This window comes from Ranitomeya imitator, chromosome 4 (genome assembly GCF_032444005.1).
Source record: "Ranitomeya imitator isolate aRanImi1 chromosome 4, aRanImi1.pri, whole genome shotgun sequence".
Lineage (NCBI taxonomy): Eukaryota > Metazoa > Chordata > Amphibia > Anura > Dendrobatidae > Ranitomeya > Ranitomeya imitator.
The window spans coordinates 48,075,684-48,147,772 of NC_091285.1; positions in this window are offsets into that span (position 1 = coordinate 48,075,684).

Consider the following 72,089-nt stretch of genomic DNA (forward strand, 5'->3'; position numbering starts at 1 on the left):
GGAAATTCATCCGTGTCTTCTTCGAGCTTCCCAGGCTGGCTGAGTCACTGAGGCAAGAAGAGCTCGGTTTAACATCAGCTCCTGGCAAGTGTTGTGCAAACTAAAGAAGAAGAGGAGAAAATGGAATAAAAATGCATTTAAAGCTCCAGCCGAATGAAAAGAGGAACCTTTCAAGTCACATCCGCAAAAGGTTTCCAGTCGTTTTAACAAATCTTACTCTATAACACATCCTAGCTGTCTCGCCTCCATCTGAATGCTATGAACGTTTAGAAAGAACCGATAGGCGTGAACAACCTCTTTCGGTATCATTTCCTAACATGCAGAGTACATTAAATGTGTTGATCTCAAAGGAATAAAATTGAAAGGAATTGTTCCGAGATGGAAAAAAGATTTTTAGGCTTGCAATATAATATTATGGGTCTCGTCAATGTACAGCGCAATGTTGCAGTTACTTGGGCGCGTATGGTCAGGGCGGGTTTGGAGGTGTAGAACCACAGATGGATTTATCCCTTCAGGAAATTAATGCTAAAACAACAGAAATCAGTTTTACTACAAGAACACAAGAATGAGAAAAGATCATGATTTCCGTTAATGCATCAGATATGTACAGGTATCTCCAAAATGGTAATAATATTATGCTCGGTACAATGCAAAATGCAGGCTAATGTTTTCTGTGAAGGCATTATCTAATATATAATTGCCTAGAATACTACTTCCTGCAATTTGTGCCAACTTCCTGTCCGGAGCTAATGTCCGGAGCTAATGTCCGGAGCTAATGTCCGGAGATAATGTCCGGAGCTAATGTCCGGAGCTAATGTCCGGAGCTAATGTCCGGAGATAAGTGACGTCATCAGTGTCCAGTGTCTGATTGGTTGCCGCCTGCTGCGAGCGACCAATCAGAAACGTGCCGTACTGTGACACACTCCGCCCGCCATTTTGGTGTGATTTTTGAATTTTTACCTCACAGCAAGTTTCTACTGCGTGGAGGCGGGCCCAGTGACGTTGCTCTTCAAGCTCCTGCCGAATTTCGTCAAAAAAATGATAATACCATTTACCAAAACTATATATATTTAGTTGTGAAGTGGTTCAGTGACATTTTCACACCAATTTTGAACTTTTGTTTGGTGTTTTCTCCATATACTGCCTATTATTCACTGACTGTTATACTGAGAGACTGCCGTTTATTAACCTCTTCTTTGCCACATTGGGTATATTGCTCTATTATTTGCCACATAAGGACATTGTCCATTATTGCCCAGCAATTTCTTAAATAACAAGAATTGTCAAGAGCTGGTAAGTGCAGCAATTTTTTGTTCTTTCTTACTATTATTTATTAATTGTATTATTCTTACATTTGAATAAATAAAGTATATATGGATTCTAGACTCCCGATTCTTTAGAATCGGGCTGCCATCTAGTTTTTATTATATTTATTGTATATGCGGGCAGAATGGACCTCTAAGCAAAGTAACAAATTGGACGTCCTCACCCAGAGACATACAATGCCTTGAAAATGTATTCATTCCCCATGAACTTGTGATATACCAACACAAAATAGCTAGTATTTATAAAGTGTTAAATAAATACTTGTTTTTCTAAGTATTTTAAAAATATAAATCTGAAAATTGAGATGTGCATTTGTATTCAGCCGCCTGTAGTCTGATACTTTTTAGGGTCACCTTTCACTGCAAGCATTGTTGCAAGTCTTTTGAGGTATATCTCCACCAGCTCTGCAAATCTAGAGGCTGACATTTTTGACCATTCTTCATTCTTCTTTGCAAACTAGCTCAAGGTCAGTGAGATTGGATGGAGAACATCTGTGAACGGAAATTTTCATGTCTTGCCCTGCTGGAAGGTGAACCTACTCTCCAGTCTCAAGTGTTTTTCAAATTCTAACAGGTTTTCCTCCAGTACTGTCCTGTATTTAGCTCCATATTTATTCTGATCATCTCTGATCAGCTTCCCTGTGCCTGCTGAAGAAAACTGTTCCCTCAGCATGATGCTACCACCATGTTTGATGGTAGGGATGGCGTTTTTAGGGTGATATGTACTGTTACTTTTCTGCAACAGACAACATTTCACATTTAGCCCAAAAAGTTCTACTTTAGTCTCATCTAGCCAGAGCTTTTTCTTCCACATGCTATGTAGGGCACATAGATAATATGTGGATGAAGGAGCTCTGGTTAGATGAGAATAAAGTAGAACTTTTGGGATTAAATGAATTGTAACCAGGGGTCAAGTGTAGTATGCAGTGAAAGCTAGGTTGGTGAGAGGCAACAGCATGTCACTCTTCATTGTACAGTTTTTATTAAAGGACTTTTTTATTAAAGGACTGGGATTTTTTTCATGGTCTACCCCTGTTAAAAATCAAGAGTGTTTTTGTAGAGGGTGTACCACTCGCCATCTTCTGTTGTTTTCAAAACTGCTCCCGCAACTCATCAGTATTTGACAATACTCTATTAATGATTGTTAAAAAAATATATACATTTCAAAATAAACTACAGGGAACATCTTTGCCTAAATGAAAGAAGGCCATCTTGTACTTAAAGTTCTATAAGGGTGACTTAACACATTTTTTCCCTTTTTAAAAATGCATTGCTTGTGCAAGCTTGAAGTGAATAGGGAAAATTAAGACAAAGAGAAAAGTGGCTAAGAAACACAGCCAGCTCACGGACAACCACCACAGGTGCACGGAACTCCATCCTGATGGGACTTGAAGCATAGAGGAAAAAAATAGGTTTGCGTTCCAGCGCTTTAAAAATTCTTCAATCTTTATTGGTCCATAATATAATAAAATACAATGGTGAAAGCTTCTCCAACGGTGTGGACAAAAAGGGGTGATTAAGCAACACGTTTCGTTCTGAACACAGATCTTTATCCAGCTTTTAGGAGCTGGAACGCAAACCTACTTTTTTCTACAATGTAGTAATTGACATTCAACCATTTCATTGCCAATTCTCATCCTTTCTAAACACATATCTGACATTATTTGCTGGTCGTAAATGACAGCTGAAAAATATAAAAGTCAGTATACAGAGAATGGTAGGGTCCTTTTTTTAGGTGCGTAATTTGTAAAATTGCTTTATTTTAATATATTGCAATGGAGCTATAAAGAAAATTGGATATAGAGGTGGACGAAGACTAGTAAACATATTTTAATGGGTATTACAATAATTAGACGTTCCACGCTATAATCTTAATTTTGTAGTGGCATTCTCCGACTTCTGCTGAACACAAGAATTTGCCTGCATCTTTGCCAAGATGGTAACATACAGCTTCTTAGTACAGTACATCATAAAATAACTTAAAGGTCTATTAAATTTTCTCTGTTTAAACAGGCAGAGAGAAGTGATGAGATATGGTGTGTGATGAGCTCAATACACATTCTTCTTACAGATCGCAAATTACCACTAAAACAAGATGGTGCGATCTTAGACAGGGCATAAAAATGTTTCAGCTATATAGATCTTACTTAAATCAAGATAAATAAAATTGATAAATCTATTAGCAGTTAGCAGATTATATATGTTGATATCCCGCGCAAAAGTTGATTAACACATTAAACTGCACTTTATGTGAAATCAATGTTTGTATTTTTTATTTTGTTTATAGTTTTGGATTTTATTTTTCATTTTTGTATTGGTTTCCTTTGACAATAAAGGCTTTTAAAGTGTTTTTCTATCATGTTTGTATCTCCAGATCACTGCTATCCAAAAATTGGCCCACCAGAGGATTCCGCACTGGTACTAGGCTTTGACATAATTGGAGCAAAGGTCAAGTAGGAGTCAATCACATATGGAGCTGAAATTATGGACGCTATGCCGCTTGTCACTATGGTTCTTTTTTTTTGGGTGGTGATTAGTGTTGAGCGATACCTTCCGATATTCAAAGGTATCGGTATCGGATGGTATCGGCCGATATCCAAAAAATATCGGATATCGCCGATACCGATACCCGATAGCAATGCAAGTCAATGGGACACAAATATCGGAAGGTATCCTGGAAAGTTCCCAGGGTCTGAAGGAGAGGAAACTCTCCTTCAGGCCCGGGGATCCATATTCATGTAAAAAAATAAAGAATAAAAATAAAAAATATGGATATACTCACCCCTCCGAAGGACCCCGGCTGTCACCGCCGCGAGCGTCTGCCTCCGTCCCTAAGAATGCAGTGAGTGAAGGACCTTCGATGATGTCGCGGTCAGGTGACTGGTCACCTGACCGCTCACGTGACCGGAATTCCGATACAGCAAATATCGGCCGATACCCGATACTTGCAGTATCGGAATGCTCAACACTAGTGGTGATATGATAAGCGCAATGATTTGGATCCAGTTAGAATAGTGCATGTTTTGCCTAGATGGAGGGACCAATTTCCCACTATCATAGTCTCACTTGGTAGACACTTTGGGGGGCACATTCACAATTAGTTTTTCTGCCTAGTTAGGATCAATGGTAATGTTTGTGACCAATTGCATGGTCCATATCATTGGTTTCATAAGGTTCACGGTTTCCTTTTTAACTTTCTTTAGCTTGCTTCTCTGGGCCCGCTATTGTATTCCTATTTTTCCCAGTTATGATAATTTTTTTCTTTTTTTAAAGGCCTCAAATTTGAGATATAACGACATGGTGGATGAACGATCTGTAGGAAGATAGATCTCTTGAAAGCCTAGATAGGTGCACCAGGGTCCTCTCCATCATTACCATGATAGTATTAATGCATCAAGTTCTGGTCTACTACTTCGCCTTACTCATTCTATTCTTCCGACCATGATGTCCTTCTCCAATGACTGCTGTCTTCGTGTAATGTGTCAAAAGTAGGCAAGTTGCAGCTTGGTGATTCTTGATTTGAGTTAAATGTCTATCTTGGTTTGTTCCAAAATTGATTTATTTGTTCTTCTTGCAATCCATGCTATTGATAAAATCCTTCTCCAGCACCACATTTCAAGCTTGTCAATTCTTTTTCTGTCTTGTTTCTTTATCGTCCAGGTTTCACATCCGTATTTTACCACAGAAAAGACCAAACTATGTAAAGAGCCGTAGCTCAATGAAATGTACCTCAATATGAAGACCTTGTCCGGTGACCTCATAGCTATTTTCTAATACTGACTTCAGGTGTCATCGCTGCATCTTGGGCGATCATCAATCCGAGAAGGTAGAAATCCTTTACAACTGCCTGTTCATCGCCATTCATCTCAAATGTGTCCTGGTTACATTTAGCAGAAGTCAATATCTTTGTCTTCTTTGTGTTGCTTAGCAGTCCCATGTTCAAGCTTTCCATCTTGACACTCCATAATAAGTCCTTCATTCCATCTAAAATTGTTGTTATCAATGTTGCACCATCTGCGTATTTAAGATTGTTGATGATTCGTCCCACAATTTGGATTTTTTCATCTTTTTCTACAAGTGCAGCCTTCCTGAAAACAGCTTCTGGATATAAATTGAAGAGAAATGGTGACAGGATGCAGCCTTGTCTGACTCCTTGCTCTGCTTTGAAACATGCCGTGTCGTAATGCTCCACTCTGACTATTGCTTTTTGGTCGATGTACAGGTTCTTAATGAGGCTGATCAGATGGTTCAGCACACCTATATCCTTTATGGTATTCCAAAGTTTCTTGTAAGGTATAATAATTAGAGTAACATATTAGTGTTCTGATCGGACATTTCGTTGATCATTTCCTTGTTGCGCACTTTGGTTTTACCTAGGACTGTCTGAACACTCTCACCAATTTATTCTGGTTGACCTTCTGGACTCTGCCTTGGCTATCATTCACTTATTTATTGGCTATGAGTAGGGTTGAGCGAAACGGGTTGGCCACTTTCAGAAGTCGCCGACTTTTGGCAAAGTCGGGTTTCATGAAACCCGACCCGACCCCTGTGTGGGGTCGGCCATGAAGTCGGCGATCTTCTGAATGTGGTATCGGAATTCCGATCCCGATTTCCGATATGTTTGCAATATCGGAAATCGGTATCAGAATACATATTTAAGTGTAAAATAAAGAATTAAAATAAAAAATATCGCTATACTTACCCTCTGACGCGCCCTGGTACTAACCGGGAACCTTCCTTCCTTCGAATCAGCGCTTCCAGGACCTTGCGGTGACGTCGTGGTGACGTCGCGGCTTGTAATTGGTCGTGCGGCCGCCCATGTGACTGCTCGCGCGACCAATCACAAGCCGCGACGTCACCGCGACGTCACGCAAGGTCCTGTAAGCGCTAATTCTTAAGAAGGAAGGCTGCCAGAAAGAAGCAGGGCGCGTCCGAGGGTGAGTATATACCTAATAGGAATATACTCACCCTCGGATGCGCCCTGCTTCTTTCCGGCAGCCTTCCTTCCTAAGAATCAGCGCTTGCAGGACCTTGCGTGACGTCGCGGTGACGTTGCGGCTTGTGATTGGTCGCGCGAGCGGTCACATGGGCGGCCGCGCGACCAATCACAAGCCGCGACGTCACTGCGATGTCACCGCAAGGTCCTGGAAGCGCTGATTCGAAGGAAGGTTCCCGGTTAGTACCAGGGCGCGTCAGAGGGTAAGTATAGCGATATTTTTTATTTTAATTCTTTATTTTACACTTAGATATGGATCCCAGGGCCTGAAGGAGAGTTTCCGCTCCTTCAGACCCTGGGAACCATTGGAAACCCAATGCACTGCATTGGGTTTCGAGTTTCGGCCGACCCCGACCCCGACTTTTTTATAGGATCGGCCGATTTCACTCGACCCGACTTTTGAAAAAGTCGGGTTTCGTGAAACCCGACCCGATCCTATAAAAGTAAAGGTCGCTCAACCCTAGTTATGAGTCTTTCTTTGTTTCTGAAACTTGCTTGTCTTCTTTCTTCAGCTCCTTATACCATTCAGCACTGTACAGACAAAAACCTGGAGGTCTCTACAGTTAAGAATAGATAAAACCTCCAAGAGTAAAAATGAGCAAAAACCCTGCTGTAACTAAGTAAATAAAAAACAAAAGGTGCATTTGAATAACACAGAGTTTTTAGTAAAATAGCACAAAAGCCATCCCGCCATGACAAGGTAACTCTGATCGGGACAGTCCTACATTGTCTAATATTAAAAACCTTACCATGTGTCAAAGTTGACCTCAGTGTATAAATAGGGGCAGACAAAAGGACTGGGCCAAACCAGAGGAACACCTGTCTGGGGAAGTGAAGAATAGATCCCTATCTAGGGGTTAAAGGGTTAAACTTGAGGAGCTCCTTAGAGCCTGCCAAAAAGAGCATCCAGTGCCAAGTCAGGAACCCCCTTGTGAGCTGACAGATTATTACACTGACAATGGGGATAACAGAACTGAAACTTATCCTGTGATCTCCTGGTGAAGATCAGAAATGACTTATAGAAAGAGCTGGGCGAAAGATTTGTAGTTTACTCTTAACTCATGCATCAGTTGTTTGCTGAAAAAGTCTAAGGGTTGGCTACAAACGTGGATTTCTATAAAACTCTTTTAAAAAATAGCAATATTATGTAAAGAAAAATGACTTTCACAGTAATCATAGAAACCCCCAAAAAATGGACACTCGAGCTAAAAAAAATAATAACAATTTTATTGAGAGAACTATATTAAAAGTACATAAATAATACACATAGAAACTAGAATAAATGGATGAAGCCCATTTTACACAGCAGAGTTGGTTTCCATCTCCAGAGTCACTGGGTAAGTCTCTCTCTCCTGTTTAATTTCTTATGGCCAGCAGGATTTTTTCTCTCCATCTTTCCTGTACAATATAAAATCTTTTGGTCAGCAAGGTTTGCCTGTAAAGTGTGTAAGCTTTTATGGTCAGCTGAATTATCTCTCACTCCTCTCCCTCCTGTCTATTTTCTGAGTTATTAAAAGGTTTACAGTATTAAGATTTGCGGCAATTTATCTGTCATAAATCAAATTTTTGAGGAAAATTAGAATTCCAAAAGAAATGCCCATCTATATTGTATATGCTTTGTAATTGAAGTGTGAATCTTCACACTGTGTTGCTTTGACTTCCCCAGACTTACAAATGCCTAATAGTGTGTCGGACATATACTAAAGGTACCGTCACACTCAGCAACTTTGCAAAGAGAATGACAATAATCCGTGACGTTGCAGCATCCTGGATAGCGATCTCGTTGTGTTTGCCACGCAGCAGCGATCTGAATCCCGCTGTGCCATCGCTGGTCGGAGCTAGAAGTCCAGAACTTTATTTCGTCATCAGGTCGGCGTGTATCGTCATGTTTGACATCAAAAACAACGACGCCAACAACGTTTTACATGGAGCTAACAACCAGCGAGAACGATAAGTGAGTCGCCGTTACGTCACTGGATCGCTCCTGCATCGTTCAGCTGTTGCTGTGTTTGACGTCTCTACAGCGACCTAAACAGCGACGCTCCAGCGATCGGCTCGTTGTCTAAATCGCTGCAGCGTCGCTGAGTGTGACGGTACCTTTACTCTCTTGTTTAAGAGAACCACTACTAGTATAGGTTAGAAAAGTAAGGAAATAAAGACAACAGTGGGACCAGATTGTCAAATATTCTGAATTATTCAACAGTCACAGAAAATATATATACAACTGATTTATAGCAGGCGAAAACCTTCAGAAGGAAAGCGCTAAACATGCTGATGCCGCAAAAAAAGTTGTTATACACTTTTACTAATTGGATTTATCATTCTTTTGCCTGTGGACTTATGAAATCACACATTTAATGCTTTGTACTGGGAGCACATTATCAAACTTGATTGCAAGAGAACAAATTAGAGGTGTTTCCTTATCACCCAGGAAATACTAACAGTGCCTTAGTCACACTATCCAAGTTCAGCTCTGATTCCCCGACACTGCTCTCGGTGTCCGTTATTGTTTGCAGTGCTGATGTAACGTCAACAGCGGTGCCACCAATCAGAAAGCTCAATGGCTCTAAACGGCTTATGCCGTCAACTCATACTGAGCCTCTGAGCTCAGATTTTGACCACAGTGTTATCATAGCACTGTAGATAATAACAGACAATGGGAACAGTGGTGGAGAGTCAACGTTAGACCAGTTGAGTATGAGTAAAGAGCATTTTATATTTTTTTCAAACAAACTGCAGCTAGGGGGGTTTGGGAAGCTAAAACACTCATTTAAAGAACAGACTAGGAGCAGGACACAGATTTGCCTTGTGACAAGGGATGAATGTCAAGTCCCACAATAGGTCCAAGATGTGAATGGTTGAAATAGTTATGTTTAAGGGAAACTTTTATGACAGCATTGATCATGTTAGGAAAATATGGTTAGGGAAGGAAAGTACCTGATTGAACAACAGATGGGATCCAATAGCAGGATTAACAGGAAAGATAGTATCTTGGGGCATCAGATTTATATACAAGTCCAGCCATGACAAGTCCAAGAGAGCCAGGGGCCATCTTCTAGTAGAGATGACCACTCACTCAGTAAGCTTCAGAACATTAAGAAAAATATGGAAGACAACTCCAAAATAAGCATGTTTGCCTCATAACATTTTTTTCCATCTCCAGTAATACACTCCCCATATATGAATACATTTTCTTGTGTTCACAACATTTCTGGTCACAGACCCTTCATCAGGCTGATGCAAGTAACCGGATAAATCAGATGGTCATTGTGACTTCAAGGAGTTGGCATAATGGATGGTTTAAATTTATTATTCAGACCATGTTGGAATATAGCCAGGAAGTAAGGATATACAGCGGCATGTAAAAGTTTGGGCACCCCTGGTCAAAATTACTGTTATTGTGAACAGTTGAGCAAGTTGAAGATTAAATAATCTTTAAAAGGCCTATGCAACCCAGGAATGTCAGAGAACTGGAAGAAATTTTCAAGAATGGATGAAAATCCCTCAAGCAAGAATTGAAAGACTCTTATGTAACTACAAAAAGCTTTTACAAGCTGTGATATTTTCAAACGGGGGATCTACTAGATATTAAAGGGAACCTGTCAGCAGGATTTTGCTAAGTAAACTACAGACATGTTTCCGATGTTATACTGATTAGAATGATACCTGGGGTGAAGAAATCCATCTTGTGGTTCTACTATAATCAGTGTTAGAAGTTTTCAGTTAATATGCTCGTGCTCCGGGGCGAGACTGTAGGCAGTGTCTTATCTTCCTGCTCTAAGCCAGAGAAACAAAGAAGAGACCTTGCCACAATCTGCCCCAAAGCACAAACAGTCTGTCTCTATGAAGAGGAACATGTTTGTGCTTCAGGGCAACCTGTGGGCAAGTCTGTCCTTGTTTTCTCTGGCTTAGAGCAGGAAGCATTAACTGAAAACTTCTAAGGGTACCGTCACGCAGTGGCATTTTGATCGCTATGACGGCACGATCCGTGACGCTCCAGCATCGTAACAATATCGCTCCAGCGTCGCAAACTGCTGTCACACTTTGCAATGTACGACGCTGGAGCGATAATTTCATGACGTATGTGCGATGTAGAAGCCGTTGGTTACTATGCGCACATCGTATACAATATCGTGCACACCTTTGTTACACCATGCGATCATGCCGCCACAGCGGGACACTAGACGACGAAAGAAAGTTTCAAACGATCTGCCACGACGTACGATTCTCAGTGGGGTCCCTGATCGCAGGAGCGTGTCAGACACAGCGAGATTCCTGGAACGTCACGGATATATCGCTGGAACGTCACAAATCGTGCCATCGTAGCGATCAAAATGTCACTGTGTGACGGTGCCCTAACACCAGATGGATTTCCTCCCCCCAGGTATCATTTTAATCAGTTTAACACCGCCAACCTGTCAGTGTTTGTAGTTTACTTAGCAGCAATATGCAGGTTGCCCAAACTTTCCATAGTTTTTCAATTGTAAAAGATAAAAATATAAATATTTTTTGGCTTAAAATACAAAGAAAATGTGTCATATTTAACTTTAGGTCTTTTAGAGATCATTTCACCTTCATCTTGATTAACTGTTCACAAGAACAGTAATTTTGACCTGAGGTGCCGAAATACTGTAGCTCACTTCTGCTATCTGTTGACTATATTCTTTAATGGTCTGAGTCATAAATTGAAAGCACCCATTATTTCAACTCACTGAAGTCACCATGATCTTCGGATGTATCCCGCTACTCGCTTCAGCCTGATTAAGGGTCTGTGACTTGAAATGTTGTGTTCACAAGAATAGGTATTTAGGGTTGAGCGACTTTTACTTTTATAGGATTGGGTCGGGTTTCACGAAACCCGACTTTCTCAAAAGTCAGGTCGAGTGAAATCGGCCGATCCTAGAGAAAAGTCGGGGTCGGGGTCGGCCGAAACACGAAACCCAATGCAGTGCAATGGGATACTATGGTTCCCAGGGTCTGAAGGAGAGGAAACTCTCCTTCAGGCCCTGGGATCCATATTTAAGTGTAAAATAAAGAATTAAATTAAAAAATATTGCTATACTTACCCTCTGACACGCCCTGGTACTAACCGGCAGCCTTCCTTCCTTAGAATCAGCGCGTGAAGGACCTTAGATGATGTTGCGGCTTGTGATTGGTCGCGAGACCGCCCATGTGACCGCTCACGTGACCAATCACAAGCCGCGACATCACCGAAGGTCCTTCAAGTGCTGATTCTTAGGAAGGAAGGCTGCCGGAAAAAAGCAGGGCGCTTCCAAGGTGAGTATATTCCTATTAGGTATACACTCACCCTCGGACGCGCCCTGCTTCTTCCGGCATCCTTCCTTCCTAAGAACCAGCGCTTGAAGGACCTTCGGTGACGTCGCGGCTTGTGATTGGTCACGTGAGCGGTCACATGGGCGGTCGCACGACCAATCACAAGCCGCGACGTCATCTAAGGTCCTTCACGCGCTGATTCTAAGGAAGGAAGGCTGCCGGTTAGTACCAGGGCGCGTCAGAGGGTAAGTATAGCAATATTTTTATTTTAATTCTTTATTTTACACTTAAATATGGATTCCGATACTGATTTCCGATATTGCAATCATATCGGAACACGGTATCGGAATTCCGATACCAGATTCAGAAGATCGCCGACCTCATGGCCGACCCCACACAGGGGTCGGGTCGGGTTTCATGAAACCCGACTTTGCCAAAAGTCGGCGACTTCTGAAAATGGCCGACCCGTTTCGCTCAACCCTATAGGTATTCATAAATGTGATGTGTCCTATTTTGATATGGAAGAAAGACACAATCAATATTTTTTTAGGCAAACCTGCCTATTATAGAGTGATTTTTCATCTCTTAATTTTCTTGGTTCGACAATTGTCTTGGGCAACATGCACTTGTTTCTTTTGCTTCTCCTTTTCCTTTATTTTTAAGGCTATAGATTGTCATGATAAAAGGTAGGAGCAAGTTCTTTAGTGCATTTAATAGAGTATGGACATGAGATACCCTAGGTTATACAACTATTTGATGAATTGCTAAGAAGGTAGCTCTACTGGGCTGAAGTCTCAATGAGACAATAATGTTAGGCATCCAGCTAGATGTGCAATTGAGCTGGCACAGTGCGACTGAAAGTAACAAATTGGTGATGTTAAGAGCTACAGTACTTTTGTGTGATTTTCAAAGAATTCTTCTTACAGTAAATTGGTAATGCATATAAATTGGGCCATTAATTTTTTTTTTTTTAATAATTGTTTAGATGAGGGGCTGAGAGCAGTTTGAAATTTAAAAAAAAATATAGGCGTTAGGGCTAGCGGAATGCACCGAATAAATATAGATGTTTTTATTGTTATTGGTGCGTTCGCAGCTTGGGGTCCACCGTGCAGGAGAACCTGCTGCTAGCAAACAGCGGCACTATATGGCGGTATGGACTAACTCAGTTAATTCACCGAGTAGCCGTGAAAGCAAAGTACTGTGCCCTGTTAGACTTCACAGAGGCACAGGCTAACTGCCCGAACAGAGAGCAGTCAGTGGTCACGCATGCAACAAAACTCCTCGCCGGAGGTGCCAGCATTCTAGGGGCTTATTTCAGCCGGGTCCCTGAACACACTCTTACGTGACCACACTGGAGCAAAGCACATAACATAGAACAATACTACCGCATGGCCGTGCAGCCATGTGAGCCTTAAATAGTTGCAGCACGTACAGGACCTTCCTAGAAGGACCAATGAGAGGCTGCCACAGAGTGTGAGCATCTACAGGATCTTCCTGAAAGGACCAATGGCTTTAGGTGCAGAAACTGATCATGTGACCCTCGATCTCCACTGAGAGATCTTACTCTGGGCATGCTCAGAACGAGAAAAGCAGGACTTAGTCCCAGAAGCATCTGCTCGCCACTGCCCAGCACTGACTCCAATGGCAGAAGCAGGAAAAGCAGCAGTAACTCTTTATACATAGTCAGACTGAGCGAGACGCTGGGACCGATGTCTCCGCTGAGCAGGCTCCACTGCGGCAGGAGAAGAATGGGAGACCGCAGCGGAGATGGCCCGAGATTCCTCCTGTGCAGAGGCGGGAACTCGACCCCCAACATTACCCCCCCTCCTAGGGCCCCCCTCTTTGGGCCTCGCTATGTTCGAAGGCAGCAATGAGCTGCCGAGCCAGAATGTGCTCAGCAGGCTCCCAGGACCTATCCTCAGGACTGTAACCCTTCCAGTCCACCAAATAAAATTTATTGCCACGAACCACCTTGCACCCCAAAATAGCGTTCACCTCGTAATCATCCGTAGACGAACCCGATGTCCCGGCAGATGACTCAGAAAACCGGGACATGTATACAGGCTTAAGGAGGGACACATGAAAGGTGTCGATGATACCTAGGCGTGGAGGAAGGGCTAGACGGTAGACCACAGGATTAATCAGTTCGAGGACCTTGAAGGGACCCAAGTAGCAAGGAGCAAACTTAGTGGACTCAATACGCAGCCTGATGTTACGAGCGGAGAGCCATACTAAGTCGCCAGGAGCAAAGGTCGGGGCAGGGCACCGATGTGCTTCGGCGGAGGACCTCATCCTCTCCTTGGAGGCCTAGATGGCATCCTGAGCGTGGTCCCAAATGTCTCGTGCCTCCACTGCCCAGTCTGCCACCCTGGAGTCAGCAGAGGACACGGGCATAGGCACAGGAACCCGTGGATGCTGGCCGTAATTAAAGAGGAAAGGAGTCTGACCGGTGGAGTCGGCTTCAGCGTTGTTAAGGGCAAACTCTGCCCACGGTAACAAGGATGCCCAGTCATTCTGCCTGGCAGAAACAAAATGTCGTAAATAAGTGACCAGAATCTGATTGGCTCTCTTAACCAACCCATTCATCTCAGGATGATAAGCTGAGGAGAGATTTAACTCAATACTGAGTAGACGACAAAGCTCGCTCCAGAATCGAAACGCAAACTGGGGACCCCGGTCACTGACAATCTTGTCCAGCATACCGTGTAAGTGAAAGATATGCTTGATGAACAAGGCTGCCAGAGCCCGTGCAGAAGGTAGCCATGGAAGAGGCACCAAATGAACGATTTTTGAAAAATGGTCGGTGATCACCCAGATATAGGTGCAGCTACGAGACTTGGGTAAACCCACCACAAAGTCCATCCTGACCATCTCCCAGGGCCTGTCCGCCATCGGCAGAGGGTAAAGCATCCCAGCTGGCTGTTGCCGAGGGGACTTGTTCTTGGCGCAAGAGACACACTCTCGAACATAGTCTGCGACATCACAAGCCATATGCGGCCACCAGTATGTCCTCGCCAGTAACTCAGATGTCCTTTTGGAACCAAAATGTCCTCCCTCCCTGGATGAGTATGCCCAAGAGAGAACCTCTGGTTGCAAACTGGATGGTACAAAAGTCTTGCCCGGAGGCACAGACTCTAGCGAAACTGGGGCCACAGTTCTCAGGCTCTCGGTGGGGACAATAAGCCGAGGCTCCTCTTCCTCCTCCACAGATGACACAACGGAGTGAGAGAGAGTGTCGGCATGAATGTTCTTCTCCCCAGAAAGAAAATGGAGGGTGAAATAAAACCGGGGGAAGAACAAGGACCATCTGGCCTGGCGAGAATTTAACCGCTGGGCTGTCTGCAGGTACACCAAATTTTCATGATCTGTGAAGACTTGGAAGGGTAAACGAGCTCCCTCCAAGAGATGTCTCCACTCCGAGAAAGCCAACTTCATGGCTAGCAACTCCCTGTCCCCGATGGAATAATTCCTCTCTGCTGGTGAGAAGGTCTTAGAAAAGAATTAGCAAGGATGCTTCCGACCTTGAGCATCCTTTTGGAAGAGGACTGCTCCAGCACCAACAGATGAGGCATCCACCTCCATGATAAATGGCTTATCTACATCGGGGCGATGTAGGATGGGAGCGCTAGCGAAGTGTGACTTTATGGAGTTAAAGGCCTTGGAGACCTCCTCAGACCACAATTTGGGATTTGCCCCCTTCTTGGTGAGGGCAACCAAGGGAGCTACCAAATTTGAGAAGTGCGGAATGAACTGGCGATAATAATCAATGAACCCCATAAAGCGCTGCACCGCTTTAAGAGAATGGGGTTCCTGCCAGTCCATCACAACCTGTAGTTTGGCAGGATCCATAGCCAATCCCTGTGCGGAGATGATATAGCCCAGGAAAGGCAAGGACTCCTGCTCGAACATACACTTCTACACAACTACACGAACTACACATAGCCCTCTGTGTCTGTACTGTTACATACTTAGGCAGTTAACTGGTTCATGCAGCTTTACATGAACACCCGAGCCTTACACTATTGCTGGTCCGAATAACTATAGCATTTGTTACCATCCTCCTCTCGTGTCTCCCCTTTTCCTCATAGTTTGCAAGCTTGCGAGCAGGGCCCTCATTCCTCCTGGTATCTGTTTTGAACTGTATTCCTGTTATGCTGTAATGTCTATTGTCTGTGCAAGTCCCCTCTATAATTTGTAAAGCGCTGCGGAATATGTTGGCGCTATATAAATAAAAATTATTATTATTATATTATTATTCTCCAACTTGGCATAGAGGGAGTTTGCTCGAAGGAGGTCGAAGACTTTGCAAACATCTCTCTGATGGGAGTCAATATCTGGAGAGTAGATGAGAATATCATCCAGATAGACCACGACCGTGGTGGAGAGCATATCCTGGAAGATGTCGTTCACAAAGTCTTGGAAAACGACAGGGGCATTACAGCTCCCGAAGGGTATCACCAGTTATTCATAGTGCCCATCCCTGGTGTTAAAAGCCGTCTTCCATTCGTCCCCCTCACGGATGCGAATCAGGTTGTAAGCACCCCGCAGATCTAATTTAGTAAATACCCTTGCTCCCCGAAGCCTATCGAAGAGCTCAGATATCAAGGGCAAAGGATACTTATTCTTAACGGTGATGGTGCTAAGACCCCTGTAGTCTATGCATGGACGCAGCTCCCCATTCTTCTTCTGCACGAAGAAGAACCCAGCCCCAGCAGGTGACACTGACTTCCTGATGAACCCTCTTGCCAGATTCTCTTGAATGTACTGAGACATTGCCTCTGTCTCCGGGAGGGATAACGGATAGACTCGACCCCGGGGAGGCCCAGCACCAGGCAAGAGATCAATAGGACAGTCATAGGGGCAATGGGGTGGAAGGGTCTCAGCCGCCTTTTTGGAGAACACGTCTGCATAAGACCAATATTGCTCGGGGAGAGAGGATAGACCTGCAGGTACCTCTGTAGTAGCAACCTGAACGCACTCCCTCTGACACCTACCCCCACAAGATTCACCGCATCCCAGAATTCTGCCTGTGGACCACTTGATATGAGGAGAGTAGTACCGTAGCCAAGGTATCCCCAACAGGACCTCATCAATTCCCTCAGGAATGACGAGCAGAGATATAATCTCCTGATGGGATGGCGACATGGACAGAGTAAAAGGGATGGTCTGGTGTGTTATCTGTGAGGGCAGTGTCGACCCATTCACCACTCGTACCGTTACTGGTTGAGCTAGCATAACCAGGGGTATTGCGTGACGTTGGGCGAAGACAGAAGACATAAAATTGCCCTCCGCCCCAGAATCCACACAGAGCTCTACCGAGTGGGAGGATGAGCCTATAATAATTGTCCCTTTAAAGGACAATTTGGAGGCAAACGTCGCCGTGTCTAGTGTACCTCCACCTACTACCACTAGACGCTGATGTTTCCTCGACCGCTGGGGACATCTGGTGGCAAGATGTCCTGACTGCTGGCAAACATGACAGACCTTGAGTGCACAAGCGGTCCGGGACTTAGATGCCACTCGTGACACTTCCATGGCCTCATGTGACTCAGGAACCAGGACCGGAGATTCCAGAGGTTTGGTGAAGGTAGGAGCCAGCCGAAACCTCTGCCTACTCTGGGCTCGCTCTAACCTCCGCTCGTTAAAATGGAGGTCAATACGAGTAGAGACAGTTATTAACTTCTCCAGTGTGGCAGTAATCTCCCTAGTGGCCAGAGCGTCCTTCATGTGATCAGCCAGCCCCCTCCAGCTCAGAAGCTAAAGTGCGGAAGTGGATGGCAAAATGGCTGACCAAGGACTCACCCTGAGTTAATGCCAGCAGTTGGAGCGCCGTATCATGGGTGACTTGAGGTCCGAAAAAGACCTGTTTCAGAGAGCTCAGGAACAGCGAAGCACTCTGCACCACATAATTGCCACGCTCCCACAGCGGCATAGCCCATTCCAACGCCCTGTCCGACAAGAGAGACACAATAAATCCCACCTTAGCCCGCTCTGTGGGAAAACGTGCAACCAGGAGCTCGAGGTGAATAGAGCACTGACTCACGAATCCCCTACAAGATTTGCTATCTCCAGAAAATTTTTCAGGCATCGGGAGGCGAGATAATGTCGGAACAGGGGTGGCAGTGGACAAGGTTGCTGCAGCAACGCTAGCAGCCTGTACAGCAACTGCGGTAACATCCACAGCTTAAGGTTGAGCTCTCAAGAGCCGCCAACCTACCCTCTAGCTGCTGGATATACCGCAAGGATTGCTGAATGTCCGTCATTTACTAGCCAGACCCTGGCGCTAGTATTCTGTTAGGGCTAGTGGAACGCACCGAGTAAATATAGATGTTTTTATTGTTATTGGTGCGTTTGCAGCCCGGGGTCCACCGTGCAGGAGAACCTGCTGCTAGGAAACGGCGGCACTATATGGCGGTATGGACTAACTCAGTTAATTCACCGAGTAGCCGTGAAAGCAAAGCACTGTGCCCTGTTAGACTTCACAGAGGCACAGGCTAACTGCCCAAACAGAGAGCAGTCAGTGGTCACGCATGCAACAAAACTCCTCGCCGGAGGTGCCAGCATTCTAGGGGCTTATTTCAGCCGGGTCCCAGAACACACTCTTACGTGACCACACTGGCGCAAAGCACATAACATAGAACAATACTACCGCATGGCCGTGCGGCCATGCGAGCCTTAAATAGTTGCAGCACGTACAGGACCTTCCTAGAAGGACCAATGAGAGGCTGCCACAGAGCGTGAGCACCTACAGGACCTTCCTGAAAGGACCAATGGCCTTAGGTTCAGAAACTGATCATGTGACCCTCGATCTCCACTGAGAGATCTTACTCTGGGCATGCTCAGAACGAGAAAAGCAGGACTTAGTCCCAGAAGCGTCTGCTCGCTGCTGCCCAGCACTGACTCCAATGGCAGAAGCAGGAAAAGCAGCAGTAACTCTTTGTACATAGTCAGACTGAGCATGACGCTGGGACCGACGCCTCTGCTGAGCAGGCTCCACTGCGGCAGGAGAAGAATGGGAAACCGCAGCAGAGATGGCCCGAGATTCCCCCTGTGCAGAGGCGGGAACTTGCCTCTCAACTATAGGTGTACTGCAAAATACTAGGACATCTCTGTTATACAAAGTGATCCCATACGAAGCAAGGAACTTACTTTTGAATTCATGAGAAATGTGCTTGGTTAACAATAAAGAACAAATATTTGCTTGTTATGAGTAGGATAAAGAGACTGTTCCTAAAGTAAATGTACCGCAGACATTTCATGATAAAGACCCGATGCAGGAAGTATGATCTTAGCTGTATTCACTAAATATTCTTAGTGATTCCTGAAAACTTTGAAGGCTGAATTTCTTGACACCAGACACTGTCTTTTGTCATACAGCTGAGAATTTTGAAGTCCACAATGTTGCATTCAATATTTTTCAAGAATGTATTTTAGTATTTTTTTCTATATACACAAAGACTGAATCACAGCAAAAGACACAGACTATGATTGTGTTGCACAGTAAATAGCAGAATGTGTGTGTAAATGGTTTTGCTATGTGATGCATTGTGGTCTAGTGTAAAGACATATTTTAAGATAGTAGGTCGCATTTCGACATGAAGAGTGTACAGTACAGCATTAAGAAGAAAAAGGATTTGCTCAATTTATTTAGAAATATTGTCCTTTTTCTGTTCTGCTATTTGGTCTAAACACAGAAAGAAGGAAACAGATAAAAATAATTGGAATTCTGAAACATAGACAGGTGAGTAATCCAGTTGACTCCAGGTATGGTGGAGTAACCCCACTTTCGACCACCAATAATTTTCAGACTACCCCCTTCTTTGTTATATCATGGTAGTCTAGGATATTTGGAACTTTCACTGTGTGTAAAGTGCTTTAGTTAAAAGAAAAAACTGGTTTTGGTACTGTGGTAGCCTGTTGTAAAAAGATTTATTGTTCTCAGAGGGAGAAGCAAAATAATAACCTTGTAGTTATGATATCTTTCAATGGCTAACAAAAGTAAGATGAGTGATGTTACAAAGCAAGCTTTCGAGACTTCTTAGGTCTCTTCATCAGGCTTGGTATAACTAAAGGTACCTTCACACTGAACAACTTTAGAACGATAACGATAGCGATCCGTGACGTTGCAGCGTCCTGGATAGCGATATCGTTGTTTCACACGCAGTAGCGATCAGGATCCTGCTGTGACATCGTTGATCGGAGCTAGAAGGCCAGAACTTTATTTCATCGCTGGATCACCCGCTGACATCGCTGAATCGGCATGTGTGACGCCGATTCAGCGATGTCTTCACTGGTAACCAGGGTAAACATCGGGATACTAAGCGCAGGGCCGCGCTTTGTAACCCGATGTTTACCCTGGTTACGAGTGTAAATGTAAAAAAAACCAAACACTATATACTTACATTCCGGTGTCTGTCACGTCCCCCGGTGTTCTGCTTCCCTAGAATGTGTCAGCGCCGGCTGGCCGTAAAGCAGAGCACAGCGGTGACGTCACCGCTCTGCTTTACGGCCGGCACTTACACAGTGCAGGGAAGCAGAACGCCGGGGGACACGACAGACACCGGAATGTAAGTATGTAGTGTTTGATTTTTTTTACATTTACACTGGTAACCAGGGTAAACATCGGGTTACTAAGCGCGGCCCTGCGCTTAGTAACCCGATGTTTACCCTGGTTACCAGGGGACTTCAGCATCGTTGGTGGCTGGAGAGCTGTCTGTGTGACAGCTCTCCAGCGACCACACAATGACGAAACAGCGACGCTGCAGTGATCGACATCGTTGTCTATATCGCAGCAGCGTCGCTTAATGTGACGGTACCTTAAGTATCTAAAGAAACACAAATATATGCTCAAAAAGAGCAGAGACAAGACATAATAAATGGACATTTAAAAAACAAACAAACTGAGCACAGAAAGTGAATACTTCATTACCTTAGATAAGTGGTGTGAAAGTTTATTGTCTCAATATCCAGGTAAGATCAGAGACCTTGTGCCCTCACTGTCTCTGGAGCAGATTTCTTATATTTTTTTCGTAAATCTTAAATCCTTGTGATAGCTTTAGTCCTGTGTGGAGGGTATTAAAGACTGTCATGGTTTTTTGTTCACTAACCCGTCGGTGTTTTTGTGATTTGAAGTTGCCTTTTACTATAACAACTTTCATATTTTTTATGTTCTCTCCTGGACCTCAGAAATGTTTGTCCACAGGTTGACGTTTTTTTTTGTCTGTAATTGTGTGGCAATGAGGCCTCGCCTATTCCTTTTGTTTCTGTCCTGTTTCTCCAGCAGAGACACCCCCAGCTAGTTAATGCGCTACTGTTCAGGATAGGTCATAATATTGTAGTGCTGGAAAAACCCTAGTGTGAAATATGAGATAAGATGGCTTTCTTCCAATCTATCGTTTGTTACTTTAATAACAGCAATGTTGGATGGAAAGCCTTTTAATCCATTTTTGTTAGTAAAGTCCACAATGCTCAGCTGCTTGTAGTGATCACTTATAATCTATAGGTAAACTTTGAAGCAATGTTCAAACATATTTCAAACACAGGGGTAAAGATTTGTCCACATCTAATGAAACCAATGTAATCCAGGAATATGCTGGGCCTTCCAGAGTGTCCTGCTCTTTGTATATGTCCTTGTCTCTGGTTATTGCCTCGCACATATCAGCGTATAAATCGGACGAGGGAAATCTGATAAAAATCTGATTGCACGTGTACCAATGTTATTCAATGAGTCAGAGCTGATTTGAGATTTTTTTCTCAGGTGGAATCTGGATGAGAAAATACGAGGGGCGATCCAAAAGTAATGATAATCAATACTAAACACAATGAATATAGTCGAATTTTCTTAAAACTCACAACTGCCATTAACACCTGGGGTTAGTAATAAAGAGGTGTCTAACAGACACCACGACTACTAAACCAGTTCTCAAAAGTAAAGACACACACCCACAGAAAGAAACATTTTATTTGAAAATAGGCTCTCCCGCACTATCCCTTGTTCATCAATTTATTGGAGAAAAAAAGAAAACATGCATGCATACATAATTCAATGAATCTGAAATAGTCCAGAAAAGGATATCTGAAAAACATAAAAAGACAGAAAGAAAAACAAGGTAAAGTTTCTCGATGACCAATTTATTAGATACACTGACAAGCAGAAGGGTAACAATTAGTGATGAGCGAGTGTACTCATTGCTTGGCTTTTTTGTTGATGCAGCTGAATGATTTACAGCTGACAGGCAGCTTGAATACATGTGGGGATTCCCTAGCAACCAGGCAACCCCCACATGTACTCAGGCAGGCTAGTAGCTGTAAATCATTCAGCTGCGGCAAAGAAAACTAAATCTCTGAGCAGTTACAAATACTCGGAGACCACCCGAGCATGCTCGGGAAAACCCGGCAACGAGTACAATCACTCATCACTAGTAACCATTAATAAATTTGACTTGCAACTATTTTGCAAATAATTAGTTATGCATATTCTTGTTATGGCGCTGCATTGTTACTGATTTGCTCCTAAAAATCTGACTGTAAATTTTTGTTATTTTGTTAGCCTTTTAGAAATCCAGCTTTTGGCTTTCACCATTACCTAAATAGTTCTGGGCATGCTCTCGATCAGATTTAAGCATATACTCACCGAAATATGATCCCAAGTCTCTTCTTCCCAGTTGGTGGATATTGGTCGACCGACATTGGTATGTATAAAGCTTTTTCTTCGACTCTACCCACAAGTGTTTGATTGGGTTGAAGTTGGAGGACTGTGGAAACCAATCCAACACCTCTATTTCATTGCCATTAAGCCATTTCTTTGCCAAACTTAACGTATGCTTCAGGTTGATTTCCTGCTGGAACACTATGTCATTCTTTTCATACCCATAGTAGTCGAGTGTGCGAAGTAACTCATCTTGCGAGATTCTCACATACAGCTCAGCATTAAGGCCACCGTCGATATTGGTCAAATATCCAATGCCTTTGGCTGTGATACAACCCCAGCTAAACTTGACAGTTCCTTCAGTTTTTCTGACTGTCAGATCCTTTTTCCCTTGTTTCCTCCAGATACATTTGCACCCATAAAGGCCTAGTCTTTTAACTGTCAGCTCATTGCTCAAAGGCACCCATTTTCAGTCTTCTACTGTCCACTTTTTGTACTTTTTTTTGCAAACTTGAGCCAACGCTACTTATGATCATGTTGAAGCAAAGACTTATTCACCGTTTTTTGGGGCCAGCATTCCAGATTTGTGTAGTGTGTGTCGCTTGGTGCTTGCTTGGACATCTGTGATTTCACCGCTACAAAGCTTAAGAGCCACCTCCACTGCTAGAACTGTTAGACCTTGTCATGAGTCAACTTGTTGACGCCTAAGTTTTGCCTGAAAGTCCACCTCTTGGCCTTTGAATGGATGGATGGACTTCATTTCATATCCTTCCAACTGTCATGGCACTCACATGATTCAGTTTGGCAATTTTCTTGGCTTAGAGACCACTATTGATGAGCTGGATGATGCTGCTTCTCTTGTCTTGGGAAATCTTCTTTATGGCTGCTCCTCAATTTGAACTAGTGACCTTTTGTTTGGGAAATCAAACACACTTAGCTATTAGTGAATGTGAGAACAGGTTGTAATTTGTAGTATGCGAGAAGAGAAATATTTTTTCCACAACCTTGAGCAAAACAATAGTCAGGCAGTGAGATGACTCGAATCTGCATAACTAGTCATATGCTAAATAGGTGCAAGTTAAATATTTGTTTGAGATAGCCAAGATGATTGTCTATAAAATGATGGTAGTCTCGCCATCAAAGCAGTAGTGTATGGTGAGATATGGTGCCTGAAAGTCAAAAGTTCAAAACATTGTTACTCTTCTGCTCGTCAGTGTAAAAGTGTTCCCTCACAGATCCGATGTAATCCATGGGAATCACTGAATCCGGTCCTGGTGATTGTGAATGGCAGTAAGTTAAGTTACTGCTTTTCACAAGCGTTGGGTACTGAAGTCACCACTAATCAGAGTTCTCGGCTCCAGCATCGATCCGTGAGACCCAGCTACTCTGAACAGCGGTGACGTCAGTAACTACACCACTCATCAGAGCCGCTGAGTCACGCTGCCCTTTGTGAAACTCGGTGGCTCTGATGAAAAGTGTAATTACTGATGTCACCGCTGTTCAGAGTCACCGAGTCTCGTGAAGCAGCGCGGAAGCCGAGAACTCTGATCAGCACTGACGTCAGTACCTGTGCTTGTGAATAGCAGTAACTTAGTGCAATTGCTGGGGTGGGTCTCAGTGATTCCCATGCACAACGTTGGACCTGCGTGGGAACAGTTTTGCCTAATAAATTGGTGAACGAGGGGCTGTCTCTTTTTTAACTTCTGTCTTTTTATGTTTTTCAGGTATCCTTTTCTGGACTACATCAGATTCGTTGGATTGCGGCGGACATGCATTTTTTTTTACAAAGATTGGTGAACAAGGGATAATGAGGAACGTATTTTTTCAAATAAAATTGTTTTTTTTTTTTTTTCTGTTTACTTGGTTAGCAATGGGGGTGTCCAATAGACACCTCTCCACTACTAACCCCTCGATGGCAGCTGTGATTTTTGACAGATAATATATCTAACATCTATCTATTATCTATCTATCCCATATCTATCTATCTATCTATGTATCTATCGATCTATCTATCGATCTATCTATCTATCTATCTATCTATCTATCTATCTATCTATCTATCTATCTATCTATCTATCTATCTATCTATCTATCCCATATCTATCTATCATCTATCTATCTATCTATCTATTATCTATCTATCTATCTATCTATCTATCTATCTATCTATCTATCTATCTATCTATTATCTATCTATCTATTATCTATCTATCTATCTATCTATCTATCATCTATCTATCTATCTATCTATCTATCTATCTATCTATCTATCTATCATCTATCTATCTATTATCTATCTATCTATCTATCTATCTATCTATCTATCTATCTATCTATCTATTTTCTATCTATCTATCTATCTATTATCTATCTATCTATCTATCATCTATCTATCTATTATCTATCTATCTATCTATCTATCTATCATATATCCCATATCTATCTATCTATCTATCTATCTATCTATCTATCTATCATCTATCTATCTATTATCCATCTATCTATTATCTATCTATTATCTATCTATCTATAGATGTATTATCTATCTATCTATCTATCTATCTATCTATCTATCTATCTATCTATCTATCTATCATCTATATATCTATTATCTATCTATTATCTATCTATCTATAGATGTATTATCTATCTATCTATTATCCATCTATCTATTATCTATCTATTATCTATCTATCTATAGATGTATTATCTATCTATCTATCATCTATCTATCTATTATCTATCTATCTATAGATGTATTATCTATCTATCTATCTATCTATCTATCTATCTATCTATCTATCTATCTATCTATCTATCTATTATCTATCTATTATCTATCTATCTATAGATGTATTATCTATCTATCTATCTATCCATCATCTATCTATCTATTATCTATCTATTATCTATCTATCTATAGATGTATTATCTATCTATCTATCTATCTATCTATCTATCTATCTATCTATCTATCTATCTATCTATCTATCTATCTATCTATTATCTATCTATTATCTATCTATCTATAGATGTATTATCTATCTATCTATCTATCTATCTATTATCTATCTATCAATCTATCTATCTATCTATCTCTGTTATCTATCTATCTATCTATCTATCTATCTATCTATCTATCTATCTATCTATCTATCTCTGTTATCTATCTATCTATCTATCTCTCTCTCTATCTATCTATCTATCTCTGTTATCTATCTATCTATCTATCTATAAGATTAATTTATTATTTAGAAAACTAGTTTTAAACTACATTGAGAATTACAGTATGTAAATGATTATGCTAAAAACACATGTCATATGGGTTGCATATTGATGATATGTGGGAAAAATCATATTGGACACTCGCATGACACTCGTCCGACTTTTCTGGATCAACAGATATGACCGAGGCCTAATGCATAATGGCCCTGAATATATAACCCCTCTCTTAAAGTAATCTTAAAGGAAATCTGTCATGAGGTTTTTGCCATCTAATACGAGTGCAACGTAATGTGGGGCAGAGACCCTGTTTCCTGCGATGTGTTACTTACTGGACTTGCTGTAGTTTTGACAAACTGCAGGAGATGATCACTAGAGGACTAATAAACCTTCTGCCAGGTAGTTTTGTATATTCACGAGCGCTGTATAACTTTGACACTTCCACTTTTGATTGGCAACTTTCTGTCTATGAACAGCGTACACATAAAGCTGCCAATCAGTGCTGTGGGCAGGTTATACAGATCTCAGCATTCAGAGAAATGGTAGATCTGCAGCAGATATAGCTGAATTTATGAAAACTGCAATAATAGCCCAGTAAGTGACACATCGCTGGAATCTCTGTCATTGCGTCATGTTACTCTTGGATATGGTAGAAAGAGACAGGTAACAGATTCCCTTTTCCTCAGACTACCTTAAAACCATATTTGGAAACCTCTCTAAAAACTGAGAAAAAAAATCACCTTGAGAGATAACACTTTAAGCTTTTATTAAACACTGCAGAGAATGTAGGGGGAGATGTGGAATCCAAATGTGTCTGAGCAAAGAAAATCTAAGCCGGATTTGCTATGGTATGGAGATATACATATATACATATGCGGTTATACATACAAGCCTCGAGCCATGTGTATTAATGTTTAAATGATTTAGTGGACAATTTAAATTTCATATATTTTAGCCGAGGGGCTCGCAGACTTCTACCGTAACAATACAACAGCACCTTCCATCAGAGACTAGACACATGGTTAAATGGCTGATATCTTTCCTCAGGCCTCTGTGATGGGGTGAATGAGTAAAGTAATCCTCATTAAATAATCAGGGCAAACAGCTCTATAAAAAAGCAAGGCATACACCATGGGAAAACTGATATAGCGTTATGCAAAAACATCTGGGAGTATGCATACAAATAAAGACTACGGATCTTCTTATGTGGAGGAACACCAGGAACTTTCAGATTAGAAGACTGAAATAGTAAGATTATGGTTCAGTCAGGGGCTGTCCGGTCTTAATTGTCTGCAGTCACTCTGGGTGCGTATGCTGAGAGGATTCACCAGTTTTCGGGATGAGACTGGAGGGTATGTATGAGTTATATCGCTCTACACACTTCTATTGAACGAGACCGCGTCTAGTGATGCAGCTGTCACGTACCTGTTGCTGTCCAGTGGGCACGGCTGTCTAGTGGATGCCGCTGTCCAGTGGACATGGCTGTCCAGTGTGTGCACCTGTCCAGTGGGTGCGGCTGTCCAGTGGGTGCGGCTGTCCAGTGGGTGTGGCTGTCCAGTGGGTGCCACTTTCCCGTGGATGTGGCTGTCCAGCGGGTGCAGCTGTCGAGTGGGCATGGCTGTCCAGTGGGCATGGCTGTCAGGTGGGTGTGACTGTCCAGAGGGCACGGCTGTCCAGTGGGCACGGCTATCAAGTGGGTGCGACTGTCCAGTGGGTGAGGCTGTCCAGTGGGTGCAGCTGTCCAGTGGGTGTGGCTGTCCAGTGTGCACAGCTGTCTAGTGGGTGCAGCTGTCCAGCGGGTGCGGCTGTCCAGTGGGTGCAGCTGTCCAGTGGGCATGGCTGTCAAGTGGGTGCGACTGTCCAGTGAGTGCGGCTGTCCAGTGGGCACGGCTGTCCAGTAGGTGCGGCGGTCCAGTGGGCATGGCTGTCCAGTGGGTGCGGCTGTCTAGTGGGTGCACCTATCTAGTGGGCACAGGTGTCCAGTTGGCACGGCTGTCCAGTGGGTGCGGCTGTCCAGTTGGTGCAGCTGTCCAGTGGGTGCGGCTGTCCAGCAGGTGCAGCTGTACAGTGGGTGCGGCTGTCTAGTGAGTGAGGCAGTCCAGTGGGCATGGCTGTCCAGTGGGTGAGGCTGTCCAGTGGGCATGGCTGTCCAGTGAGTGCAGCTGTCCTGTGAGTCCAGCTTGCATAGAGGGAGCCCGCGCTCACTAGTCAAGCTTTGCCCTGGAGTTTGGATAACGCATACGTGCCTGTCTTTCCCGGCTCAAGAACGACAAATCCTTGCACATGCGCTGAGGGGATCTATAAGTCTGCAATCACACAGAGTAACTGCAGACATCAATTTAGAACGGACAACCCCTTTAACTGTTTCATCAATGTATCCCTATTCTAAGTGGGATCATTAATGAGAACATATAATTAGAAAATTTGCTATATTTTATATAAGGATTTGTGCTAACCCCTTGACGTCTGTCATTTTACGCCTCCCCATTTTGTTATGGGCTCCTGTGACAAGCCCGCACCTTTTCAGGCACATGACAGCTTATCTGATCAGCTGACATGTGCCCCTAACAGTTGCGGGTGGAATCACGATCTACCCATGATTGTTAACATGTTAAATGTTGCTGACAAACTCTGACAGCGGCATTTAACACGCATGCACAGGAAGTATGTCATTACCTCCTCCCATCGGTGCCCATGTCACATGACCGTGGGTCGCCGATGGGTTGGCATGACAACTTGGGGTCAGGAGGAGACCCATCTGGTTGTCATAGCAGGTTAGCTTTGAGCGACGCCCAGTGGTCGACGCTCATAGCAAATGAGCATATCTGCTACATAGTACAGAGCTGCAGCCCTTATCTATGTAGCACAAGCAATCGGATGATCACAGCTTCTACTCTCCTATGGAGACTATGGAGGCAAGTAAAAAGTAAAAAAAAGTTTTTAAAAATATTTAAAAAATAAAAAATATATAAAAGATCAAATCACCCCCCTTTCGCTCCATTCAAAATAAAACAATAAAAAAAATCAAACCTACACATATTTGGTATTATCGTTTTCAGAATCGCCTGATCTATCAATACATTAAAAGAATTAATCCAATCATTAAACGGCGTAGCAAGAAAAAATATTGAAACTCCAGAATTGCATTTTTTTGGTCGCTGCAACATTGAAATAAAATGCAGTAATGGGCGATCACAAAATCATATACACATCAAAATTGTATAAATGAAAACTTCAGATCGGCATGCAAAAAATAAGCCTTCACCAAGCCACAGATCCTGAAAAATGGAGATGCCACGAGTCTCAGAAAATGGCAACTTTTTTTTTTTTTTAAATTTGGATTTTTTTTTTCATCACTTAGATAAAATATAACCTAGACATGTTTGGTGTCTATGAACTCATAATGACCTGGAGAATTATAACGGCAGGTCAGTTTTAGCATTTAGTGAACATGGTAAAAAAAATATCCAAACAAAAATTATGGAATTGCACTTTTTTTTGCAATTTCACCGCATTTGGAATTTTTTCCCATTTTCCAGTACATGATATAGTAAAATCAATGTCGCCATTCAAAAGTGCAACTCATTCCACAAAAAACAAGCCCTCACATGGCCATATTGACAGAAAAAAACTAAAAGATATGACTCTGGGAAGAAGGGGAGCAAAAAATGGAAATGAAAAAAAGGAAATAACCCTGTCCTTAAGGGGTAAATGTGTACATATTTACATATGTATACATATATACAGTACAGCCAAAAGTTTGGACACACCTTCTCATTTAAAGATTTTTCTGTATTTTCATCACTATGAAAATTGTACATTCACACTGAAGGCATCAAAACTATGAATTAACACAAGTGGAATTATATACTTAGCAAAAAAGTGTGAAACAACTGAAATTATGACTTATATTCTAGGTTCTTCAAAGTAGCCACCTTTTGCTTTGATGACTGCTTTGCACACTCTTGGCATTCTCTTGATGAGCTTCAAGAGGTAGTCACCGGGAATGGTTTTCACTTCACAGGTGTGCCCCGTCAGGTTTAATACTTGGGATTTCTTGCCTTATAAATGGGGTTGAGACCATCAGTTGTGTCGAGCAGAAGTCTGGTGGATACACAGCTGATAGTCCTTCTGAATAGACTGTTAGGCTAGGTTCACATTGCGTTAGGGCAATCCGTTAAGCGCATAGCGCTAGCGGATTGCACTAACGCAATGTTTGTTTAGGGTCCGCGTTCGGCGTCCCCGCTAGCGCAGATCCCCGATCTGCACTAGCGAGGGACAGACCTCGGACGCACCTCGGATGCTGCAAGCAGCGTCCGAGGTCCATCACAAAAGAACGGCACATCGCTAGCGCGTGCCGAAGATGGCATGCGCTAGCGATGCGCTACAACAAAAAACCACATTGCTGTCAATGGGTGCGCTAACGGACCCGTTGCACGGCGTTAATTGCAACATTTTCGCCGTGCACGCAGTCCGTTAGCGTTAACCCATTAACACAATGTGAACCTAGCCTTAGAATTTGTATTATGGCAAGAAAAAAGCATCTAAGTAAAGAAAAACGAGTGGCCATCATTACTTTAACCCCTTCAAGACCCAGCCTATTTTGACCTTAAAGACCTTGCCGTTTTTTGCAATTCTGACCAGTGTCCCTTTATGAGGTAATAACTCAGGAACGCTTCAACGGATCCTAGCGGTTCTGAGATTGTTTTTTCGTGACATATTGGGCTTCATGTTAGTGGTAAATTTAGGTCAATAAATTCTGCATTTATTTGTGATAAACACGGAAATTTGGCGAAAATTTTGAAAATTTCGCAATTTTCACATTTTGAATTTTTATTCTGTTAAACCAGAGAGATATGTGACACAAAATAGTTAATAAATAACATTTCCCACATGTTTACTTTACATCAGCACAATTTTGGAAACAAAATTTTTTTTTGTTAGGCAGTTATAAGGGTTAAAATTCGACCAGCGATTTGTCATTTTTACAACGAAATTTACAAAACCATTTTTTTTAGGGACCACCTCACATTTGAAGTCAGTTTGAGGGGTCTATATGGCTGAAAATACCCAAAAGTGACACCATTCTAAAAACTGCACCCCTCAAGGTACTCAAAACCACATTCAAGAAGTTTATTAACCCTTCAGGTGCTTCACAGAAGCAGAAGCAACATGGAAGGAAAAAATGAACATTTAACTTTTTAGTCACAAAAATTATCTTTTAGCAACAATTTTTTTATTTTCCAAATGGTAAAAGGAGAAACTGAACCACGAAATTTGTTGTCCAATTTGTCCTGAGTACGCTGATACCTCATATGTGGGGGTAAACCACTGTTTTGGCGCACGGCAGGGCTTGGAAGGGAAGGAGCGCCATTTGACTTTTTGAATCAAAAATTGGCTCCACTCTTTAGCGGACACCATGTCACGTTTGGAGAGCCCCCGTGTGCCTAAAAATTGGAGCTCCCCCACAAGTGACCCCATTTTGGAAACTAGACGCCCCAAGGAACTTATCTAGATGCATAGTGAGCACTTTGAACCCCCAGGTGCTTCACAAATTGATCCGTAAAAATGAAAAAGTACTTTTTTTTTGCAAAAAAATTTTTTAGCCTCAATTTTTTCATTTTCACATGGGCAACAGGATAAAATGGATCCTAAAATGTGTTGGGGAATTTCTCCTGAGTACACCAATACCTCACATGTGGAGGTAAACCACTGTTTGGGCACATGGTAAGGCTCGGAAGGGAAGGAGCGCCATTTGACTTTTTGAATGAAAAATTATTTCCATCGTTAGCGGACACCATGTCGCGTTTGGATAGCTCCTGTGTGCCTAAACATTGGCGCTCCCCCACAAGTGACCCCATTTTGGAAACTAGACCCCCCAAGGAACTAATTTAGATGCCTAGTGAGCACTTTAAACCCTCAGGTGCTTCACAAATTGATCTGTAAAAATGAAAAAGTAATTTTTTTTCACAAAAAAATTCTTTTCGCCTCAATTTTTTCATTTTCACATGGGCAGTAGGATAAAATGGATCATAAAATTTGTTGGGCAATTTCTCCCGAGTACGCCGATACCTCATATGTGGGGGTAAACCACTGTTTGGGCACTCGGCAGGGCTCGGAATAGAAGGCGCGCCATTTGACTTTTTGAATGGAAAATTAGCTCCAATTGTTAGCGGACACCATGTCGCGTTTGGAGAGCCCCTGTGTGCCTAAACATTGGAGCTCCCCCACAAGTGACCCCATTTTGGAAACTAGACCCCCCAAGGAACTTATCTAGATGCATATTGAGCACTTTAAACCCCCAGGTGCTTCACAGAAGTTTATAACGCAGAGCCATGAAAATAAAAAATAATTTTTCTTTCCTCAAAAATGATTTTTTAGCCTAGAATTTCCTATTTTGCCAAGGATAATAGGAGAAATTGGACCCCAAATATTGTTGTCCAGTTTGTCCTGAGTACGCTGATACCCCATATGTGGGGGTAAACCACTGTTTGGGCGCACGGCAGGGCTCGGAAGGGATGGCACGCCATTTGGCTTTTTAAATGGAAAATTAGCTCCAATCATTAGCGGACACCATGTCACGTTTGGAGAGCCCCTGTGTGCCTAAACATTGGAGATCACCCAGAAATGACACCATTTTAGAAACTAGACCCCCAAAGGAACTAATCTAGATGTGTGGTGAGGACTTTGAACCCCCAAGTGCTTCACAGAAGTTTATAACGCAGAGCCATGAAAATAAAAAAAAAAATTATTTTCTCAAAAATGATCTTTTAGCCTGCAATTTTTTATTTTCCCAAGGGTAACAGGAGAAATTTGACCCCAAAAGTTGTTGTCCAGTTTCTCCTGAGTACGCTGATACCCCATATGTGGGGGTAAATCACTGTTTGGGCACATGCCGGGGCTCGGAAGTGAAGTAGTGACGTTTTGAAATGCAGACTTTGATGGAATGCTCGGTGGGCGTCACGTTGCATTTGCAGAGCCCCTGATGTGGCTTAACAGTAGAAACCCCCCACAAGTGACCCCATTTTGGAAACTAGACCCCCAAAGGAACTTATCTAGATGTGTGGTGAGCACTTTGAACCCCCAAGTGCTTCATAGAAGTTTATAATGCAGAGCCGTGAAAATAATAAATACGTTTTCTTTCCTCAAAAATAATTATTTAGCCCAGAATTTTTTATTTTCCCAAGGGTTACAGGAGAAATTGGACCCCAAAAGTTGTTGTCCAGTTTCTCCTGAGTACGCTGATACCACATATGTGGGGGTAAACCACTGTTTGGGCACATGCCGTGGCTTGGAATTGAAGTAGTGACGTTTTGAAATGCAGACTTTGATGGAATGCTCTGCGGGCGTCACGTTGCGTTTGCAGAGCCCCTGATGTGCCTAAACAGTAGAAACCCCCCACAAGTGACCCCATTTTGGAAACTAGACCCTGAAAGGAACTTATCTAGATGTGTGGTGAGCACTTTGAACCCCCAAGTGCTTCTAAGAAGTTTATAATGCAGAGCCGTGAAAATAATAAATACGTTTTCTTTCCTCAAAAATAATTATTTAGCCCAGAATTTTTTATTTTCCCAAGGGTTACAGGAGAAATTGGACCCCAAAAGTTGTTGTCCAGTTTCTCCTGAGTACGCTGATACCACATATGTGGGGGTAAACCACTGTTTGGGCACACGTCGGGGCTCAGAAGGGAAGTAGTGACTTTTGAAATGCAGACTTTGATGGAATGGTCTGCGGGTGTCACGTTGCGTTTGCAGAGCCCCTGGTGTGCCTAAACAGTAGAAACCCCCCACAAGTGACCCCACTTTAGAAACTAGACCCCCCAAGGAACTTATCTAGATATGTGGTGAGCACTTTGAACCCCCAAGTGCTTCACAGACGTTTACAACGCAGAGCCGTGAAAATAAAAAATCATTTTTCTTTCCTCAAAAATTATGTTTTAGCAAGCATTTTTTTAGATTCACAAGGGTAACAGGAGAAATTGGACCCCAGTAATTGTTGCGCAGTTTGTCCTGAGTATGCTGGTACCCCATATGTGGGGGTAAACCACTGTTTGGGCACACGTCAGGGCTCGGAAGTGAGGGAGCACCATTTGACTTTTTGAATACGAGATTGGCTGGAATCAATGGTGGCGCCATGTTGCGTTTGGAGACCCCTGATGTGCCTAAACAGTGGAAACCCCTCAATTCTAACTCCAACACTAACCCCAACACACCCCTAACCCTAATCCCAACTGTAGTCATAATCCTAATCACAACCCTAACCCCAACACACCCCTAACCACAACACTAACCCCAACACACCCCTAACCCTAACCACAACCCTAATTCCAACCCTAACCCTAAGGCTATGTGCCCACGTTGCGGATTCGTGTGAGATATTTCCGCACCATTTTTGAAAAATCTGCGGGTAAAAGGCACTGTGTTTTACCTGCGGATTTTCCGCGGATTTCCAGTGTTTTTTGTGCGGATTTCACCTGCGGATTCCTATTGAGGAACAGGTGTAAAACGCTGCGGAATCCGCACAAAGAATTGACATGCTGCGGAAAATACAACGCAGCGTTTCCGCGCGGTATTTTCCGCACCATGGGCACAGCGGATTTGGTTTTTCATATGTTTACATGGTACTGTAAACCTGATGGAACACTGCTGCGAATCCGCAGCCAAATCCGCACCGTGTGCACATGGCCTAATTCTAAAGGTATGTGCACACGCTGCGGAAAACGCTGCGGATCCGCAGCAGTTTCCCATGAGTGTACAGTTCAATGTAAACCTACGGGAAACAAAAATCGCTGTGCACATGCTGCGGAAAAACTGCACGGAAACGCAGCGGTTTACATTCCGCAGCATGTCACTTCTTTGTGCGGATTCCGCAGCGGTTTTACAACTGCTCCAATAGAAAATCGCAATTGTAAAACCGCAGTGAAATGCGCAGAAAAAAACGCGGTAAATCCGCCATAAATCCGCAGCGGTTTAGCACTGCGGATTTATCAAATCCGCAGCGGAAAAATCTGCAGAGGACCAGAATACGTGTGCACATTCCTAACCCTAACCCTAGCCCTAACCCTAGCCCTAACCCTAGCCCTAACCCTACCCCTACCCCTAACCCTACCCCTAACCCTAACCCTACCCATTGCCCTACCCCTAACCCTACCCCTACCCCTACCCCTAGCCCTAGCCCTAACCTTAACCCTACCCCTAACCCTAACCCTACCCCTAACCCTAACCCTATTCTAACATTAGTGGAAAAAAAAAATTTCTTTATTTTTTTATTGTCCCTACCTATGGGGGTGACAAAGGGGGGGGGGTCATTTATTATTTTTTTTATTTTGATCACTGAGATAGATTATATCTCAGTGATCAAAATGCACTTTGGAACGAATCTGCCGGCCGGCAGATTCGGCGGGCGCACTGCGCATGCGCCCGCCATTTTGGAAGATGGCGGCGCCCGGGAGAAGACGGACGGGACCACGGCTGGATCGGTAAGTATGATAGGGTGGGGGGGGACCACGGGGGGGGGGATCGGAGCACGGGGGGGGAATCGGAGCGCGGGAGGGGTGGAACGGAGCGCGGGGGGCGTGGAACGGAGCACGGGGGGGCTGGAATGGAGCACGGGGGGGTGGAACGGAGCACGGGGGGGTGGATCGGAGTGCAGGGGGGGTGATTGGAGCACGGGGGGGTGATTGGAGCACGGGGGGAGCGGACACGAGCACGGGGGGGAGCGGAGCACAGGGCGGAGGGGAGCCGGAGCAGTGTACCGGCCAGATCGGGGGGGTGGGGGGGCGATCGGAGGGGTGGGGTGGGGGCACACTAGTATTTCCAGCCATGGCCGATGATATTTCAGCATCGGCCATGGCTGGATTGTAATATTTCACCCGTTATAATGGGTGAAATATTACAAATCGCTCTGATTGGCAGTTTCACTTTCAACAGCCAATCAGAGCGATCGTAGCCACGAGGGGGTGAAGCCACCCCCCCTGGGCTAAACTACCACTCCCCCTGTCCCTGCAGATCGGGTGAAATGGGAGTTAACCCTTTCACCCGATCTGCAGGGACGCGATCTTTCCATGACGCCGCATAGGCGTCATGGGTCGGAATGGCACCGACTTTCATGACGCCTACGTGGCGTCATGGGTCGGGAAGGGGTTAAGAAATGAAGGTCAGTCAGTCCGAAAAATTGGGAAAACTTTGAAAGTGTCCCCAAGTGCAGTTGCAAAAACCATCAAGCGCTACAAAGAAACTGGCTCACATGAGGACCGCCCCAGGAAAGGAAGACCAAGAGTCACCTCTGCTTCTGAGGATAAGTTTATCCGAGTCACCAGCCTCAGAAATCACAGGTTAACAGCAGCTCAGACTAGAGACCAGGTCAATGCCACACAGAGTTCTAGCAGCAGACACATCTCTACAACAACTGTTAAGAGGAGACTTTGTGCAGTAGGCCTTCACGGTAAAATAGCTGCTAGGAAACCACTGCTAAGGACAGGCAACAAGCAGAAGAGACTTGTTTGGGCTAAAAAACACAAGGAATGGACATTAGACCAGTGGAAATCTATGCTTTGGTCTTGATGAGTCCAAATTTGAGATCTTTGGATCCAACCACCGTGTCTTTGTGCGACACAGAAAAGGTGAATGTATGGACTCTACATGTCTGGTTCCCACCGTGAAGCATGGAGGAGGAGGTGTGATGGTGTGGGGGTGCTTTGCTGGTGACACTGTTAGGGATTTATTCAAAATTGAAGGCATACTAAACCAGTATGGCTACCACAGCATCTTGCAGCGGCATGCTATTCCATCCGGTTTGCGTTTAGTTGGACCATCATTTATTTTTCAACAAGACAATGACCCCAAACACACCTCCAGGCTGTGTAAGAAGGAGAGTGATGGGATGCTATGACTTAGCCTCAACAGTCACCAGACATGGATCCAATCGTGATGGTTTGGTGGTGTGCTGGATGCAGAGTGAAGGCAAAAGGGCCAACAAGTGCTAAGCATCTCTGGGAACTCCTTCAAGATTGTTGGAAAATCATTTCCGGTGACTACCTCTTGACGCTCATCAAGAGAATGCCAAGAGTGTGCAAAGCAGTCATCAAAGCAAAAGGTGGCTAGAACCTAGAATATAAGACATAATTTCAGTTGTTTCACACTTTTTTGTTAAGTATATAATTCCACATGCGTTAATTCATAGTTTTGATGCCTTCAGTGTGAATTTACAATTTTCATAATAATGAAAATACAGAAAAATCTTTAAATGAGAAGGTGTGTCTAGGGTTGAGCGAAACGGATCGGACAAATTAAAAAATCGCCAACTTTCGGCAAAGTCGGGTTTCATGAAACCTGACCTGATCCTAGTGTGGGATCGGCCATGAGGTTGGCGATCTGCGCACAAAAGTTGCGTTTCGTATGACGCTTTCAGCGCCATTTTTCAACCAATGAAGGAGGACGCAGAGTGTGGGCAGCGTGATGACATAGGTCTCGGTCCCCACCATCTTAGAGAAGGGCATGACAGTGATTGGCTTGCTTTCTGCGGCGTCACAGAGGCTAGGCTATAAAGGGGCATGCACGCCGACCGCCATCTTACTTCTGCTGATTGTAGCATAGGGAGAGGTTGCTGCAGCTTCATAAGAAGAAGGGATATAGTTAGGGATGGAAGATTAACCCCCAAACTGCTTGTGCTGTAGCGATTTCCACTGTCCAACACCACCATTTTTTTGCAGGGAAAGAGGAGGCTATATTTTTGTGCATCATCTCTGTAGCTTATTAGGCTGCCTTATAAGGCTACTTTCACACTAGCGTCGGTACGGGCCCGTCGCAGTGCGTCGGGCCGACGTACCGATGCATGCTGTGAAGTAAAACCACAACGGGGGCAGCGGATGCAGTTTTACAATGCATCCACTGCCCCATTGTAAGGTCCGGGGAGGAGGCGGGGGGAATTCCGGCAGCGCATGCGCGGTCAGAAAAAGCGGACCCAACGGACAAAAAAACATTGCAAGCAACGTTTTTTTGTCCCGATGGACTGCAGAAACGATGGATGCAACGTGGTGCAATGCATCGCAATGCGTTGCTAGTGAAAGTCTATGGAGAAAAAACGCATCCTGCAGGCAACTTTGCAGGATGCGTTTTTCCTTCAAAACGACGCATTGTGACGTGCGTCGAACGACGCTAGTGTGAAAGTAGCCTAAGGCTCCCTGATAGCTGCATTGCTGTTTGCACGCTGCTGTGCAAACCAATTGCTTTTTTAAAAGCAAAAATCCTGTTGCTCCTTTCTGCACAGTTACCTTGTTTATTTGTCCACACTTTTGTGTGCAGCAGTCCTTTTTATTGCTGCCATAGTTTTCCTGAGATCATTGTAGGGAGATTGAAATTGTACTACAGTCCTTGTATTTTTTCATATATCTTCCAGCCACTTTCTGCCACTTACATTGTGTAGTGTTATACACTGGGCCTGAGTTTTGGTTCAGTCTCCCAAAGAAAAAGGAAATTCAAATTCTCACAAAGTGGATATACTTCAGTCCTGTTAGTTTGTCGTATATCAGCTAGCCACTTTCTGCCACTTTCATTGGCTGCCCAGAATGTTGATGATCTAACCTTCATTAAAATTAACCAATCATGGAGTTCAAATTATTTTGCCCCACCTTCCCCTGCTGATACGTAAAAATGTCTTGCTTTTGGCCTCCTCTTACTGACTTCTCAAATTCCTCCATTTGCAACTGCTGAATGTCCACCATAGGCCATTTTTATACCTCCTTAAATGGGCTGACTCCCCCCACAGGGCCGTGGTCACCACCTGGCGCAAGCACACGTGCGAGTGCCATTTGCCTGGACAGGTGGGTGGGCCCACTCTTGGGTGAAGGCACTGGCACAGGGTCCCTCATAGTACAATGAAGTGTCTCTGACGGTGGTGGTGCACAACCGATGTCAGACACACCGTCGTAATATGAGGGGCCCTGTGCCAGTACCGCCGCCTAAGAGAGAGTGTTCTTCCCCATCTCGAACAGTGCTCCACCACTTGCAATACTTACCTCTCCCTGCTCCACCACTGTGTAGTCTGTGCTGTTAAATCCTTCAAAGGCACTGTCAATACAAATTTGTTGAAATGATAGATGATAGTTAAAATATACAGGGGCCCTGGCCTCCATTTAGACCAGTTAATACTTTGCGCCTACTACCACTGTCTGCTACTCAGCAGAGGAGCCCACCCCTGTACCAAGCTATGCCACCTGTTTATTTATGAACAATTTTTTGGCAGATATTTAGCCCACTTTATTATTTGGGCCTACTAACTGTGTCAGCCTCTCATTACAGTTTTCCTCCACTGAACAAAGCAGTGCCGCCTGTTTAGTCCTGTTACCAATTTTGAACTGCATTTAGCCCACTTTATTATTTGGGCCTATATCTGTGTTTCCTCCTCATCCTGCCCATTGCCCAGCCACTGCTAGATGAGTCTGCTGGTACATTGACCCAGACCACTACATTCCCCTTGCACTCTACACAGCCAGAATCTGACCCTGCTGAAAGTCAGATTCCCCTTCCCGCATACTATACCACCTTACACGGAGACAAAGAGGAAGGTGCAGATGAAAGTGCAGGTTCCTTCATCAGGTGGGGGCGTGCATACTCGTTGGCGATGTCACTGGCACAGGGCCCCTCATAGTATGCAAAAGTGTCTCTGCCAGTGGGAGGCGCCACCCGACGTCAAACACACCGCCTTACTATGAGGGGCCCTGTGCCAGTGCCAATGAGTGCCCCCCCCCGCGTGCTCAGGATCACATCACTTGCAAAGTTGAAATACTTACCTCTCCCTGCTCCACCGCCGTGACGTATTCCGCGTTTCCTGGGCCCACGAAAATCTTGAGCCAGCCCTACCCCCCCCACAACTTTAGCCAAATGACCCCCAGTTTTCAATGCCTAACTATTATTATAAAGTAAATTAAGTTTGACAAGCTTAAGAAATAAGAATTGATGTTTTTGGCATTAAAATGGGCCCTGTAGGTGTTTTCCTGTCCTCCACTCACTGCCGACTTTGATTCCCCATTGACTTCCATTGGGTTTCGTGTTTCAGTCGGCCCCCGACTTTTCGCATCCCCCATCTTGTAATGCACAAGTTAGTATCAGAACAGGAAACTAAGAGGGGGCCCATGCTAAAGTTTGTTATGTGCTCTGACTCTTATTGTTATACCCCTGCCAAGCAGTGTGTTAAAGGGAACCTGTCACCCCCAAAATCGAAGGTGAGCTAAGCCCACCAGCATCAGGGGCTTATCTACAGCATTCTGTAATGCTGTAGATAAGCCCCCTATGTAACCTGAAAGATGAGAAAAAGAGGTTAGATTATACTCACCTGGGGCGGTCCCGTTGCGGTCCAGTCCGATGGGCATCACGGTCCGGTCTGGGGCCTCCCATCTTCTTACGATGACATCCTCTTCTCGTCTTCACACTGCAGCTCCAGCGCAGGTATACTTTGTCTACCCTGTTGAGGGCAGAGCAAAGTACTGCAGTGCGCAGGCGCCGGGAAAGGTTAGAGAGGCCTGGCGCCTGCGCACTGCAGTACTTTGCTCTGCCCTCAACAGGGCAGACAAAGTACGCCTGCGCTGGAGCCGCAGCGTGAAGTCCAGAACAGGACGTCATCGTAAGAAGATGGGAGGCCCCAGACCGGACCGCGATGCCCATCGGATCGGACTGCCCCCCAGGTGAGTATAATCTAACCTCTTTTTCTCATCTTTCAGGTTACATCGGGGGCTTTTCTACAGCATTACAGAATGCTGTAGATAAACCCCTGATGCCAGTGGGCTTAGCTCACCTTTGATTTAGGAAGTGACAGGTTCCCTTTAAACGGAATCTGTCAGCAGGTTTTTGCTATATAATCTGAGGTAGGGGTTAAAACACTGAATTCAGAAATGTGTCACTTGTCAAGCTGTTTGCTGTTTTTACTTACAATGAAGGTTTATTCACTAGGGCATTATTATTGCTTAACCCCTTAATCCCATATGAAGTACTATCCCGTCGAGGTGACCTGGGACTTAATTCCCAGAGACGGGATAGTACGTCATAGGCGATCGGCTGCGCTCATGGGGGGAGCAGCTGATTATTATAGGTGACAGCCGGCACTATGTTCCAGGAGCTGTCATGGACCACGCCCGACACATTAACCCCGGAACACTGCGATCAAACATGATCAAAGTGTTTCGGCGGCAGGGGTCTCCCTGCATGCTTCCCTGAGACCCTCGGAACAACGCAATGTGATCGCATTGTTTAGAGGGTCTCCTCCCTGCAGGCCCCGGATCCAAAATGGTGCAGGGCTCCTTCCGGGTCCTGCAGGGAGGTGGCTTGCAAGCGCCAGAGCAGGCGCCAGCAAGCCTCCCTGCAGTGCCTGTCAGATCGCTGATCTGACACAGTGCACTGCAAAGTGTCAGATCAGCGATCTGACTCTATACTGTGCATCCCCCACCTCCCCCCCTCGGGGCAATGTCATAAAGTAAAAAAATATATATATTTACACTTGTAAAAAAAAATAATTCCTAAATAAATAAAAAAATATGGTACTGCTGAAAACGTCATCTTGTCACGCAAAAAAACAGGCCACCATACAGCATCATCAGCGAAAGAATAAAAAAAGTCATAGTCCTCAGAATAAAGCAATGCAAAAATTATTTTTATTTAAAATAGTTTTTTTCGTATAAAAGCGCCAAAACATTAAAAATGATATAAATGAGGTGTTGCTGTAATTGTACTCACCCGAAGAATAAAACTGCTTTATCAATTTTACCAAACGTGGAACGGTATAAAATCTCCCCCCAAAAGAAATTCATGAATAGCTGATTTTTGGTCATTCTGCCTCACACAAAATGGAATAAAAAGCGATCAAAAACAATAAAAACGTCAACTTGTCCCGCAAAAAACAAGACCTCACATGACTCTGTGGACTAAAATATGGAAAAATTATAGCTCTCAAAATGTGGAGACGCAAAAACTATTTTTTGCAATAAAAAGGGTCTTTTAGTGTGTGATAGCTGCCAACCAAAAAAATCAGCCAAAAAAACAGCTATAAAAGTAAATCAAACCCCCTTCATCACACCCTTAGTTAGGGAAAAATAATAAAATTTAAAAAAAATTGTTTATTTCCATTTTCCCGTTAGGGTTGGGGCTAAAGTTAGGGTTACGGCTACAGTTAGGGTTGGGGCTAAAGTTAGCGTCAGGGTTGGGGCTAAATTTAGGGTTAGGATTGGGGCTAAAGTTAGGGTTAGAGCTACAGTTAGGGTTGGGGCTCAAGTTAGGGTTAGGGTTAGGGCTAAAGTTAGGGTTAGTGTTGGGGCTAAAGTTAGGGTTAGAGCTACAGTTAGAGTTGGGGCTACAGTTAGGGTTTGGGCTACAGTTAGGATTAGGGTTGGGGCTAAAATTAGGATTAGGGTTCTGACTAAAATTAGTGTTAGGGTTGGCACTAAAGTTAGCTTTAGGGTTGGGGCTAATGTTAGGGTTAGGGTTGGGGCTAAAGTTAGGGATAGGGTTGGGGCTAAAGTTAGGGTTTGGATTACATTTACGGTTGGGATTACGGTTGGAATTAGGGTTAGGGGTGTGGTTAGGGTTATGTTTGGGATTAGGGTTAGGGGTGTGTTGGAGTTAGGGGTGTGATTAGGGTTGGATTTAGGGTTAGGGGTGTGTTGGGGTTAGGGGTGTGCTGGTGTTAGGGGTGTGCTGGTGTTAGGGGTGTGGTTGGGATTAGGGTTAGGGGCATGTTCGGGTAAGGGGTGTGGTTAGTGTTATGGTTAGGTTTTGGATTAGGGTTAGGGGTGTGTTTCGGTTAGGGTTTCAGATAGAATTGGGTGGTTTCCACTGTTTAGGCACATCAGGGGCTCTCCAAATGCGACATGGCGTCCGATCTCAATTCCAGCCAATTCTGCATCGAAAAAGTAAAGCAGTGCTCCTTCCCTTCCAAGCTCTCCCGTGCGCACAAACAGGGGTTTAACCCAACATATGGGGTATCAGCGTACCCGGAACAAATTGGACAACAACTTTTGGGGTCCAATTTCTCCTTTTACCCTTGAGAAAATACAAAACTGGGGGCTAAAAAATTATTTTTGTTGAAAAAAAAGGAGTTTTTCTTTTCACGGCTCTAGGCTATAAACTGTAGTGAAACACTTGGGGCTTGAAAGTTCTCACAACACATCTAAATAAGTTCCTTGGGGGATCTAGTTTCCAATATGGTGTCAATTGTGGGGGGTTTCTACTGTTTAAGTACATTAGGGGCTCTGCAAATGCAATGTGATGCCTGAAGACCATTCCATCTAAGTCTGCATTCCAAACGGCGCTCCTTCCCTTCCGAGCTCTGCCATGCGCCAAAACGGTGGTTCCCCCCACATATGGGGTATCAGCATACTCAGGACAAATTGAAAAACAAATTTTGTGGTCCAATTTCTCTTTTTACCCTTGGGAAAATACAAAACTGGGGGCTAAAAATTAATTTTTTTGGGAAAAAAAGAATTTTTATTTTCATGGCTCTGCGTTATAAACTGTAGTGAAACACTTGGAGGTTCAAAGTTCTCACAACACATCTAGATAAGTTCCTTAGGGGGTATTCTTTCCAAAATGGTGCCAATTTTGGGGAATTTCAATGTTTAGGCACACCAGGGGCTCTCCAAACATGACATGGTGTCCTATCTCAATTCCAGTCAATATTGCATTGAAAAGTCAAACGGTGCTCCTTCCCTTCCGAGCTATGCCATGCACCCAAAAAGTAGTTTACCCCCACATATGGGGTATCATCGTACTCAGGACAAAATGCACAACAACCTTTGTCATCCAATTTCTTCGATTACCTTTGGAAAAATAAAAAATTTGGAGCAAAAATATAATTTTGGTGAAAAAATATGATTTTTTATTTTTACAGCTCTACATTATAAACTTCTGCGAAGCACTTGGTGGGTCAAAGTGCTCACCACACATCTAGATAAGTTCCTTAGGGGGTCTACTTTCCAAAATGGTGTCACTTGTGGGAGATTTCAATGTTTAGGCACATCAGGGGCTCTCCAAATGCGACATGGCGTCCCATCTCAATTCCAGTCAATTTTGCATTGAATAGTCAAATGGCGCTCCTTCCCTTCCGAGCTCTGCCATGCTCCTAAACAGTGGTTTAGCCCCACATATGGGGAATAAGCGTACTCAGGACATATTGTACAACAACTTTTGGGGTCCAATTTCTTCTGTTACCCTTGGGAAAATAAAAAATTGTGGGCAAAATATCATTTTTGTGAAAAAAATATGATTTTTTATTTTTACAGCTCTGCATTATAAATTTCTGTGAAGCACTCGGTGGGTCAAAGTGCTCACCACACATCTAGATAGGTTCCTTAGGGAGTCTACTTTCCAAAATGGTGTCACGTGTGGGAGGATTCAATGTTTAGGCACATCAGGAGCTCTCTAAATGCAACATGGCGTCCGATCTCAATTCCAGTCAATTTTGCATTGAAAAGTCAAACAGCACTCCTTCCTTTCCGAGCTCTGCCACGCGCCCAAACAGTGGTTTACCCCCACATATGTGGTATCAGCAAACTCAGGACAAATTGTAGAAGAATGCTTGGGGTCAAATTTCTCCTGTTACCCTTGGTAAAGTAAAACAAATTGGAGCTGAAATAAATTTTGTGTGAAAAAAAGTTAAATGTTCATTTTTTGTTAAACATTCCAAAAATTCCTGTGAAACACCTGAAGGGTTAATAAACTTCTTGAATATGGTTTTGAGCACCTTGAGGGGTGTAGGTTTTAGAATGGCATCACACTTGGGTATTTTCTATAATATAGACCCCTCAAAGTGACTTCTGATGTGGTCCCTAACAAAAAATGGTGTTGTAAAAATGAGATATTGCTGGTCAAATTTTAACCCTTATAACTCCCTTACAAAAAAAAAATTTGGGTTCCAAAATTGTGCTGATGTAAAGTAAACATGTGGGAAATGTTACTTATTAAATATTTTATGTGACATATCTCTGTGATTTAAGAGCATAAAAATTAAAATTTGGAAAATGGCAACATTTTCAAAATTTTCGCCAAATTTCCATTTATTTCACAAATAATCGCAGATAATGTCATAGAAATTTTACCACTATCGTTAAGTACAATATGTCACAAGAAAAAATTGTCAGAATCATCAGGATCTGTTGAAGCGTTCCAGAGTTATAACCTCATAAAGGGACAGTGGTCAGAATTGTAAAAATTGGCCCGGTCATTAACATGCAAACCACTGTTGGGGGTGAAGGGATTAAACTAGCTGGCACAGGCATACTATTCAAGCTCTGCCCCCTTCTGTGCTAAACAGCTCAATGTCAATGTATGCTTTACATAGAGAGCCTGGTGTGGGCGGAGTTTGCTTTCTCAGCTCTGCTTCTAAAAACTCTGAATGTGTCAGAACTGCTGCACCTAGTAATCCACATGATACATCGTTGGATTCATCTTCTCTTTGCCTACATCGTGTTGCACTCAGATGAGGTAGCAAAAACCTGCTGACAGGTTCCCTTTAAGAAATTCAGTTTTTTTGTTGAAAAAAAATGATTTTTTCTTTTCACGCCTCTAGGCTATAAACTGTAGTGAAACACTTGGGACTTCAAAGTTCTCACAACACATCTAGATAAGTTCCTTGGGGGGTCTATTTTCCAATATGGGGTCACTTGTGGGGGGTTTCTACTGTTTAAGTACATTTTGGGCTCTGCAAATGCAATGTGACGCCTGAAGCCGAGATCTCAGTCTGTGCATGCATGACATCCAGTGGCCATTTCCCTGAAGCCCACAGAGTCCACAAAAACCTCAGATCAAAATAAGGGACAATTACTTTTTTGAAGATACATTTTCCTGCAAATCAAATCAAATTTCGAGGGAACATGCAAATTCGAATTTTGCTGGATTCACTCTTCTCTAGTAAAAATTGGTGTTATCTTACATAATGAAGCACTCGCTAGTCGTAACATTTTGCATCAGCTAACTTATAGTCCCGCGTAGTCGTCACCTACAGAACTTTATTTCCAATATCATACAAAGGAATCAATACTGTGTCAACACAAAAATGGCACTGACACCATAGAGTGGCTTATTTTGTGTGCAATTTGTCACTGTCAAACAAATTCCTCAACAGGCAATTTCCTGAATTCTGCCGTTTTGGCGAGTATAAAAGATTTAATCTCGTTTTTTTTATATAAGGACTCAGTGATCTGAAAAGTTTTACTACAGGATTACGGGGTCAGAGGCATGAGAGTGAGAGAAGAACAGATGAAAATCTGAATGGATTCTACAAATATGTCCAGGCTGATCTAATGATAGATCTAATGGAACACAAATGAATAGCTGGTATGAATGGTAAGAGGTTACTAGGAAGCAAGGTGAGAGGTCAGGTGTAAATCCGATTTCCATTGTAGTTCCTGAATAGGATGATTGAAACATAATGGATACTATTCCCTTCAAGGTTAATGGATGGTGACCTGTCTGTATATATTTGTGTGTGTGATTGTTTGCCTATTTGCCCTGTCTCATTGTGTTTTATCTTTAACTTTTTCAATTTATTTTAATTCCCTTTTTTTCTCTTTGGCTTTTCTTGTCTTATCAGCTTTTTTATTTATTTCCTTGCTTCTTTTTTTTTTCCTTGCTTGGGCTTCTCTGAAGCCAAAATTTAAGAAGCCAATTAATTTGACCACTTTTCTCTCATTGTCTTTATTTGCGACTCTCTAAAAAAAGCCAGATGATTTACTGCTCAGGCAAGAGTGGGTATAAATAAACTATATTTTTATTGCGCTGCTTAAAATGGGCACAAAGTTTTCGCTTATAAAATATGCATTAATTAGAGAAGGCATCTCAACGATTTATACTCGAGGACATTTTTCCTACTGTACAGGATAGCGAGCGCAATCAGGAGGAAGCATATTAAATGCTCAGAAGTATTCGTCATGATTAACTCTATTAAAACAGGTTTCATCTGGACTTTGTCGTTAATAAAAATTCTAAATGAATACCTGGAAAATATCACTACATAGGTTGTGGAATTTTTTCTATTATTTTTACCTTTTGTGATTCAATGCCAGTTTAAAAGGAATCTGTCACCAGATTTTTGCTACCCCATCTGAGAGCAGCATTCAGTAGGAGCCAAAATTCCGATTCCAAAGATGCATCACTTACTGGGCTGCCTGTTGCAGTTTTGATAAAAATCACTATTTTCTCTGCTGCAGATCTACCAGTTATCTGAATGCTGACAAAAAAGTTGCACTCTGCAGTGCTAAAGCACGTCAATATGAAATATATGAATTGCAATTCTTACTCTGGATACTAAGAGAAAATGGAGACGCTTAGCACATAAATTGGCCAATTCATGAATGCCCAGCAACCAACGACAAGGTGATCTCAGAACTGCTGGGTCCTATGTGTCTAGTGTGAATACCTCTCTAAGACTGAAGTCTTAATTTCTGGGTAGATGTGAATACCTCTCTTCAAAGCCTAAATTTATGGGTAGGTAGGGCCCCGTTTCTAATAAAATACACAACATGCCAGAGGGCGGAGTGCTCGGTCAAAATCCAGCATGTGTTGGATTTTAGTTAAAATGGGGTCCTACCTACCCATATATTTAGGCTTTGAAGAGAGGTGTTAACATCTACCCAGGAAGTCAGACTTCAGTCTTATAGAGGTATTCACACTAGACATGTAGGGCCCCAGCAGCATGAGACCACCATGTCGTTGGTTGCTGGGCATGCATGAATTGTCCAAATTATGTGCTAAACATCTCAGTTTTTTCCTATTATCCAGAAGCAGTATTATTATTCATATTTCATATATTTCATATTGACATGCCTTAGCACCACAGAGTGCAGCTTTTTTTGTTTATTGTATATGGAGATGGCTGCTCCTAGTATGCACTTGTTCACTCTAACTTGGAAGTGCCAGTCAGTCTTTTGTCATAGGTTTGTTCATTAATGCATTGTATAACAAAGTATATGAACAAAGGGAAGAATCTTAAGAATTTGATAAATAGACCTAAGTAGTCTTGAGCGCTTGCTTTGCAACATCACTTACTTTATTGTTGTTAGCCATAAGATATCTACAAGAATATTAGTTTGCTTCTCTTACTGATAGCAATTATTCATGGCTCTGATGAGAAAAAGTCAATCCAGCTCTAACCACTGTAGATGGATATACAAAATTAGTTACGGAAACAGCTTAGCTCCTTATTAAATACTGTTCACCTAACTCTCATTAATTGCTATGGAAGGTTTGGAACTAGCATAGCTCAGCTGCATTTGGCTGTCTCCGTAGCTTAACCTCAAGTACCTAGAACTGGAATAATAATCATCACAGTCACAATAGCTAAGATGGAAAAAAACTTTTAAACATGTTAAAGGTTGAAATGTAACACCCCAGGTAACCAGTTGTTACAGTGGAGTTGCCTTCCTTTCGGGGAGGGTAATGTCATGCCTGGAAGCAAGGAGGATTCACTTTAACAGGTAGCATACCTACATGCAACACATTCTGATTGCAGGCCAGAAGGGGGCGCTCTAAACCCGGTTTCAGGGGAGCTTCCCCCAGGATATATATATATTCTGGTCTGGAAGAGGAGTTAGTTAGTTGTTCAGAGAGAGTGAAGAAGAGAGGAGTGTGAGCAGAGCTGGGGCCGTGCAGCCACATGTGGTGCTGCAGCTCCAGGAGAGAGGGAGAAGAGAAGCAGGCTGGTTGCATTGATAGTACCTGAGGGGAGAAGCACAGGAGAAGAAAGGAGCTGGAAGGGAGCTGCAGTTGTGTGCGTTCCAGGCTGAAGTGCAGGAACTGGGCACCGGGAGCGTGAGGATGTGTCGTACTCTATATCCCACAGCAGAACCAGAGGACAGCAGATTTTATGTCGACTGTCTGCACCTCAACCTGAAGGTACAGCAACACACAGAGCCTGAGTAAAGATAGAGACTTTGTAAAAAGGCTCAAGTTGCCTACCATGCAGATACTGTCCCAGGACAGAGAGAAAGGGAGGACCTTGAAGGAAGCCACTGGCAGCAAGGGACTATGATACAGCGCATTGTGGAAGGCTCCCAATCTGACCAGGCAAAAGGAATTCCACTCGTTTTCAGGCTGCCTGGACTCTATCGACACCTGTTGCTGGTACCCTGGACTGAGGCTGTCTACCATCAGTAAACCAGGTAAAGAGACTGCAACCCTGTGTCCTCCATTTATTTCCGGCACCACACCCTCCTTGCCAAACACATCGGGAGCCCTGGGGACCCAGCTTCACCTGTGGGAAGCCATACCATCCCTGCTGCCATAACACCACCCCAGAGGACCCTTTTAAACATCGTCAGTCACCCCAGACCGAGAACCATGGGTGGCGTCACAAACTTTTATTATTTCACAAACACTATTATAGAGAGTCCCTTTTACTTGGGTGCCCAGGGCCACGGACTGGGTCACCGCCGTCGGGACACATCCCTTTAAGTACCGGACCCTGTATCGAGTACCCCTTTGGCCCTGGCGGGCATTCCAGACATATGATGAAAAGATAAATAATAACAAGAAAATGTCAACTAAGGAATATCAATGTGGTTCAAACACTGCTAATCAATAAGAAGTATAACGTAAACTTTCAGGTATGCGCATATGACAAAACTTGAGCCATAACTTTTTTAGGTGACTTTTTCTTCTGCCCGAAGAGTGAGCATGTTTCTGCTTTTAACTGCTTCACCATTTCTGAAATATGAAGCAGTTAAAGGGGTCTTTCAGCCTTGGGGCACAAGTCTTCAGTCACTTTATGTGACTGCAGACTTGTAAATCTTCACAACACACGCATTGCGCACTGTGAGGATTCTCTTGTGCTGCCACCAGGAAATGGGGTCATGTGACTGCAAGTATGCGATAAACATACTCCCAGCCACATTCCAACTAGATGGACACAGCCTCGTTCAATGCAAGTGAATTGACTAAGTCTAGTGGGAATGTGGCCAGGATTATGCATGTCTCATACTTTGCCTCCACATGACTACCACTCACAGTGATGGCACCGGAGAATCCTAAGAACATACAGTGTGCACCTTGTCAGGATTCACAAGTCTGCAGTCAGAGAGTAACTGCACCCTTTTAGCTTAAGACTGAACATGTTCACGGCATCGTCATTTCTACATTGCGGTACATCATGTTCCCTTTTTGTGATGCTTTTTCAGGTGGCGTGCAGGCGGAATTTGCCTGAAAAAGATGTTGTGTGCACATACCCTTAGGCCTCTTTTATATGGCACATTTTATTTTAGCTTCCCTATTTTCATTGATACACAACTAAAACAAACTTAGATTGCCATAGAACTGTAAGGTGATCTAAGTTCAAATTTAGAGCCTATAATAAGTATATAAAATGCCCACTCATAAGGGAACTGTCGGCAGTATTCTGAAACTTGATTTCATTATGACTTTAGAACTTTACTTTCTTCCCTTTAAAATATTCAGAAAAATATAATGTTCTTGATTTTTTTGTTTCTCAAATTATACTATTTCTTAGGTACAAGTTAAATGATCTTTCCTTGTATTCTGCTGTTTAAACAATCTAATTAGACAGAATTTTTTTTAACATCTTGAGTGGAACAGATATAATTGGCAATTATGTTTTGCTTAAAAAAAAGTTAGAATTTTAAAGGAACAACTCATTTATGAATAACATATGATACGTTAATGAAATTTAAGTTTTGTAAGAAATTAAAACGGAGATGCACACACTTTATATGCCACTCTTTGGTGCTTCCTGTGCTGTCATACCAAGTAGTTATTCTCCCTATCAAACAATGCATTTGGGGATGAATACTTCTCTATCACCCCATTGTCATGATCCGTTCCAGGGTTTAATCCTGTCTGCCCTTTTTCCAGGCTGATTATGTAAAGAGTTAACTTTGCTCTGCCTCAATCTGGGTTCAGGTTTGCTATTTAGCTCCCATGCATCCTGCTGGTGATGTCAGCTATAGTTCTGCCTTCGGCGTGTGAACCTGACCCTGGTAGCTCCTTCTTCCAGGGTTTCCCTGTGTTTCGGTTTTGATTCTTTGGTTTCTGACTTGGCTTGTATTCTGACTATCTTCTGCCTTCTGACATTGTCTTATCCGCTTCTGACCATTGCTGAACATCCTGGCTTGTTCCTGACCACACGTATTGCTAATCCCTTTAGTACTTCTGCCTATTGTTGTTTTTTATTTCGCTTGTTTGAACACTCTCTCGCCACTTGGTGATGCCCATGCTGCTGCTCTGTGGCGCTTCTCTGCATACGCAGTCTCACTGCCCTCTCATGCTCCCTCTGGTGGAGGTTGTGTTATACTGCACTGCAGCAGCATGGCACCCATTAAAAAAAATACCGCAGTGTCAGAGAGATCAGCAGGCAGATATCCCAACACTGCTATAAAGTTTCCAGGGAGATCAGGAAGATATCCCAATACTGCCTCCAAGTTGTCAGAACAATCAAAAAACTGACTGATAAATGATGGATGAGTCATAACTACTATTGCTACAAGGCAGGTTATTTGGCGCTCTCACAATAAACGTATAGTATTGTAATGAATGTAACACACACTCACTCACAAGTAACGGAAAAGGGAAGACCTACTACAGGGAGACGTGTAAGAAAAAATGGATGATTGCACGAGAGACAATCTCGGACCCTTGGAACCTTCATTTTTACATTTTAGAGTCTCCTCCTTCTATTTCAGAAGTTAATTATTATATTTGAAACCTTGAACCACTACATGAGCCGAACGACCACAGAATAGACTAAAAACGAGCTGATGCTCTGACTTATGTAACGCTTCTGGATCTCTGCAGGCACCGATTTGCATTGGTTTACAAGTTTCAACTAATAGCGAGGGAGATGCCCCTGAAAGGCATTTACATGTTTCTCTATCTCTCAGGCATCCATCAAAATGAACAAGTGTCATAATTTCTTTTCGGGACTGCAGACAACGACTGCAGACCATCATGTCCGTAATATGATCCAAAAGTCCATGGCAGAATTGACTTTGAAGAGCGGCGTATTTCCAGGAGCTCTCTACTGTTCAGCATCTAAACGGTAAGCAGCAGTCTTCAGCAATGCGGCCTCCCTGAACCAACCTAATGGATCTTGGAACTTTACCTGAATATGCGAGCGGTTGTTGATGCTTCATATCTGCAACCTCCAAAGAATGAAAATTTACACAATATCTGTATATAAATATTTTTGGCCTGTTTTTTTTTAATGTTTCATGTCTCTTTTGCTGTAAATAATAGAACCTGTTTCATGCTAAAAAAAAAGACCTGCTACATGCTAAAAAAATAGTCAAAACACCTGTTGAAAATCCCTGAACTCCCCTGATTCTGATGCACTCTTCCATCTTGCGCTGCTTTTCTCCATTGCAGAGAAATTCACATTTGTTTCTTCTGGAGTGCATTATATGAAATCTCTGGTTGTAGTCAAAATGGGTGTTTCTTTAGTATCTTCTCTAAGGGCGTGGGTTTTCTCCCCTTTTTCCCAGATACTGTCAATGACTGCTCAATCTGCTAGACTGCTAGACCAGCTACTTAGCTGTGATTGGCAAAATCTGAGAGAACGAGGTGAAAGAGCACATGTCCATAAAAGACTGTGAAGAAACACCCAGTTGGTCTACAAGCAGAAATTTCCCATGCTGGGCTCTGGAAGAAACAAATGTGTATATCTCTGCAATGGAGCAACCCAGCATAAAACAGAAAAGAGCAACAGAATCAGAAGACCTCGGGAATTTTTTTAAAGGGTCACATGTCTTCTTTAAAAGCTATGCTTCAATATTGCAGCTATCAGACTGGACAACTTTCCAACTTGCGCTGTGTACATAGAGATGATGATCAGCAGTCTTCTAAATAACATCACTTATCAAAGGGCAGGATTATAATGAAGGGTACAATATCTAAAATGAAAGTTGGAGACAGATTATACAGGATTGCACCACTAAGAATAGTTTAGATAACAACTCATCTCCTTCCCACCAATCCTTGCACAGTTACCTCTACATACAGTATATTATAGAGCACAGCACAGCACTCAACTAATTAAAGTAAATGGATTATTTGGAACTTAGTGTTCTTATGACCAACTATCTGCTGTAAAGTAATATTTAATATTTCCATTTCCAGTGAACCAAAAAATAGTAATACTGAAAATAGAATAAAAATACACTATTGAAAAAGATTTTTTTTAATAATGTGTTCTTGGAAAGATTTTAATTGAAAAAAATGAAGATTTATTTTTTCAAATTGAGAAAACTGACATATGGATCACCATTTTGGCCACTTAGAGCTTGGCACCTGTCCTCCCTCTCATAGGAATAAATAGTACAAGTAGAGCTCTAAGCCGGACAGAAGGTTCAGGGATACTGCCAAATTCAATCATAACCTTGGATCCAGTTCCCTGAAAACAGGATTTTAGAAAATTGCACCTAATTCAATAATTTTCCATGCACATTAATTGTCACAGGAGCATGTATATTGACTTAAAAATGATTTATGCACAGCTAAAGACATTTTTAAAGATCATATATTCTGTAACATTTTAGACTAGAGATAATAATAACTCTAGTTTGAATTATCTTATGAGTAGAGATGAAAAAATCTGAACAGTAAATTTCAGGGTTCAAATCGGACAAAGGTGTCCGGTGGTAAATTCCAAACACAGACTTCTACTTAAGGAGTTCGGAGGAGAGAAAGAGAATTATTCAGTGGAGGTAGCCTGCTTTCTTTGTCAGCCCTGTATCCCTTACTATGGCCATTTTACAGCATCAAAGTTCGGGACCCCTTTGTTTTCTATGGGTTTCGGGTTCAAGTTCTGGTAGAGTTCTGGTACCTGAACCAAACTTTGGACTAAAGTTTGGTCAAACCCAACAAAATGGATCGCACAACAGACAATTTGTTTATGTCTATCACATTACATGTTACGCTTTTCTATCCATCACATATGATAGATTAGATAAAGGGTATTGATGAGCGGACCCATGGAAGTTTGGGTTCTGGTACCCAACTGAACTTTAACATAATGTTCGGTTTGGTTAACAAAACTGTACCCAAAATTCAACCTGTGCCCAAACCCCATTGAAATCAAATGATACCCGAACTTTAGAGCAGGAAAATCTCTCTCTCCTCTCCCGAACTGTAAAGAAGACTTCCAGGAAAAACCTATGTTTGGAGTTCAGCACGGGACACTAGGTGTCAGATATGAACCCTGAACCTCACAGTTCATGTTCATTAATCTCTAGTAATGGGGGCCACCTTCCACCAATTTGGCAGTGAAGAGCCAGCTGTCAATCAGCATGACACCAGTAGTCCCACCCTGTCAACAGTAAAGGCCCCTTCACATTAAGCGACGCTGCAGCGATACCGACAACGATCCAGATCGCTGCAGCGTCGCTGTTTGGTCGCTGGAGAGCTGTCACACAGACCGCTCTCCAGCGACCAACGATGCCGGTAACCAGGGTAAACATCGGGTAACTAAGCGCAGGGCCGCGCTTAGTAACCCGATGTTTACCCTGGTTACCATCCTAAAAGTAAAAAAAAACAAACACTACATACTTACCTACAGCCGTCTGTCCTCCAGCGCTGTGCTCTGCACTCCTCCTGTACTGGCTGTGAGCACAGCGGCCGGAAAGCAGAGCGGTGACGTCACCGCTCTGCTTTCTGGCTGACCGACGCTCACAGCCAGTACAGGAGGAGTGCAGAGCACAGCGCTGGAGGACAGACAGCTGTAGGTAAGTATGTAGTGTTTGTTTTTTTTACTTTTAGGATGGTAACCAGGGTAAACATCGGGTTACTAAGCGCGGCCCTGCGCTTAGTTACCCGTTGTTTACCCTGGTTACCAGTGAAGACATCGCTGGATCGGTGTCACACACGCCGATCCAGCGATGTCTCCAGGGAGTCCAGCGACGAAATAATGTTCTGGACTTTATTCAGCGACCAACGATCTCCCAGCAGGGGCCAGATCGTTGGTCGCTGTCACACATAACGATTTCATTAACGATATCGTTGCTACATCACAAAAAGCAACGATATCGTTAACAATATCGTTATGTGTGAAGGTACCTTAAGGGAACCCGCTGCTCTATTGACAGGGAGCAGCTGAATCTCTGGCAGAAGCGGTCAATGACTGACACTGGGTAAAGCAGGCAGATAGCAGTCTCTATTAGCAACTACATGCCTTTTTTCTAAAGTCCTGGATTTCATCTTTAAAGTGAACCTGTCACCAGGTTTGGCCAATAAGAGATAGGGCCGTCACCTTTCAGGGCTGATATACAACATTCTATAATGCTGTATATCTGACCCCAACCTTACCTGTAAGAGAAGAAAAATAACTTTTATTATACTTACCTGGGTACGATCCGGTCCAATGGCATTGCTGGTCTTGATCCAACGCCTCCCATCTTCTTACGATCCCCGTCCTCCTGTTTGCTTCTTGTGGATGACTTGTCCCTTCATCATCCAGTCAGTCTCGTTGGCACTGCACTCCTGCGCAGGCGTACTTATCTGCCATGTTTTGGGCAGAGCAAAGTACTGCAGTCCACAGGCAAAGGGCCTGTCTGACCTTTCCCAGCACCTGTGCACTGCAGTCCTTTGCTCTGCCTTCAACAGGGCAGATACAATAATTGCACCTGTGCAGGAGCACGGTGCCGAGGAAATGTGGCATCCACACGAAGCAAGCAGGACGACGGCATCGCAAGAAGAAGAGAGGTGCTGGACAAGACCAGCGACGCCCATCGGACCCGACTGCCCCGTAGATGAGTATAATAAAAGTTATTTTTCTTCTCTTACAGGTCAGGTTGGGGGCAGATATACAACATTATAGAATGCTGGAAGACACAAAAACGCACAGAGAGGTCAAAAATACTCTGTTGTAAAAAAAGTCACAGTAAATAAGCAAGTGCTAGTCAAAAAATGAATAAAATACAGGGTATTTAGTTAATACTTTTTTTTGCAAAAAATGTATGTTAAGCTGCTCCACCAATCGCCAAGGTATACCCATAATAGAGCAGTCCTATCTAACGTATATAATCCCTATCTGATGTATTTAAAAACCTGATCATCTGTATAGTACCTGTATAAGCAGGGTTCAGAGAGAAAAAATATCCATGTAGAACATGCAGGATGGAGCAGCTACAATGCAAATGACCCACAGAGGAGTGGTGGACTCCCCAGTCTTGTAGAAACAAGAGAACAATTATAGAACCAAAAACACATGGGCTACTTGCATAGTGAACAAGTCTGTAGAAACCTGTTCACACCACCAAAGTACTTGAAGACACAAAAACACACAGAGAGGTCAAAAATACTCTGTTGTAAAAAAGTCACAGTAAATAAGCAAGTGCTAGTCAAAAAATGAAAAAAATACAGGGTATTTAGTTAATACTTTTTTTGCAAAAATTTATGTTAAGCTGCTCCACCAATTGCATTATAGAATGCTGTATATCAGCCCTGAAAGGTGATGGCCACATCTCTTATCGGCCAAACCTGGTGACAGGTTCCCTTTAATGTATTTATTAAAGATCAGCAATTCAATCCAATTCAAGTAAAAAAAGTGCCTATTTTTATGAAATTTGAAGGTCACTGCAAATTTGAACAATTTGTCATTTGATTCAAGTACAGTAAATTTCTAAAATAATGAACAATGGCCAATTGACACACTGCAGCAGATTGCCTGAGCCACAGAATACTTACATGACCTCAGTGGCTTTCATGCAGGCAATGTGTTGTACAACTGCAGCAATGATGAGGATGAGTGTAGTCGTCTGCTAATAATACAGAGATTCAATTGATAGGGAGAGAGAGACAGGAGATATGTCGGCCACAGTGACATGCTCAGTGTGATGAATTAGGGTTACAGTGTATTCAGCTGCATTTGTATTTTAGTTACACATTTTATTTTCTTCATTCTTAAGGTACTAGAAACTAAAAGAAAGCAAGGACAATATTTTCACAGAAAGAAAAATCTGAAACCAGAGTCAGTCAGAAATGGAGTGTCTACCCATAGTAAGCGGCTGTAGTTATTTTTTTTTAATTATTTCTGTGCTTGCTTTTTTTTTTTAAACACTGAAAACAGGACGGGTTAAACCACCCCCACAGAGTATAATCCATAAAATCAAACTTTTATTCAAGTAAATAGCAAAAAACAGACATCATAGACCATAAAAGGCTGCTGAACACTTCTGAAGGCGAATAGGCGATGCCTCCAGAAGAAGTCCAAGCGAAACGTGCATTGGGCCGGCTGGGACACGATTGTTACCTCTCATTTACCTAAGTAAGATTTCCTGTTTTTGTTCTCTGCTTCCATGGCTGTTAGGCTCTTTATCAGCCACCGCCGTTTTCTATAATCGCACTGTCACTTTGGTTCACTTTGTTTGCACACTTAACTTTCAACTGAGTTACTTCTCATATAAGTCACTTCTCATATAAGTCACTGTCCTCATTTTCCAAAAGTGGGATTCAAGAAATGCTGCTTCATTGAGGCTTTAATCAATTGATGTACCATAGTCACTTTAATCTAATGTAATGGTATTTTGGCCCCATATATCTAGCTATACTTACTTTTGGTTAGTATGACGTGCACTTTGCACCTTATATGTTAAATACGTGTCCCTGCAATGTAGTGCCCAGCAGCCTTTTATGGTATATCATGTCTGTTTTATACTATTTGCTTGAATAAAATGTTGATTTTATGGATTATACTCTGTGGTGGTGGTTTATCCCTCCTGTTTTAAGTGTTTAATATATGCATGAGGTTTTTTTGTCCTCCCAAACTAACTCTGGGACATTGGTTGATAAAGAAATTTTTATTTTTTTTTGAAGGGAGGGATAATTTTATTTTTGTTCAATACATAAGACCATTCCCAAAGATCAATTTAACTGTGACTGTCTACCTCAAAAAGTATTTGTGTAGCAAACAATTTTTTTTCGCAACTGTTTTTCTAGAATTATTTTATATAAATGTACAAAACAAAACAGCATCCTGATGCAGTTGCTACTTTTGGGATTTCGTATTAAGCGGAACCTGTCACCTGAAAAGATGCTATAAACCTGCAGATATAGTGTTATAGACGTCCACAGTTAGACCCCCGCTACCGCTGCATAAGGTATGCGCCTGATCGTATGAACGTACCCTTACACCCCCGCCATAACTGTGTCCCACATACTACTTGATGACTGGCCCTAACACAGATCCTGCTGTCAGTCAGTCTCGGGGTGCAGCCACTGCTCTCTATACATAAAGCGATGACTAAGGCCGGCGTCACACTTGGTGTAAGACAATACGGTCCGTATATTACGGCTGTAATACACTGAAAAGTCCCCAAAAAAGTGGTCCGTAGCTCCTCCGTAGGCAGGGTGTGTCAGCGTATTTTGCGCATGGCATCCTCCGTATGTAATCCGTATGGCATCCGTACTGCGTGTTTTTCTCGCAGGCTTGCAAAACCAACACACGGCTATACAAGGGATCCATGTGTTAAAAAAAAAAATTATATATATATACTGTCTATATATATATATATGTCAGTAGACACATATATGTATATATATTATTACTTCATACAGCGCTAGTTAGCTTTAAAGCCGGTAATTCAATTACCGACTTTTGCTATCTCCTTCCTAAACCCGACATGATATGAGACATGGTTTACATACAGTAAACCATCTCATATCACCTTTTTTTTTTGCATATTCCACACTACTAATGTCAGTAGTGTGTATATGCAAAATGTGGCCGTTCTATCTACTAAATTAAAGTGTTAAATGGCGGAAAAAATTTGCATGGGCTCCCGCGCAATTTTCTCTGCCAGAGTAGTAAAGCCAGTGACTGAGGGCAGATATTAATAGCCTGGAGAGGGTCCACGGTTATTGCCCCCCCCCCCTGGCTAAAAACATCTGCCCCCAGCCACCCCAGAAAAGGCACATCTGGAAGATGCGCCTATTCTGGCACTTGGCCACTCTCTTCCCATTCCCGTGTAGCGGTGGGATATGGGGTAATGAAGGGTTAATGCCACCTTGCTATTGTAAGGTAACATTAAGCCAAATTAATAATGGAGAGGCGTCAATTATGACACCTATCCATTATTAATCCAATAGTAGTAAAGGGTTAAAAAAAACACACACATTATTATAAATTATTTTAATGAAAAAATCACAAAGGTTGTTGTAATAATTTATTCTATGCTCAATCCACTCACTGAAGACCCTCGATCTGTAACAAAGTCAAAATAATAAACCAACAATATACATACCTTCCGAAGATCTCTAATGTCTAACGATGTAAATCCATCTGAAGGGGTTAAAATATTTTGCAGCTACGAGCTCTGCTAATGCAACATTGTTCGTGGCTGCAAAACCCCGGGGAATGAAGGTAAAGTAGATCAATGACCTATATTTACATTCATTTGCGGTGAGGCGCCCTCTGCTGGTTGTCCCTAGATCGTGGGAACTTTCCTAGAAAGCTCCCAGGCTCGAGTTCATAAGAGGCGCCCTCTGCTGGTTGTCCTCATATGAACTCGAGCCTGGGAGCTTTCTAGGAAAGTTCCCACGATCTAGGGACAACCAGCAGAGGGCGCCTCACCGCAAATGAATGTAAATATAGGTCATTGACCTACTTTACCTTCACTCCCCGGGGTTTTGCAGCCACGAACAACATTGCATTAGCAAAGCTCGTGGCTGCAAAATATTTTAACCCCTTCAGACGGATTTACATCGTTGGACATTACAGAGCTTCGGAAGGTATGTACCGTATTTTCCGCTTTGTAAGACGCACTTTATTTCCCCCAAATTTGGGGGGGAAATGTGGGTGCGTCTAACAAAGCGGATATACCGCTTACCATTACAGGCTGGGATGAGGGGGTGTCCGCCGCCGCTACCGCCCGCCGCCGCTGTCGTCCGCCGCCGCTGCCGGGGTTGTCCGCTGCTGCCCTGTGTGATGCTGGAGGCTCCGGTGCTGCGGGGGGCCCTGGCGACATTTTGTGAAAGACCAGAGCCCCCGGCAGTTCGTCCATGCGTTCCAGTATGACTAATTCCGGGAAAATGGCCGCCGGAATCTCGGGAGATGAGATTTCAGCGCTGAGATCTCATCTCTCGAGATTCCGGCGGCCATTTTCCCGGAGTTAGTTCCAGTATGACTGACTCTGGGAAAATGGCTGCCGGAATCTCGGGAGATGAGATTTCAGCGCTGAGATCTCATCTCTTGAGATTCCGACGGCCATTTTCCCGGAGTCAGTCATACAGGAACGCATGGACGAACTGCCGGGGGCTCTGGCCTTTCACAAAATGTCGCCAGAGCCCCCCGCAGCACCGAAGACAGCCCTGCAGCATCGGAGACAGCCCTGCAGCACAGGAGCCCCCCTGCTGACCCCTCATCCCAGCCTGCAGCACAGGAGCCCCCCTGCAGCACAGGAGCCCCCTGCAGACCCCCTCATCCCAGCCTGCAGCAATGCTCCACTCCTGCCTCCAGCAACAACCCTGGGACCCTGATCCACCACAGCCACAACCCCTGGTAAGTAATAAGATGCATAGATTATAAGACATCTCACCAATTTATTAAAAAAAGTTTTTTTCCTATTTTTCTCCTCAAAATTTGGGGTGCGTCTTATAATCCGGAGCATCTTACAAAGCGAAAAATATGGTATATTGTTGGTTTATTATTTTGACTTTGTTACAGATCGAGGGTCTTCAGCGAGTGGATTGAGCGTAGAATAAATTATTACAACACCCTTTGTGATTTTTTTCATTAAAATAATTTATAATAATGCGTGTGTTTTTTTAACCCTTTACTAGTATTGGATTAATAATGGATAGGTGTCATAATTGACGCCTCTCCATTATTAATTTGGCTTAATGTCACCTTACAATAGCAAGGTGGCATTAACCCTTCATTACCCCATATCCCACCGCTACACGGGAATGGGAAGAGAGTGGCCAAGTGCCAGAATAGGCGCATCTTCCAGATGTGCCTTTTCTGGGGTGGCTGGGGGCACATGTTTTTAGCCAGGGGGGGCCAATAACCGTGGACCCTCTCCAGGCTGTTAATATCTGCCCTCAGTCACTGGCTTTACTACTCTGGCGGAGAAAATTGCGCGGGAGCCCATGCCAATTTTTTCCGCCATTTAACCCTTTAATTTAGTAGATAGATTGGCCAAATTTTGCATATACACACTACTAACATTAGTAGTGTGGAATATGCAAAAAAAAGGTGATATGAGATGGTTTACTGTATGTAAACCATGTCTCATATCATGTCGGGTTTAGGAAGGAGATAGCAAAAGCCGGTAATTGAATTACCGGCTTTAAAGCTATCTAGCGCTGTATGAAATATAAATATATATATATATGTGTGTGTCTCACTGACATATATATATACCTATTCTATGTGTCCACATTTATTCTATCTATTCTAATGTAAGCTGTCAGTGTGATTTTACTGTACACCGCACTGAATTGCCGGCTTTTCTCTCTAACACCGCTGCGTATTTCTCGCAAGTCACACTGCTGGTCCGTGTGTAATCCGTATTTTTGGGGCTTCCATAGACTTTCATTGGCGTTTTTTTTGCGCAATACGGTGACAAACGCAGCATGCTGCGATTTGCTTTGGCCGTAGAAATACGGCAGATAGGAGCAGGGGCATAGAGAATAATTGTGCCGTTTGTTTTGCGAGTTTTACGGACGTATTTTCTGCGCTCTTACGTCCATAAAACTCGCAAGTGTGACGGCGGCCTAAATCAGCATCGGCACCGTCCCTGTAGCTGAAACCTGAAGCCGGAAGGCTACCAATGGCAATAAAGTTAATTTCCTCCAAGGGGCATGGGTCCAAGTGCTGGCACCAGGTAGGTTCACAACATCATTACCCTGCAGATTATCCCCATATCTAGTGTTTTTTCAGTTGACAGGTTCCTTCTAAAAAAAAATATCAATAAATAAAAATATAGATATTTCATTGTGTATTTCCACTTTTGTAGACTCTTGTACAAATTTTCCTTTTTGCATGTCTAGCTAGCTACTTAGCATTTATTGTTAGTCCTCTTGGCGAGGGTTGAATAATTGGGGTTGAAAACATTGTCAAAAGTGAATTATAGTATTGTACAAAATATATGGTATTAGTGAAAGTGACAATGGATGTAGTATTAGCAAACGCAGGTCACCTAAGGGAAGGAAGTGAAGAGCCTTATGGAATACAGCTTCGCCAAAAATTAAGAGACCACTGCAAAATGTTCAGTTTCTCTGATTTTTCTCTTTATAGGTATATTTTTGAGTAAAATGTAAATTGTTCTTTTGTTCTATAAACTTCTGACAACATGTCTCCGAATTTCCAAGCAATAAATTTTGTATTTTTTTTCTGAAAAGGAGAAATACAGCCCCATGACCTGCGTACCTAATGTTAAAGATAGGTATGCAGGCCGCATGCAGAAGTAGGCAGAGCTAGTGGTGGAGGTGCGGCCAAGGGCGGGGCTTCATTGAGGAAGTCCGCAGCCCTCTGCAGCTCCTCAAAACGCTAGTGTGAAACTAGCCTAACTCAGGAAGAGTTCAGAAATCAATATTTTGTGGAATAAACCTGATTTTTAATCACAGCTTTCTTGCGTCTTGGCATGCTTTCCACCAGTTTTTCACACTGTTTCTGGAACAAAAATTTAATCAGTTCTTCTTTGTTTGATGGCTTGTGACTATCCATCATCCTCTTGATTACATTCCAGAGGTTTATTATGGGATTCAGGTCTGGAGATTGGGCTGCCCATGACAGGGTTTTGATGTGGAGGTCTCTTAATTTTTGCCAGAGCTGCATATTGCACACAACTCATCTCAATCACCGCAGGATCATGTTACCTCTCATGGCAACACAGTCAGTTTGAATCAGTGTTTTGTATAGAAGAGTATGCTTGATCACAAATGACTGAGAGGAATATTTTTGACTGCTTTTTATTTAAAAAACATTTAAAAAATTGCTAGCGCATGGTTATAAATGGGTTGCTTGTTACAAGCAGGCTGTAGTCCGTTTCTGTGGCGAGGTTGTAAGATACTAGCAGGAAAGCGGAATGCAGTGATGAGCAGGAGGCAGACCAAGAGTTAATGGTTTTTTTTATATATAATTATCACAGCAATAAATACTCAATGCAGGTAGCATGGGGGGGGGTAGATAAGCAGGCCCACAATGTATTCACAGCAATAAAGTAATAAAAATGGGTCAAATAATGGGTTAACTTATCAATCTCTGGTTCCTGGATGATGGTGGCTGGAAAATCCCACGATGGTGCCACAGGTGGCGCGAGAAGTTTTTGAGCTGGTCCTGGAGAAAAGTGAAGCACTGTCTGTGTACGGCGACAAAGTATCCTTGTCTTATTTCACGTGGTCTTGTGATCCTGGACTGAGGTGCTGAACGGGGAAAGGTGTGCTGCACAGCAAAGGATGTACAAAGTCACGGAGTGGAGTCCGCAGTCTCACCGCTGCGAACCACGTGCAACGCCGGATCAGCATTACCAAGAGAGTCAGCAGATGTGAGATGCACTGACCGGTTAGTGCTGTAGGGGTTGGAGAATAGCAGTGAGTTGGTCTCAGGAGATGCACAATCTGTATGCGTGGGGATGGAATGCTGCAAAGCGGGCCTGTCAGTTGGCATCGGTCAGTGGAGAGGGAGTCAACCTTCTCCTGTAGCACACTTTGGATACCTGCCAAAAGCCCCGTTCCCACGTGCTCTGTCTCTTTATGTCACACCAGCCCCCTACAGTCAGATGCAAAGGTCTACTCTGGTCAGAAAATGCTTCCCCTGGCAACAATGGTGACAGTCTCAACAGTTCCGGCCCGGACACGCAAGACAGACCACTATTCTGGTCCATCTTCATACAAGGTCACTAGTCATTACTTTGGCTGTGTTTGTGTTAAGAAGCTTGGAAGGGGTAGGATTTAGTAGTATGAGACTTCTGACTGTTATTGGAAGCTTTGCAGTATTGCATTTTTAAAGTCAACCACAACATTGGCAATCAAAATTTTGGGAAAAGTTAAACCTGGAAAATCCAAATGTCAAAAGATTCAATCATCTCTAACATTTGCAGTTACTGCACCTTTTTGGTATCTATAGATATGTAGAGTTGTAATTTGTAAGAGACCTTTGGGTTAATTTAGTCTTATTATTATTCATGTTATTTACATTTCACATTGATTTATGATCTAAGGTAGCAAAAAAAGAGCGTTTTTATCTAAGTTGTTCTCCTGATACTTTAAAACATCTTTTAAGGTTGCAGAGAAGTGATGCATTGTAAGAAATGAGAAAAGGTCAGTCGTGATCCCAAGTGGCCACACACATAAACAAAACAAATGCACAATCGGTGAAAACACAAAGTGCAATATCTAGCAAGTAACTAAAGACATCCCGATTTTTAGTATAACATTGTAGGTCTACAATGCAATTAGTACATTTTTTATATTTATTTTTTTGCAAATAATATTTTTACAATGCTAAAAATCAAATTGATAGAAATATAGAAAAGTCATTCTGATTTAATGCGTTGTTTTAACTGACTTTTTAAAACAAGCTGCTGAGTGTCTTAAGTGTGTATCGGTAAGAAATAAAACTATTTCCAGCCATTATATTACTTGTATCATTAGTTTTTCTTCAGTTTCCGCCTCTGCTTGTGTCACGAGTGAGTCATGCCAACCGGCGAGATCTGAGAGTAGAAGATTACTGTGTATTGTGTACAGTTGCTCCATTTAGCCTGTGTGTTTTGATCCCATATTAAATAAATTGTTTCCTTTGGTGCAGGAGAGGTTAACGACTCTTTGCAGAATGGTTATAGACAGGCAGCTCCATCTCACAGCTTCTCCTGACCTGCTCCTTTTCTCTCTCTGTAAAACCTGGACAGACAGTTTGTAGTTGCGGCTGGAGATTGCTGTCTGCTGTTTTTGGGTGTATGCTTTCTCTATTATCCTAATCCCATTTAGTTTGTACCCTCCTATCCTTCCCTTTATTCCTCTCTATGTATGTACAGTGCCTTGCGAAAGTATTCGGCTCCCTGGAACTTTTCAACCTTTTGCCACATATCATGCTTCAAACATAAAGATACCAAATATGAATTTTTGGTGAAGAATCAACAACAAGTGGAACACAATTGTGAAGTTGAACAAAATTTATTGGTTATTTTACATTTTTGTGGAAATTCAAAAACTGAAAAGTGGGGCGTGCAATATTATTCAAAATATTTTTTTTTAATATGGAAATTTAACCTATTTAGAATTTCTTGAATCTGTTAGCAGAATTTCACCGCCAAAACTATGTGTATGTGCATGTAGCTCTTTCAAAGACATGTCCAGTCATGGCCATTCTGTTCTTCTGTTACTTAGAACAGCTGAAGAGCTATTGTAGATCCGAAGCTTCTGTCACTCCAGCTCTATTCCCCACATAGAACTGCTTTTTCCTGCTTCAATGACAGGATCTATGCCACGTGTTTTCAGGCAAAGGAGCCATAAGACCAGTAGAAAATGTTAGTGCTGAGTCGGAATAGAGCTGGACTAACTTTGGCTTCAGATCTACCATTGTCCCTTTGCCTCATTTGTTTATTATTTCAAATACTGGTTTCTCTGTAATGGGAGAATGGTCTGGCCATGTAAACCTATTGCTGGACTGGTATTTGAAAGAGCTACATGTGCATATGAATAGTTTTGGGAGTGAAATCCTGCTGACAGACGCCCATTTTTCTCTTGCTGTCAGATGCCCTCTAAATCAAGCCATTAGTATCTGAATTCTGGGTTTCAAGGCCTCTAAATCCTCATGGGATGGTTTTTTCCCATCCTCATCCATTTGAGTAAAAAAAATTCTTTGTACTCATAAACCCATAAAACCTTATTCTCTAAGGCTGGTTTCACACTTGCGTTTTAAAACGCAGCGTTTTTAACGCAAACGCATTTGATGCAAAAACGCATTTAAACGCATGCGTTTTTGCGTTTAAACGCGTTTAGACGCGTTTAAACGCGTTTTTCCCTGCGTTTGCGTTTTTGAAACGCATAATGAGAAGTGTGTGACAGCTGCCAATCATCAAAATCAACTAGAAAACCCACTATAAACATAAATACTTAGGGTTAGGGTTAGGGTTAGGGTTAGGATCCCTAGTAACCCCAGGGATACTAACCCTAACACAAACTCTAACCCTAACCCTAACACAAACCCTAACCCTAACCCTAGGGATCCTAACCCTAACACAAACCCTAACCCTAACCCTAACCCTAGGGATCCTAACCCTAACACAAACCCTAACCCAAACCCTAGGGATCCTAACCCTAACACAAACCCTAACCCTAACACAAACTCTAACCCTAACCCAAACTCTAACCCAAACTGTAAAACAAACTCTAACCCAAACTCTAACCCAAACTCTAACCCAAACTCTAACACAAACTCTAGCACAAACCCTAACCATAACACAAACCCTAACCCTAACCCTAACCCTAACACAAACCCTAGGGATCCCAACCCTAACACAAACCCTAACCCTAACACAAACCCTAACCCTAACCCTAACACAAACCCTAACCCTAACCCTAACCCTAGGGATCCTAACCCTAACCCTAACCCTAACACAAACTCAAACCCTAACCCTAACCCTAACACAAACCCTAGCCCTAGCCCTAGGGATCCTAACCCTAACACAAACCCTAACCCTAACCCTAACCCTAGGGATCCTAACCCTAACACAAACCCTAACCCTAACCCTAGGGATCCTAACCCTAACCCTAACACAAACCTTAAACCTAACACAAACTCTAACCCTAACCCAAACTCTAACCCAAACTGTAAAACAAACTCTAACCCAAACTCTAACACAAACTCTAGCACAAACCCTAACACAAACCCTAAACCTAACCCTAGGGATCCTAACCCTAACCCTAACCCTAACACAAACTCTAACCCCAACCATAACCCTAACACAAACCCTAACCCTAACCCTAACACAAACCCTAACCCTAACCCTAGGGATCCTAACCCTATCACAAATCCTAACCCTAACACAAACCCTAACCCTAACACAAACACTAACCCTAACTCTAGGGATCCTAACCCTAACACAAACCCTAACCCTAACCCTAACACAAACCCTAACCCTAGGGATCCTAACCCTAACACAAACCCTAACCATAACCCTAACACAAACCCTAACCCTAACCCTAACCCTAGGGATCCTAACCCTAACCCTAACACAAACTCTAACCCTAACACAAACCCTAACCCTTACCCTAACCCTAGGGATCCTAACCCTAACCCTAACACAAACTCTAACCCTAACCCTAACCCTAACACAAACCCTAACCCTAACCCTAACACAAACCCTAACCCTAACCCTAGGGATCCTAACCCTAACCCTAACCCTAACACAAACCCTAACCCTAACACAAACCCTAACCCTAGGGATTCTAACCCTAACACAAACCCTAACCCTAACCCTAACACAAACCCTAATCCTAACCCTAGGGATCCTAACCCTAACCCTAACACAAACTCTAACCCTAACCCTAACACAAACCCTAACCCTAGGGATCCTAACTCTAACCCTAACACAAACTCTAACCCTGACCCTAGGGATCCTAACCCTAACACAAACTCTAACCCTAACCCTAACACAAACCCTAACCCTAACCCTAACCCTAACACAAACCCTAACCCTAACCCTAGGGATCCTAACCCTATCACAAATCCTAACCCTAACACAAACCCTAACCCTAACACAAACCCTAACCCTAACCCTAGGGATCCTAACCCTAACCCTAACACAAACCCTAACCCTAACACAAACCCTAACCCTAGAGATCCTAACCCTAACACAAACCCTAACCATAACCCTAACACAAACCCTAACCCTAACCCTAACCCTAGGGATCCTAACCCTAACCCTAACACAAACTCTAACCCTAACACAAACCCTAACCCTAACCCTAACCCTAGGGATCCTAACCCTAACCCTAACACAAACTCTAACCCTAACCCTAACCCTAACACAAACCCTAACCCTAACCCTAACACAAACCCTAACCCTAACCCTAGGGATCCTAACCCTAACCCTAACCCTATCACAAACCCTAACCCTAACACAAACCCTAACCCTAGGGATCCTAACCCTAACACAAACCCTAACCCTAACCCTAACACAAACCCTAACCCTAACCCTAGGGATCCTAACTCTAACCCTAACACAAACTCTAACCCTAACCCTAACACAAACCCTAACCCTAACCCTAACACAAACCCTAACCCTAACCCTAGGGATCCTAACCCTAACACAAACCCTAACCCTAACACAAACCCTAACCCTAACACAAACCCTAACTCTAACCGTAACCCTAACCCTAACCCTAGGGATCCTAACCCTAACCCTAAGGGTTAGGGTTAGGAACCCTAGGGTTAGGGTTAGGGCTAGGGTTAGGCTTAGGGCTAGGGTTAGGGTTACAGTTTGGGTTGGGGTTTCTGTTAGAGTTTGTGTGAGAGTTTGTGTGAGAGTTTGTGTTAGAGTTTGTGTTAGAGTTTGTGTTAGAGTTTGTGTTAGAGTTTGTGTTTTAGTGTTAAGGTTAGGGTTTGTGTTAGGGTTAGGGTTAGGATCCCTAGGGTTAGGGTTAGGGCTAGGGTTAGAGTTAGGGCTAGGGTTAGGGTTAGGATCCCTAGGGTTAGGGTTTGTGTTAGAGTTTGTGTTAGAGTTTGTGTTACAGTTTGTGTTACAGTTTGTGTTACAGTTTATGTTACAGTTTGTGTTACAGTTTGTGTTTTAGGGTTAGGGTTTGTGTTAGGGTTAGGATCCCTAGGGTTAGGGTTAGGGCTAGGGTTAGGGCTAGGGTTAGGGTTAGGATCCCTAGGGTTAGGGTTAGGGTTAGAGTTTCTGTTACAGTTGATGTTAGAGTTTGTGTTAGAGTTTGTGTTAGAGTTTGCGTTACAGTTTGTGTTACAGTTTGTGTTACAATTTGTGTTTTAGGGTTAGGGTTAGGGTTAGGATTTGTGTTAGGGTTAGGATCCTTAGGGTTAGGGTTAGGGCTAGAGTTAGGGCTAGGGTTAGTGTTAGTGTTTGTGTTAGGGTTAGGATCACTAGGGTTAGGGCTAGGGTTAGGGTTAGGGTTAGGGTTAGGGCTAGGGTTAGGGTTTGTGTTAGGGTTAGGGTTAGGATCCCTAGGGTTAGGGTTAGGGTTTGTGTTAGGGTTAGGATCCCTAGGGTTAAGGTTAGAGTTTGTGTTACATTTTGTGTTAGAGTTTGTGTTAGAGTTTGTGTTAGAGTTTGTGTTAGAGTTTGTGTTAGAGTTTGTGTTACAGTTTGTGTTACAGTCTGTGTTACAGTTTGTGTTTTAGGGTTAGGGTTAGGGTTTGTATTAGGGTTAGGGTTAGGATCCCTAGGGTTAGGGTTAGGGCTAGGGTTAGGGTTAGGGCTAGGGTTATGGTTAGGATCCCTAGGGTTAGGGTTAGGGTTAGAGTTTGTGTTACAGTTTGTGTTAGAGTTTGTGTTACAGTTTGTGTTACAGTTTGTGTTACAGTTTGTGTTACAGTTTGTGTTTTAGGGTTAGGGTTAGGGTTTGTGTTAGGGTTAGGATCCCTAGGGTTAGGGTTAGGGTTAGAGTTTGTGTTACAGTTTTTGTTACAGTTTGTGTTAGAGTTTGTGTTAGAGTTTGTGTTAGAGTTTGTGTTAGAGCTTGTGTTACAGTTTGGGTTAGAGTTTGTGTTTTAGGGTTAGGGTTGGGGGATGGCTTATAAGTGTGTATTCTTGTGTTTTTCTATAAAAATGCATGCGTTTACATTAACATCAATAGATTTTTTTACCGCGAAAAAACGCATGTGTTTTTTTCTCGGCAAAAAAACGCCGCTAAACGCCGCTAAAATTACTACATGTTGCATTTCTGCAACAAAACGCATGCAGAGAAAAAACGCATGCGTTGCAAAAACGCGTCAAAACGCATGCAAAAGAACGCATGCGTTTTTAACCCCTCTGTGACCTTAGACGTACTATCCCGTCGAGGTGCCCTGGGCTTATCTGACCCTGGACGGGATAGTACGTCATAGCCGATCGGCCGCGCTCACGGGGGGAGCGCGGCCGATCGCGGCCGGGTGTCAGCTGCTTATCGCAGCTGACATCCGGCACTATGTGCCAGGAGCGGTCACCGACCGCCCCCGGCACATTAACCCCTGGCACACCGCGATCAAAGATGATCGCGATGTGCCGGCGGTGCAGGGAAGCACCGCGCAGGGAGGGGGCTCCCTGCGGGCTTCCCTGAGCCCCCTGCAGCAACGCGATATGATCGCGTTGCTGCGAGGGTCTCCTCACCTCCCTCCCTGCTCGAGCCCCGGATCCAAGATGGCCGCGGATCCGGGTCCTGCAGGGAGGGAGGTGGCTTCACAGAGCCTGCTCAGAGCAGGCACTGTGAAGGCTGCAGCGCTGCATGTCAGATCAGTGATCTGACAGAGTGCTGTGCAAACTGTCAGATCACTGATCTGTGATGTCCCCCCCTGGGACAAAGTAAAAAAGTAAAAAAAAATTTTTCCAAATGTGTAAAAAAAATAAAAAAAAATATTCCAAAATAATGAAAAAAAAAAAATATATTATTCCCATAAATACATTTCTTCATCTAAATAAAAAAAAAAAATAAAAGTACACATATTTAGTATCGCCGCGTCCGTAACGACCCGACCTATAAAACTGTCCCACTAGTTAACCCCTTCAGTAAACACCGTAAGAAAAAAAAAAAAAAACGAGGCAAAAAACAACGCTTTATTATCATACCGCCGAACAAAAAGTGGAATAACACGCGATCAAAAGGACAGATATAAATAACCATGGTACCGCTGAAAGCGTCATATTGTCCCGCAAAAAAATAGCTGCCATACAGCATCATCAGCAAAAAAACAAAAAAGTTATAGTCCTGAGAATAAAGCGATGCAAAAATAATTATTTTTTCTGTAAAATAGTTTTTATCGTATAAAAGCACCAAACCATAAAAAAATGATATAAATGAGGTATCGCTGTAATCGTACTGACCCGAAGAATAAAACTGATTTATCAATTTTACCAAACGCAGAACGGTATAAACGCCTCCCCCAATAGAAATTCATGAATAGCTGGCTTTTGGTCATTCTTCCTCACAAAAATCGGAATAAAAAGCGATAAAAAAATGTCACTTGCCCAAAAATGTTTTCAATAAAAACGTCAACTCGTCCCGCAAAAAACAAGACCTCACATGACTCTGTGGACCAAAATATGGAAAAATTATAGCTCTCAAAATGTGGTATTGCAAAAAATATTTTTTGCAATAAAAAGGGTCTTTCAGTGTGTGACGGCTGCCAATCATAAAAATCCGCTAAAAAACCCGCTATAAAAGTAAATCAAACCCCCCTTCATCACCCCCTTAGTTAGGGAAAAATAAAAAAAAATGTATTTATTTCCATTTTCCCATTAGGGCTAGGGTTAGGGCTAGGATTAGGGTTAGGGTTAGGGTTAGGGCTAGGGTTAGGGCTAGGGTTAGGGCTAGGGCTAGGGTTAGGGCTAGGGTTAGGGCTAGGGCTAGGGTTAGGGCTAGGGTTAGGGCTAGGGTTAGGGCTAGGGTTAGGGTTAGGGCTAGGGTTAGGGCTAGGGTTAGGGCTAGGGTTAGGGTTAGGGCTAGGGTTAGGGCTAGGGTTAGGGCTAGGGTTAGGGTTAGGGCTAGGGTTAGGGCTAGGGTTAGGGTTAGGGCTAGGGTTAGGGTTAGGGTTAGGGCTAGGGTTAGGGCTAGGGTTAGGGCTAGGGTTAGGGTTAGGGTTGGGGCTACAGTTAGGGTTGGGGCTAAAGTTAGGGTTAGGGTTTAGATTACATTTACAGTTGGGAATAGGGTTGGGATTAGGGTTAGGGGTGTGTCAGGGTTAGAGGTGTGGTTAGGGTTACCGTTGGAATTAGGGTTAGGGGTGTGTTTAGATTAGGGTTTCAGTTATAATTGGGGGGTTTCCACTGTTTCGGCACATCAGGGGCTCTCCAAACACGACATGGCGTCCGATCTCAATTCCAGCCAATTCTGCGTTGAAAAAGTAAAACAGTGCTCCTTCCCTTCCGAGCTCTCCTGTGTGCCCAAACAGGGGTTTACCCCAACATATGGGGTATCAGCGTACTCAGGACAAATTGGACAACAACTTTTGTGGACCAATTTCTCCTGTTACCCTTGGGAAAATACAAAACTGGGGGCTAAAAAATAATTTTTGTGGGAAAACAAAAAGATTTTTTATTTTCACGGCTCTGCGTTATAAACTGTAGTGAAACACTTGGGGGTTCAAAGTTCTCACAACACATCTAGATAAGTTCATTGAGGGGTCTAGTTTCCAATATGGGGTCACTTGTGGGGGGTTTCTACTGTTTAGGTACATTAGGGGCTCTGCAAACGCAATGTGACGCCTGCAGACCAATCCATCTAAGTCTGCATTCCAAATGATGCTCCTTCCCTTCCGAGCCCTCCCATGCGCCCAAACGGTGGTTCCCCCCCACATATCGGGTATCAGCGTACTCAGGACAAATTGGACAACAACATTTAGGGTCCAATTTCTCCTGCTAACCTTGGAAAAATACAAAACTGGGGGCTAAAATATAATTTTTGTGGAAAAAAAAATATTTTTTATTTGCACGGCTCTGCGTTATAAACTGTAGTGAAATACTTGGGGGTTCAAAGCTCTCACA